The 60,948-nt window shown below is 39.0% G+C and overlaps 4 protein-coding genes and 1 long non-coding RNA gene across 6 annotated transcripts; 3 read left to right on the top strand and 2 right to left on the bottom strand.

The window, feature by feature from the left end:
• Positions 1–228: 228 nt before the first annotated feature.
• LOC138913213 (uncharacterized) lies at positions 229–1,052 on the top strand. The gene is made up of 3 exons (XR_011418870.1): positions 229–432; positions 603–807; positions 869–1,052. It is a non-coding gene; the product is annotated as an uncharacterized lncRNA (long non-coding RNA).
• A 3,477-nt stretch (positions 1,053–4,529) lies between these two features.
• Positions 4,530–6,059, top strand: LOC108056655 (importin subunit alpha-3-like). Its single transcript, XM_017140526.3, has 2 exons — positions 4,530–4,911; positions 4,971–6,059. Exons 1-2 carry the CDS (start codon positions 4,612–4,614, stop codon positions 5,985–5,987), a joined length of 1,317 nt encoding a protein of 438 aa, XP_016996015.3. The 5' UTR covers positions 4,530–4,611; the 3' UTR covers positions 5,988–6,059.
• Positions 6,060–9,979: 3,920 nt separating this feature from the next.
• Positions 9,980–11,366, bottom strand: Or67c (Odorant receptor 67c). Its single transcript, XM_017140527.3, has 4 exons — positions 10,567–11,366; positions 10,307–10,505; positions 10,096–10,251; positions 9,980–10,039 (listed from the first exon to the last, which is right to left on the bottom strand). Exons 1-4 carry the CDS (start codon positions 11,364–11,366, stop codon positions 9,980–9,982), a joined length of 1,215 nt encoding a protein of 404 aa, XP_016996016.3.
• Positions 11,367–35,562: 24,196 nt separating this feature from the next.
• On the bottom strand, positions 35,563–38,932 carry can (cannonball). 2 transcript variants are annotated; one of them, XM_070215456.1, is made up of 5 exons: positions 38,794–38,932; positions 38,371–38,734; positions 38,261–38,321; positions 38,041–38,211; positions 35,563–37,984 (listed from the first exon to the last, which is right to left on the bottom strand). In XM_070215456.1, the coding sequence occupies exons 1-5, from the start codon at positions 38,818–38,820 to the stop codon at positions 35,641–35,643; spliced, it is 2,967 nt and encodes a 988-aa protein (XP_070071557.1). In that variant the 5' UTR covers positions 38,821–38,932; the 3' UTR covers positions 35,563–35,640. The 2 variants fall into 2 exon arrangements, with proteins under 2 accessions (XP_070071557.1, XP_016996007.2); XM_017140518.3 differs by having other exon boundaries at positions 38,041–38,193.
• Positions 38,933–41,960: 3,028 nt separating this feature from the next.
• On the top strand, positions 41,961–47,042 carry Or67d (Odorant receptor 67d). The gene is made up of 5 exons (XM_017140519.3): positions 41,961–42,083; positions 45,626–45,978; positions 46,044–46,481; positions 46,549–46,738; positions 46,791–47,042. The coding sequence occupies exons 1-5, from the start codon at positions 41,961–41,963 to the stop codon at positions 47,010–47,012; spliced, it is 1,326 nt and encodes a 441-aa protein (XP_016996008.2). The 3' UTR covers positions 47,013–47,042.
• The last annotated feature ends 13,906 nt before the right edge of the window (positions 47,043–60,948 follow it).

The raw sequence follows: 60,948 nt of genomic DNA, 5'->3' as shown, positions 1-60,948 counted from the left end.
TCAAAATTTATAACACTAAATGCAGTCGACAGCTTGTCAGTGGCAATGCGCTTTTAAGCTAACAAGCGTGAGCAAAGCGAAGCGAAACAACCAAGACAACAACAGGCCAGAATCCATTTACATTAAAATTTATAGAGCATAAAGTGAGCGCTTTTTTTTATTTTAATTTCATTTCATTCCCAGTGAACAGCACCCGGTAAGGAGGACACAAAAAATTGTTACAGTTTGACTATAAAATTACAAATTTCCCGTTTTTTTCTTCCTTTTCGGGTCCTTTATTGTTAAAAGAGAATATGTCAGCATGTGATTCCAAAGAGGAAAAAAAACCAACGACAAAAAAATCGGAAAAAAAAGATTTTAATAAAAAACGACCGGAAATTATGTGCGTAAGGAAGAGGAAGAGGGGAAAGGGGAGGAAACCGTTGCCATGAGGTATATATATTCACCTATATAGACCATAAGTACGCAGCACAATATTGTTGTCAGGGAGAGCGTTTTTTTCGGCATTTTCTCTTGTTTTTTTGTATATGGTGTTGTGTTCCTCACTATTTTAATTTTTCCGCGTCGCTTTCTGTGCGGCACGAACAATTGAATTATTTCAGTACGTGGAAAAAGCGAGGGGTGGGCATTTGCCCATTAGCCGAGTGCCACCCCACGATCATCGCAGAGCCCAGGACACAGGACCCAGGAGGAATCCCCCTTCCTCATCAACGCCTCGCCGAAAACGAGAAAAAAATCCTCAAAAAAATGTGAATAAACGGATTCTGGAAAAAAATTTGTAACAAAAGTTGTACGACGTGACTGTTGGCAAGTTTCTCGTTTTTTTTGCTACGTTCTATTATAATTCTTTTTTTTTTTTAATTTTTAGATGACTTGATTGGAATGTCAGATAAAGTCAAATGGATTTCAGCGTAAATTAAGTTGCCACAAAAATGGAGAATTTCACCCAGCTGCTGAAAGAAGTTAAGTTTGAGACAGAAAGTTCAAGTTAGAATAACCAAATATTTTTGTATTTTTTTGTTTTATTTTTTGGCTTAAGGCAGCAAAGGCAAAGTGACTTTTCTTGTCGTTAGAAACCTTAATATATTTATTAAGTCAAAGATAAATTTAATACATGTTTTTTTTTGTTATTTTTAAGCAACAACAAAAATTCAGAAGTAATAAAGTTTCAGGCTTGGGATATTTTTGTTTCTTTTAATCCATGATCCTTTACTCTTAAGCTTTAGATGGATTGCCGGCACAGAAAAGGATAACAGTAAATGATATGAAACCGGTTCGACCGGTTGTTAGCTTGACGAATTATTGTGGTATTTTTTATGAAAATATTTGAGCCATTTCGCATATGAATATCCCGGGAGAAGGAATAAATTAAACCCCTTTTTCGGGATGCAGCTGGACAGTTTCGGGTGAATTCAGGTAGGAATTCAATTAAAATCGGTGGAAGTAGGGGAAGTAGGACAGCATCCTCTGGACCCTTGACACAATCGCAATCGGAGTCCCAAACACGGAAAATGGAAATAGAAAATATAAAGCGGAGATGATCGCCACATTGTGAGAACACAATCGGCGAACGCCAGTCAGCCACCGATCTCCATTCATTACGCGGCATTCATCTTTCACCTTTTTTTTGTACTTTTCGATTTCACCCTTTCACGTTGACAAAACTGTTGCCTTAGTTCCTAATGCCGCATTATCCTTCGGCTGGGATTGTGTCCTGTGAAGTGACATTCCGTCTAATTTGAATATTCTGCCGCCGCCGTCGTTTCCCACGATTTATGCTTATGATTTGCCAGCGCTCCTTTTCTTGGCTCGGCTCTCCACTCGACAATCCTTAACCCTGCTCAGTCTATGCTAATGCAGTTGCCATAAATTCGCTTCCTTCGGTGGTCTTGGTCCTGGCTACAGGTTCGCTTCTCTAGCGAATGTGTGTGTTCCCCTCGAAACTCATATTCGAATGAGGTCCTTTGTCTGGCCCGTAATTGTCGTAGAAATTATTTACACATTTTTAATTGGCACTCAAGTGGTCGGGCACCTCCTGCTGATGTTTCGCTTTTTCTTCTTCGCAAATCGATTGCTTAGACTTCCTCATTAGCGACAAAAGCATGACAAAAGACTGTTTGTTCATATCTTAAGGCTGCCTTGAAGGTAAATACTTCGGTGAGGGAATTAAATAAATAAATAGCTATACAATTTTATACTATTCGTAAATTTACAAGTTTTCTTTAGAGTTATTTTTATATTAATATCAAATTAAAATTTAAATATTTTAACAGACAAATTCTTGATATATAAAAACCTTTACCATATAATCAACTTGATCATTGTTAGGTATGATAAAATATTAAAACTATTTCTTTGCTTTCTCCTGGCCTTTTGGTATAAAAATAATTTCCTAACCCATCCATTAGCACTTTACGGTGGCACTGAAATTATCTACCTTTGGTTCCATCGAGTGCCACTTTGAGGCGGCACTTTTGACCTAGTCCTTTAATTTGGAACCGCCTCCGATTGATTGTCCCATCGTTTGAGCGGCACTTGTGGGGTTTGAGGCGACGTGGAAGCCCCACAGAGTATCATTTGCTTTGCTGACTAAAAAAAAGTAATTATGCCGACTAAGAGCTTCATCAGACATCCCATTATGCGGCCTGCACTCGACACAAACACACATGCCTCCGTGGTGGAAACAAAGGCTGGGTGGGCTACCTTTGTGCGAGCCACAGCGGCCCCGCCCCTCGACGCCCACCGCCCCTTTCGGCGTCCTCATAAATGTTTGCATATGAAGTGCAGGGCGACGGCAAAAAGGGGGGTGTGGCATGCACTTGAGTTGAGGCATTGAAAAGAGGAGGAAAACCTTGCGTTGGGATTAAAAATGCAGCGCATTGAATTTGCACAGCCTCCGCAACCTTTCCTTCTATATTTTTTTCCCCATTTTTCCACCGCCAGCCTCCATTTGCAACAAATAATGATGCACTTGAAAAACTCTGTGTGTGTGTGCAAAACAACAGCGGTAGAAGTTGCAAAAAAAAAAGTATATCATTAAAAGCTTCCCCTGCTCCTTCGTCCTGGAACATCGCTTTATTAGAGCCAAAGAACCGAGAGAACGGAGAGAACCGCTCCTTGCCGACATCCATGCCATTAATATTTCATTTAACGCTGCAATTGTCCCAAGAGCAATACCATCCACTGCCACGCCTCCTGCTTACACCTACCTACGCCCCTAAATAGCCTTAAAATGTTTAATTCATTTTATGCGATTTCATTCAGCTCGGGTTTTAATTATGAGCGGAGGAGACCAGTGCTGATGCCGCCTCGAGTGGATAGTCAGCCGCAGAGGGGGCAGAGTTCACTCAGAAGTGCACTGAGAAAGTTGCACTTATATGAATTAAAATAATAATTAAAATAGTAGATCATCTAATCTAAATATTTTAATAAATATTATATATTAATATATATATTAAGTAATTTTTTTAATATTTAGTGAGTGAAAAAACTCTATATCTTATATCATATCAATTAAAACCCGATATGATTAATGCCAAATTTATGATTCAAAGATGTCAACTTGATTTTATCATATCATATTTTAAAATACCACATATAGCATTTTTTGAACAGATAATTTTATTTTTTTTTAGCATTTAACAAATGTTACTTAAATATTTAATTTTTTTGTTTTGTTAACATAATTAAATATACGACTTATTGAAAACTTTAATTTGAAAGTCGAATAAAGTACTTTAATTTGAAATTATTTTTCCAGTGCAGTTGTGTAGATGCCAGTCAACTGACTTGTGTAATTTGTGCATAAGTTTCATTTACTTTGGGGGCGACATAATCTTCAGTTGCTTACTCCGCCCAACGGCTAATGTCGTCTATGGTTGCTTTTCTGCTCCAGCTCCTGCTCCTTCTGATCCTGCGACTCCTTCGGCCCTCCGTTTTTCAACAGCACCACCATCCGAATCCTTGGGCATCCACTTTTCCAGGCAGTGTCAGCTCCCCGGGCTCGGAAAAAATTGTCTCAATGGCCTTGCCCGGTCTGCTTTGGTCTGTGATTATGCACTTGACGTGCATAAAGCTGAATTTTAATTACGAGTAAATATTTAAACCATTAAGCTCGAAAAGTATGCTGCAGGCTAAGCAAAAGACATTGGTGGACCGTAAGGGAAGAGGATTGGGAACTGAGGATGAGGAGGAGGTGTCCAAGTGGATGTCGTTGGGTTTTCTGAGAAAATTAGAACGCACTTGAGGACAAGTCACAAGAAGCCAAAAACTTAATTATTTCCATAATGATATATGGAATGGCGTAACACTTAAAACGATATATTTCGTAATTGCGTTCTAATTATAAAATTTAATGGATAACCGAAAATTAATTTAGGGAAATGGTAAAAAAATAAAGATTTAATTAGGATTAAAAGTATTTAGTTTTAAAGTCTTTACCATTCTTTTTGGGAAATAATATTATGATATGTGAAAATTACACTCACAAATTATAAAAAATAAGATCTTAGTTATCCAGTTTATGAAGTAAAGTCAGATTAAGGCCACAATCGGAAAAATATCACGAACATATACACGTAATTTCAACCACCCAGTTATTTAAGACACAAAATGGAGGAGGATCGTTTGATTGAGCAGGCTAAAATAGAACATGTTACACCTTTAAGGGACCTGAAGGAGCTCATCCAGACAGCGGCCGATGCCAGCAATCCAGAGCTTCAACTGACCGCCGTCCAGGAAATTCGCACTCTACTCTCGTCAAAGAATCCTCCCATCAATGACCTGATCCAAAACGGCATTCTGCCCATCCTGGTCGAGAGTCTCAAGGAAAAATACGATAGAAACCTACAGTTTGAGGCCATCTGGGCCTTGGTCAGCATTTGCAGTGGAAACTCGGAACAGGCGACTCAGGTTGAATTGGAATCCTTTAATTTAATTGATTAAGTTGTTAAATCATTAACCTTTTTAAGGTCGTGGCCGCTGGTGCAGTGCCATATTTTCTGAAATTTCTTGAATCTCCCAATCTGGAAATCTGGGAACCGACCCTTTATTCTTTGGCCAACATAATAGGCGATGGTCCTTTACTGCGGGACTTTCTCATCAGATTGGGTGTGGTTCAGTCGCTGCTCTCTTTTATTCAGTGGGATATGTCCCCCCAGATTCTATGCAATGTGATCCTGGTAATTGGCAATCTGTGCCGGCACTACGATCCACCGATCGCGAGAGAAACTGTCCTGCAGATCCTGCCGGCACTCGAGGTGCTGATCAGTCACCATGACATGGAGATCCTTAAGTGGACTCTTTGGGTCATTAGTTTTCTAGCTGGCGGTTGGCAGGAACACATTCAAATGGTAGTTGAAAGTGAAATGCTGCCGAAAGTGATATCACTAATGGGCCATGAAAAAGTCAAAGTTCAAAATGCTGCATTGCGGGCAGTGAGAAAAATTCTGGCCGGAACAGATGAGCAGTGTCAGTTAGTTTTGAATCACAATCCACTTTCCCATTTCACATCAGTGGTATTTTTTGTCGATAAGAAGATCCACAGGGAGCAGGTGAAGTTCCTCTGGCGAGTCACCTCTCGCAATCACCTTTGGGTTCAAGCCATTATCAACGAGGGATTGCTGGCCAAGGTTATAGAGATTTTAAAGAACGGTGGACTGCAGGAAAGAGCGGTGGCTGCCAGGTCCATAAGTAATCTAACCATGCGCTGCAATGAGGATCAGCTGTTAATTTTGGTCCTAGAGGATGTCCTTCGGCCGTTCTGTGATCTTCTCACCTGCCAATTTGAGGAAATTACAAAGACAGTGCTAAGTGGCCTAAGCAATATGCTTAAAGTATCGAATGCCCATGCCGATGAGTTAACTAAAGCCATTTACGAGTGCGGAGGTTTGGCTAAAATTGAAAGGCTGCAGACTCACGAAAGTGTGGAAATTTACCAACAAGCCCAGGAACTAATCGATCTTTACTTTAGCGATAGTACAGTTTAATATGTAAATTGTTTAAATTTCTACTCGAGACCTTTTGAATAAATAAAAAACAAGCAAAATAAAAGCCAGTCAATACCATTTGTACTTTTCCAAACTTTTCCCATAAATAAAAACATTTTTTTTGCTTTGTTAATTCGCTGATTAATTTGAACAAAAACAACGGAAAATATATTTTATTAATTGTTAAGCCCATGGTGTGGGGGCACTCAATTAAAAGTTTCAACATCGGAGTGTCGATAACAGTGGCGCTTGAAAGTGTGTGTACATGGGTAATCAATGCAAATAAACGGGAATCACTCATCGATCGATGTTAATAAATAAAGCAGAGGCGGGGGCAGAAATTGTTGATAAAAAATGCGAGAAACAAACGAGCAAACAGTCAGCAAAAGTTTTCAACAAAGCCATAAAAAATGGCGGAATATGCGAATGGGAGAAATAATTCCATTTTCCACGGAGTTGGGAGGACCTGTGTATTTTTTTCTTCTTTTAGCTTGTTGTTAGCTGTTTGCCTGCTGCCTGCTGATTATGTGTATTTGCATGCTAAAGCAGTTGTCCTGCGGTCCCCGCCCTCTAGTAATGGTCGAATATACCACCCAACGGACCACCCATCACTCCCCTCTTGTCTACGCGTTGTTAACGTAATTTCCATAAAACATTTTGTTACTTATTTATCTTAATTAAAATAAATTTACATTTTTCTAATTTAAGAGCGCGACGGAGGAAAAACAACAACGCCAACTAGTCAGTCGTGGCCCCCTGCATGTTCCACCCCCCTGTCGCGGGCATTAGAGAGCGACATTTTCTTAACAAGCCAAAAGGACACTTTGCTGTCCAATGGGGAAAATGGCGAGCCATCGCACACAAAGGTTCAGGACGAAACAAGGAACAACAAGGAAGGCATAGGAAAGCGACGCAAAACACAAAAAAAGCTGGAAAAACTCAACGTAATGGAAAGTTGCCTGGGCTCTTCGCTTGGATCTCATTAGCGCCGGTTGCCACGGCACTGAGTCTTAAACTCGGAACGAGGAGTCCCGGACTCTTCTGAGAAATCCCGGGTCCTGGGACCTCGGGAAGAGCATAAAATTAAAAGCTGATGAGCCTGAATGCTGCGCAAAATAAAAAGATTTCTCAACGTATTTGCGTAGTTTGTATCAGGCATTTTTTCCACTCCCTCCCGTTTTTTTCCTAAAAGGACGAAACAAAATGTTTGCCTCGTTGGGGGAAAATGCGACAGGAAATATGAACTGCAAATGGAGTGGACGCAATGGGCAAGAAAGAATGTTCGATAAAAGGACATCGACCAGTGGCTCTTTACGGAGAATAGAAAATAGAGACATTGATAAAAGAACAACAACAGAGCTGATAATTTGCATAGTTGATTGAAATTTAAATCCTATGAGACAACTCGAAGAACTGCACTTGTTACCTAAGCAAACCAATTTAAATAGGTTTATATTGAGTTTCACCAAAAACACTTATTTACCTGTAATTAATTAAATTTTTAATTGTTTTTGATTGTACTGTTTTTTTTTAAATTTGTTTAACAATGTTTAGTATCCATAAAAAAAATTTAAAAAATAAATTTGCATTTATTTCCTGGAGCAATACATTGGACATTAACATTTAGGATAACAAGGTTAATTTTTTTATTCATAAAAATATAAGAGTTAGACCTTAATATAGTTAGAAAATTCATTACAATACACTGGATCACATATAGAACAATGTAGAACCTCCTTTCTTATATTATCTATCTTTAGTACAGTTTCCCCATCGATGACTAATCATTGGCCCGGCATTAGCCGCATTGTTGGCCTGTACAGTGAGCTTGAGCCCGCAATCCTGGCATAAACAAGGCAAATCGGCAATAAATCAAAAATCAATACAGTCAACGCCATTTTGCATTCGCTGGTGGGAGTTTGAAAAGCGTCAACTGAAACCAATACAAAGGCCATAAGTAAAATCTATGCTGGCCCTCTCGCTCACTTCCCATTTATCCGTCTCTGTCTGTCTCCGCTGGCTGACAAGAAATGTTAGAAAAGAAACAAGCCAAAGAAATCGGGAATGGGGGGTACAAAAACAAAAAAAAAAGAAAATCAGCATCAACCCGCCAGGACAAAGTCCTGAAAGAAGGGGAGGAGTCAAGCCAAGGGAAGCTTGAAAAGAAGCAGCGCTGGAGAAAAAAGAAGGAGAAATAAAAAGTAAATTCAAAGCAAACGAGACTAAAATTATAAAAATTGCCCTCCTGGTGGTTCAGAGTGTGCCTGTGCCCCCCATCCATCCAAAGTTTCATCCTGCTGCTCCTGACGATGATGATGATGATGATGAGGATGGTAATGGTGATTGCGAGGAGGACAAGGACCAAGGACCAAGAGCAGGACCAAAACGAAACGAACGCGATTCCAATACGGGACATCAACGTCACTGAGGGTGGATGGTCCGAGTTTGTGTTCGAGTTTGAGTCCATATCCTGGGGGTGGTATATAAGGACCTCTCCTTCCCGCTCCCTCCTTTATGTGCAGGAGCCATTATATATACACAGGCACTCGCTTCTTCGCCTTGTGTACACACTATATAGCAATGGCCCGCAGCGTCAATGGACCAAAATAATAACGACTAACGGCCTGTTAAGGGAAAATGCAACGAACTGTGGGGCAGGGGTTTGGTCGAGGAGAGGGGGAGGAAGTGAGGGTGGGTTGGGGCTGGGTGGCCAAGGTTTTTTAAGTGGTCGCGCGTGACGTGCACATCGGAGTCGTGTACTGAGAAAATAATCTAATATTTTGCATTTACTATTTAATAATTAAAAAAAAAAATACTAGAGGGGTAAATAAAATATTAGGTCTGCGTAATAAGGTAATTAAATTTGAATTAATGAGTTACATGCTGCTTAGAATTTTATAGCTTAAAAGCCTCTTGTACTATTACTAAGTTTTTAAATTTTATAAATTTTTGTTCAGTGAGAAACAGCAATAATAAAAAAATTCCAGATAGCTTGGAGCTAAAATAGAATGCTAATATCTTTGTATTTTAAAGAATTAAGTTGCCTAATGCGACATTTGAGACGCAAACATATTTTTAAGATTAAAAAAAATGTTTTTTGCATTTAAAAACATAAATGAAAATGTTATTGGCAACTTTTAAAGTGGATTTAATATTTTTGTTGAAACTTATTCAAAAAAGAGTGCTGATTTCAAGGGCTATCCCCATTTTTCTCAGTGTGTAGGGCGGTGGATTGTTTGAAAGCTGGGAGATGGAGAGCATCTCCTGCTGACGTGGTATTTGCCAGCTCCGACTCTGATCGGTTGGCCGCCATGGCAAAACAAATTTTTATACCACCCCCGCCCACCTATTTGCACACACAAAACTCTTGTTACTAGCTGCCATTATGATTTTGAAAAGCCATTGCCATTGCCACCCCCTCACTCTCGACCATTTTTTTTCTACGCCCTCCTCGCTTCACTTTTGCTCATTGAAAAACTGTGAAATTTTATAATAAGCATTTTTTTGTTGGTTGTTGCTGCCAGATTATTGTCGATGATTGTGATTGCGTTTTATGTTGTTCCTTTTATTACCAGGTCAGAACGGGGGCTCTTTTTTTTTGTGGGTGGATGGGACCCCCATTTGCTGCTTTTATTTGCGCCCCCTTTCCTGGCGCTTTTTTGTGGACGGTGCTGTAATATTCCTTTTGAAAAAAATATTATTTTGTTTGCCTCGTGCGCCTCTCTACTGATGCCGGATTTTTGTGCTCGGCCAGGCGATATTGGTCTCCATTTAAGCTTATTAATTTTAAATGCGATTTTTAATTAAATATTATCAAAGCGTGTCGAGGGCGTCATTAAGTTCGAATGCTTCTGATGTAGCCGATTGGCGTTGATTTGCAGGCCAGAGTTGTGTAGGGTAGATTTTTGAAGAGATGTTGAAAATCCCTATTAACGAATCGATTCACACCAAGTGGACGATTTGAGAAGCGCGGAGAGGGGCGCTTTGATCATTCAATTATCGCTGTATGTAGTTCTCAGCAAGGCAAAGAATTGATACGACATGCTGATGACCTGGGAAAAAAAGTCTATAGTATAAAATAGTAAAATATTTTTAAGTTTCTTTCCACCTTCATATAGGTAACCAAAGAAATGGGTGGAAAAGTGGGCGGTCTTATTGATGCTGGCTTCTGACTTCGCATAATCAGTAGCTTTAGCATGCTGCAATAGGTTTTGCTGCACTGGAACCACTTTTGATTGTAGGCAGCATCGCCCACTCTCAAGCTCTAAAAAGGTTTTAAACTGTTAGAAAGAATATTTTATAATTTACTTTAGTTTTACCGCGGCAATTAGTGAGTCTCCATAGTAGCACACCATAAAAACCTGCACCATTGAGGTCATCAGAAATATGCAGTAAATAATGATTACTTCCACAGTGGATTCGGTGACCTGAAAGGCTATGAAGCAAATTTGCATAGAGGCCATCAGGAAATTAAGCAGCAGAGAGAAGCTATAAAGATCGTTGACATGTTCACAGAGTCTACAAAAAAAAGATATACAATAAATAATTTCCTTTTAAAAAAAATAACGTTAAAACCCACTTAAGACACTTATCATGATATCTGATAATACCAATGAGAAACTCTCTATTATTTTTGTCCTCTTCCGGTTTACAGGGATGCTCCTCCAGTCGCATGGATATGTAGTTAAAGTGCATGCAAATCTGGGTGATTACAACGACTAGTAAAAGGTCAGCGCAGAGAAAGGCAATGCCGGCTAGATAAGCTCCATGGGCTATATCCCAGTACGTAATCCAGTAAATCAGGTTACTGCTCGTCGCATCGAAGGGAAACCAAATGAGGAAACCAAAGTTCCGATCGAAGGTGTCGTAACCGAGAAAATTAAACTTCACCGAGGCCTTGATGGCCGGATAGAAGGAAAACGTGGTCGTATAGGCCAAACAGAGAAAGGTAAATACATTGATCACTCGTTTCATGGTCTTCTCAAAGTCCGGCAATCTATATTCCCTCTGCTTCTTCAGGCTCTTCGGATGCATTTCCTCCAGGTCATCGAGCAGCATAATCAGCGTTTTCTTGCCCCTTACCATCGCGAACTGCTTAAAATCAGCCACCAGGGAAAATCCAATGCAGGGAGCCACGGCAATGGCCAAGCGAATGGTCTCAAAGTCCTGAATTGAGTTGTAAAAGAACACCAGTTCGCCGATCACCAGCAGATTAAAGTTAATAAATCCCGCATATAGGTAGATCTTGAGCAGCAGAGATTTCAATGGATTCGTGGAGCGATGTGCGTAGATATCCTCGCCAATGCTCCTGTAAAACTGCACTGGCACTCGCATAAGCTCTAGAAAGGTCCTCGGTGAAGTTTCCCCAGTCTTTTCCATTTTATTATATTAGATTTATTTTTCGGTGAACTTTTCCGAGAAATTTCGAACAGGAACTGTTTGCGGTCAGTCCCTCGCGTTGGTCTTATATAGTGGGCGGCTGAGGGCTGTGGGCGTGTCTGGCAAGTTTTTTATGCCCCATCATGTCGCGCCTTGGAAAGTGTTGATAATTGTGCCTAAACTTTTAACTAACCAATGTAATTAGCTGTGAACTTTTCTCACTCTTTGGAACCAGCTGAAAAGGTTCTCAAAAGGGGGGCAATCAGCGGACTGGGGGAAACAGGACTCGACCTTCACCGGCCGCGAATCAACGTGAATTGCAACAAAAGATGTCTCCATCTTGCCACCTGCAGGAAATTCGCGATACACTGGGCAAATAACTTAAGGATATTTATTAAAATGCCAGAAAATAGGTGAAAGGAAATTGCAGCTTGAATTACTTTCAATTTATAAACTTAACATTAGTTCTTAAAATTTTTAAAATGCTTATCTTTATTATTTTTATGGTTTGGTATATTAATTGAATTCAGGCTTTTTGTAGTGGTAAAATATATATATATATATATAATAATTTAAGACTCACTGGAAATAAAACTAAAATGTTGTAGTATCCCAAAACTTTTCTTTTAAAATTATTTTCAGCTCTGAAATAAAATCGTAAACTTATCATTACTAATTGAATTCGATAGATTTTTCCATGCCCACTTCTGTAACAAAGGGCCAGAAAGGTGTGGCATTGGACAAGGACTACTCTATTCTGGACCATAATGAATGTGTTGAATGAAATGAAAATAATTTTTCTTGTTATCCTGCCTCCCTAGGAGCACAAATTGAGCGGAAAATAACTAATAAAGTCGGACGTGGACGGAGGCCATGAATAAAATGCAAGGCTCCCAGGCATTTTGCCAAGATTATGGGTGGGATAATGTGGGTGGGAAAATGGTGAAAACCCAACCAGCCATGGACCATTAGAGGAAATGCAGGGGGAGGTCAGAAGGAAGCCTTCTCCGGGCACGTGCAAAATGGCTGCTCAAATTGAAATGCTGCCGATGCCACAATGGGTAATTTTCATTTCAATTTTCACAGTTTTCCCCCGCCCCACCCCGCTAGTCTGACAATTTTTTGCTCATTTGCAGTTTGCATTTGAGAATTGAACTTGTGCCCGGAGCGAACAATGATGTTTCAGATGATGATGGAGAATCTCTCGAGCATTTTTTTTTCAGCTCGCCATCGAAGGAAAACTTTATCCCGTCAGCTGCGTGTGGCAAGAAAAAGTTTGGGAAATGTAGAAAATGTTTGCATCATATTGAAAACTCTTAACATTCTTCGTCGCTTACGTTGCCATGGACCCTCGTGACTCTCAGTCAGATTTTCTCTATTTAATAATATGGGAAAAATGGCAAAGAATTTCTCGGTTGCCTCATGGCAAAGTTTTTATAGAAAAACATATTGTCAATGTACGGCTATTAACATGCGAATACATTTGTCGTAGAGGGAAAAGGTTTGCATAGGGAGCCAATCGCCTGCAAAGCATTGAAATTGTAGTTTAAAATCACTTTTAATTCTTGTAAATGGAACAAGAAAATCAAAATAAGTAAAAAATATAATATGCATTTTTCAAAACGTATTAAAAAAATGTCAATAAAGGGACCTTATAAAATTAAATACATTTTAAAACAAATTAAAAAAAAAATTTTTTTCTCAGACTTTGTGCAAAATTAATTGTTCTCCCTTTATTAGAATTTTTAAATTTAACATTATTTTATTCAATTACAAGCTTTGATTAATTAACACAGCTGCCAGAAATGGTAAATATGTACATACATTCAAACATATTCGCTGTTTAGCTCAACTGGATGCGACTCAATTATATTCCCCTCGCTTCCTTTTGAGTTGAGCTTCTTTATTTATTTTGAGTCTTTTGATTTAAGGGGAAATTTTGGGTTGGGTGTGAGTTTGAGTTTAACTTTGAGTGAATTTATTTCTATGTTTTTTCGTTTGCGATGTTGTTTTCGATGTTTTCCACCCTTTGAGTTGTTTCTATGTTTTCCCCTATCCGAAACCATTCCCACTTGAAAGTGTCTGCGCTAAGGTAATGGGAACAGTTTATCCTGCCAATAGAGGGCGCTGTTGAGCTGTCCAAGGACATGCAAATTAGTTCTAGGACTTTCTTTTTTTCTATTTATGCAGGTTTATTTGATGGTTCCTGAAACAGTCGCCAGGTGTCGTTTGTTTATTGTTGTATTATTTAAATTTGTATAACATCTTTGTCTTTGTATGATCATTTAGTTTATTATTCTTCATATCGTTCCGAAGCCCTTGAAATTTTGGGATATTTCATGAATGTATCGTCACATTTCTGTCCGTTTTAAGGACCTCATTCAAATCCTTTTTCTTTCATTTTTCTGCAACTCAATTTTATATTTTTTGTTTCACATTTTGAAGAGCTGCACTTAAGCGCAGATTTTAATTACTTTCCGGCCGACTGGCAACGGAAGGCACACAAAAAGATCTCTGGGAAGGGGTTTCCATTTGTTCAGGCGGTGGAAAGGGTCGGCGGTGTGGGTGTGTATCCTTTTTGCAACATTTAGAGAATGCATTTATCTGACGGACCCTTGGAGCCCGAGAATCTGACATCTGAATTAGCCGCTCGCCTTTGTCGCACGCAGAGGAAGGCAGAAAGAAAAGAGCCCGCCTCAAGTGCAGGGCATTATGTATTCATGGCTAAGAGAAGAAAAGCTACGACTATGACACATGTGTGTGGCAAAAAGGGGGTCGTGGAAGGGGCACAGGGAGGGGCCAAAGAAATGCTGGGCAAGTGCACTTAGCAGCTTGTAGACGCCCCAGTTGACATTGCCACACGCACACCAGCGTGTCTGCCACTTGGGGGTTGTTTTCTTCGAGCCATAAAAAATTCGCACATGAGCGAAACACACACACACACAAGTCGAGACAATGGCGCTGGCAAAAAAAAATGAGAGGAGGGGCTGAAAATGAAGAGAGGGGGCGTCAGAGGGAAGGTGATTCGAAGTGGTTGCTTGCAACCCTGCTGCAATTTTCAAATGGCCCAAACGCTCAAGGCGCAACAACAGCAACGACATGTCCATGTCCTGGCCGCCTTTGTTACAATCCTCGCTCGCAGGACACCCCGCCCGCTCCCCATTTCCGATCCCCTCAGCCACGTCCATGCGAGTCCCCACTCGTGTAATCACAAACATGCTACAAAAGCCAGAAACAGGCTCAAGTTAATGACTTGGCAACTGCGAGAACAGAACTCGGATGCACTTCGAAAAGGACATGCACTGAAAGGATAACTGAAGGCAACAGTTATAAATTATAGAATATATTAATCTAGGAAAATAATATGGGAACTATAGAAAATACAATTTTAAAAGCTTTAAATAAGCTTTTAACCACTTGGGAATGCTTTATAAAAAAATCTTTTAAAATGTTTTAAAATTGATTTTTAATTTATTATTATTAATAAAACCTCGATTTTTTTTTAATATTTCAAGTTAGCAATCTCTAAACCTCTTAGTGATATAATTAATATTTTTATTTTAACAAATCTACTGTAACGAATTCTCCTAAAATTTAATTGCCATATTGTAAATAAAGGCAGAAATAAAATAAATAACAACCAATCAGAATTATATGACTGACAAGCTGGTAATTAGAATCAAATAAAATATTCATAAAACTGAACTTTTTTTTTCACGTGCAACTTCAGATGAAGTTGAATCCAATGCAGTATCTGAAGATGGATGTGGGATATGGGATATGCACCTGCATTTTATTGCATCCTGCCGGAGGGTCGAACAATGGGGCCTTTGTCTAGGCCAGGCCCGTCTATCCAGCTGTTGGCCAAGAACAATTCCCATTTCGCGGACTCCAAGTCGCGATGATCTTGATGGCTAATTGAGCTGGGACAGCTGGGTAAAAGAATTTGTCCCTGTCTTGTGGGCAATCGAATTGTTTACCATATTGGATAGAGAAGTTTTGCAATGTCTTTTTCTGTCTTTAAACCCCCCTTCAAAAACCGCACCCCTCCTGTATTAATCCATCTCCTGGGGGTGTCACGCATGCGCCTTTGTCACCCGTCTGAGCCATGTCAACACTTCGAATGTTCCTGGCCATTTTTGGGCAAATAACTTGCTCGGCTCAGAGATCCCGTTAGCGCGGACGGCCTAAAGAGTTGTCATTCAGTTGTCGCCGCAGACCACCGTTGGAGATGATGTCGCGTCTCCATCTGTCTCTGGTTTTTTTCTCTTTGGCTTCCGACCAGGAAAAAAAAGCCCAAGGAGCTCCAAGTTTGTCTCCTCAGCTTTGCGGCGTGTTGTCGTCTGCAAATTGTTCGCGTCGCTATTATCCAGGGGCATCAATCTCCCGGCAATTGACAGGCCTGCTCCACTGAAAAACAGCCTTTTTATGGCCAAGACGAAATTATTTACTCAGAGCCAGAGTCACAGAGCCACCGCCACCGCAATTGTCAATCTGGGAATTGGCCGCCCCCCTTTCCCCCTTTTTTCGGGCTCCCCCTGGTTTTATGGCAATTCGATTGGTTGGCAGTTTTTCTGTAAATTGCTGCAAGTCTGCCTTTTGTCTCGTCGCTTAATTTAATTTGTATTTCGGCTCTGACTCGTATTTATGGTTAGTTGGCGGTCTTGACTTGATTTCATTCCCCCCGATGATTGACGGAATTGAGAGGTGGGAAGTGACAGGATTGTCAGGAGTGTCGGCGCAAGCTGATTGGATGTAAATGCTTGTAGGGTTAATTGTGAGTCGAGATTGAGTACATTTTTAATTTGAAAGGGAATTTGCAAGTTTCGGGAATTCATGTTCATGTTAAGGGCTAGTACTCAACCCAACAAAAAGTCGTCCAAAACAAAAACTTCATATGAAACAATGACATATGACGTTGTTTTTCATATGAAGTTTTTTGTTTTGGACGACTTTTTGTTGGGTTGATTAAAGATTAATTTTAAGTAATCATTTTAAGTACTATCTGTGTTTTGAATACCAACATAAAAAATTGTCTCTACATTATTTACAATCTTAAGAAATGTATAAGCAAAGACCCATTTTAATTCTTTTTAAATCATATTTACAAATTAAATTTAACTGATCAAATGATTATATACAATTTAAAGCCTATGAAACAATTTAATGTCCCTTGATTATTTTTAAAACCTTAAGAAATATTTAAGAAAAATGCCAAGTAACTACCTAATGCAAATTAATACCTTTTAAACCATATTTAAATTTTAAAAATAAACTCCTCAAATTATTTTACAAATTTCAAGCCCTTTTTATAAATCCTTCTTTAAGCATACCTCAAAATATTCAGTGATGTCCCGCCAAAGGCTCTTACCTTCTCCAGGGGCCTTTTCATACCAACCAACATCACAGTTCGCTGGCTTTTCAGCTCCATCGGACGACTATACAACTTTAAGCTGATTTTGCGGTCATAACTGCTCAAACCCAAGGCCCCGAAACAACGGCAATCCGACAACTTTTGCCATATCAATGCCATGCTGAAATAAAAACCAAAAATGAAATGTTCAAAAACGGGAAGAAGGAAAGGGCTGCGTTGGAAAATGGGGGAAAATAGGGAAAAACTGAGACTGGGTGGTGAACGGGTACCATGTTCCATTGCATTTCCGTTGCTTTTGACGCGGTTTTTTCCCACACAGCCGACCCTGCATGCAACAAAAGCGATGAAAACAAAAACAAAACTTTTGCCATTTTTAATTACAGCTCTGAAAAGCGCCGAAAAAAATTCACAGTTTGCTTTAATTACCGCGCAAAAAGCGAGACAGAGTCTAGGGATATAGATAGAGTGGGAGAAAAAAGTGGCAGGGTTTTTCCCCGCTTTTTTAATATTTTTTTCGCTGATGAGGCGCACTTTGATGAAAGAATTGCAGCGACGACGATGACGACTACCTCGCAATTATGGCAACATGGAAATAAAGAAAAGCGAAATAATTCTCGTACTTGAAGGTATCGCAACAACTCCATTTTCGCCGCTGCCCCTCGAGTTCTTGGTTGGTTGGTTGTTTGGATGGCTGCTCGGCAAGTGGAAGTGCATTGAGGCATGCAACAGGAACAGTGCCTCTGGAAAGTCTGAAAACACAGCTACAGCCACAGCTGCACTTTAACTTTGGCGCGCAATGTTGACGGGATAAGTCGGGTGAGAATTGTACTTCGCATGGCCGCATGACACGCCCCCCACTGCCAAGTGAATAATTCCATTCTGAAAATAATGGAGAACTCGCTTAGTGAGTTCGAAAGTCATACCGCCAGTATGGGGGACTAATTAATAATATTTAATCTCACACGAATGCTAAAAATGCATCAAGTTTTATTTTCAAAGAAACTGGAATGTAAGCTAAATTTTATACTTAACATGTTTTTTTTTGTAAATTTTGAAATATTTTTAAGTGTTTATAAACCAAGCATACAATTTTTGTGTTTAATTTATATTTCGCTTCAAATATTTTTAGATAAATAGTTTATTTTTTGTCCTCAAAAATGTAGTTTTACCGATTTCCCGATGTATATATTTTTCACAACTTTGACGCATATGGAAAACAATCCGGATAATAAGTCAAATAAAAAACAGCAAGATATAAAAAAAAAACCTAAAAAGGGAAGAGGCTGCGAAAAAAAGAGAGGACGCGTAGATAGTCCTAGACACTGCATTCCAGAGAGGGGGAAAGTGAGGAAGCACGGCTCGTAATTATGCTGACAAGAGTTTTTTGCCGGGGCTTCTTTGGGCTCCGCGAAATGCAATGGAAATGTCCTTAATATTCGCGCCCATTAAAATCGACGCCAAGCGGAAAAGTCCCAAAGGACGGGATCCAAAAGTAAGCGGGGGACTTAGAGGGGGATTGGTACATCATTGCACTCTGAATGGGCTTCATTAGTGCGGTTTATTGAAACGCCGACTGCTGCTGCATAGATACAATTACAAGTGGACGCCTGGTTGGATAGATAGATGCCCACGGATGCCATAGATTCCGTAGATACAATTGCAAAAAATTAGTAACCAACTTGCCGGCTGAAGTGGGAGTCCATTGAGAGTGGCCACAATGGAACTGATCGGATCTGAAGTGGCCCGAAGTGCAGATAGATGAAGCTGAATGGAGCCAATAAACGAGCCAATAAGCAAAATTCAATTCAATGAAACCAGTTACGCAACGAGGAAATGAAGTGCTCAAGTAAATATTGTCGGAGCTCTAATGAGAATTGAGGTGGTGTCAAGGCATAAATTAATCAAAAGGAAAAAATGTCTAATTGAAGAATAAGTATTGATGGGGCTATCAATTAATAACAAAGGTGTGAAGGTCGATATTAAGATAAAATTTATAGATAGTTGTCGTTAAAGTAAATATAAAAATAAAAGGAGAGTAAATATAAATAAATAAACAAAAAGAGAATTAAATGCATAAACTTAGGTGCTAATACACATTCTGAATATTTTAAACAGTTTCGATCTAAGTTTAAGTAAATAAATATAATGAAAATAATAATATAAATATAAAAAATAAATAAAAAATAATTAATTGCTTTATGTATCCTTAGGAGGTATTAAACATTCGTATTATTTTAGGCATTTTCAATCAAATTTAAAGTAAATAAAAATAAAGTAATAAATAAAAGATAATAAAACTTAGGAGCTATTAAACATTCTGACTATTTAAACCGTTGTAATAAAATTGAAAACTACATAAACCTCCAATCAATTAGTTTTATTTGTTTACTAGCTACATTTTAAACAACTACCTTAAAGTTTATTTGCGAGGTAATAAAATTGATTCGTCTATTTTAACTGGCATTTAATTGAAACCTTCTAGGCACTGGCTCAAAGACTTTTTTGACTTTATAGATTTTCCCAACCTCCTGCCGATGGTTTAACTATTTCCATTACCCTCGTCCATTATCAACTTCGTTTCCAATTTCAATCAACGGTTTTTTCCCCTCCGGTCTTTCAATTTGAAATGAGCTCACATCAATTTTAATTACCATCTAAATACAAAGTCCGCTCCCCTGGTCGTTTCTTGGCTTTCGATACGCCCCTTCGGAATTATCTTGGCCATCATTTGCAGCGTGCGTTGAAATAATTTGCGTTAATTTTTTGGTATTAACAAGTGAAGTTTTAGTCCCCTGCTTGCTGGCTTCAAATGGTTATTTTTTTGGTCGAGGAGGTTGGACCGGCGCCTGCAAGGGGCAATTAATCATAAGTTGGCTACCAAAAAACACCAGAAAAAAATACGAAAAAGTCGAAACGGAACGGCTTCCCTTTTGGGCTGGGTCTTTCGCTTTTTTGGCCAGCAAATGTAAACAAAATGCACGCCCCGTCGTCATTCGGATCGTCATCGCTGTCTGCCGCAGACAAATGGTTGGCCAAATGGCCAATGGGCCAATGTGACTGCCAACTGCAGTGCCCCTAAATACCCCCACCCCCTTCCACTAGGAACAGTTTTTGCCTTGGCAAGAAATGTGCATGTGAAATAAAGTCTGTGGCTGAATTGGCTTTCACATGGGGGTTGCGCTGGTCAGATGTGAACGAGCATTTCGATGTGGCCGAGTGAGGAAATTTATAGGCCAGGGCACTGAGAAAAAGACAGATTCTAAAAAATGGTTGCACAAATAAAAAAAGGGGTTAATTACGATCAATTAAAATTGAGTAGCTTTTCAGATTAGCAATACATGCTAAAAAAAGAAAATCTTTTAAATAATTTTATAGCATTTTAAAAATATAAAATTTTGCAGTTTTTAAAAATTAATTATTACTAATTTTATTCGTTTTAATTATTTATTTATTTGCACAATTATTTTACTTTTATAACTTTAAACAAATTCCTTCGAGTGTGGATTACTCCCCCTTTAATTCAGATTTTCCTTTGAATTGTTTTTCGAGTGCATGTTTTCCTGGAGATGTTGGCTCCTTGGCAGCTTTTATCAAATGCATCAGAGGAAGGTGATCGTTTGCTGTTTTGCCATGTTTTAAGCTTGGCTGCTTAGCAGTCGCGTTTTTTAAGGCACCGCTTAATGCGCTTTTAAACATGCAAATTGGCTCATTATGGGCCACGTTTTCGGCTCCTATTCATGGGTGCGACTTAATTAGCCCGGCTAATTGCAAGGCGCTACCGTTTGCCGCGCGCTCTCATTTCCAGTTTTATGGCCTGTTAATTGAGCCAGACCACTCAAAAGCCAACAAACAACAGTCACCGATGCACCTTTGTTGCTGCTTGATTTCGGGGAATTCCGAGGTGAGTTTATGATTCCTGAAATGGATTTGGGCTTTGAAAGTGCAGGTTGCATTTACTTGGTCGGATTTTCTGGTGAACAAAGATCTCAATCTTGACTGGGAGCCAGGCAAGTATTTATAAATTCACTCGGTTAATTACTCGAATGTTTTTACTTGGACTAATTAAACACAATTATGAGTTCATTAAATATTTAGAGAATTAACTTTATGGCAGTGTATTAAAAAATAATTACTCTTAACAAACCCCTTTTATTTTTTTATGGCATAATCCTTGAATAATATCATAATTAAATAATAAGGGGTATTAAATGTAATGCTTGAAAATGCAGATATAATTTCTAAGATATATTTTTAATTTTTCAAGTTGCTTATGCGGTTATTCCACTACATCGTTCGGATCATTCATTAGTACAATTTTTTCTCAGCCCATACGATTTTACGTAGGTGCGAGCAAGATCCGATTTACTGTAGCTCTAATAAATGAGCAAAATTGTACTTTTTAGATTCAATTTTGCTCATACAAAAAAAAATAAAATGGTGGCCTTCGGTTTTTAAAATTTTGCTCATTAATTGCTCATTGCAGCTGACATATATCTGTCTTGCTCGCACCTACGTAAAATCGTATAGGCTGAGAAAAAATTGTTCTAATGAATGAGCCGACCAATGTAGTGGAATAACCGCATTAGGGAATTTATTTAAATTTTAGAATTGCTATTTATTTTAAAGATTGGTTTAGTTTGAATAATAATTTTCCTTGCTCTTACTAGTAATTCTCTGTCACTCGATGAATTTATTGCTTTGCATTCATTAATTTTTATGAAGTGATCCAGAACTGGTATCGCATTCAAGGTGAAAGGTATCGCTTAACTCAGCCATCGAGCCCTGTAATAAGCCACCACTTGACTGAATGAATGCCTGAATGTAACACGTATTTAAGATTCATGAGAGTCAATTGCAGGGCACAATTAAAATGGCAATTCCTCCGACAGGCTGACAAACTGACAATGTAAATTAGCACTTATGCCATTGATTATTGCCAATTGCCAATCGATTCGCACAAAAAAGGAGGCAGAGTGCCACAACAAAGGCAAACAAAACCGATGTCCTGTTGCAAAACGAACAAAGGAACGTTGCAATTAAGCCGGGCCGATCCCTGGGTGTCTGTAAAACACTCTCACCCAAGGACATCGAGGATATCGCCCGATTGCATTTGCATAATTTCCATATAATTCTCTGTCGCCCGGCCAGGAGAATACAAAGAAAGGGTTTCGATCCGAACGGGGAATATTTCCCTATGCAAATTTTCTGGCGGCGTGTGAAAATTCTATGCCGCTTTCAGAGTCAAGACAGCTGCTTCTGGTTTTATTCTCCTACCGATGCTGTTGATGCCTTGCACCTCAGATGTCCTCTCACCTCTATTTTCACTGCAGTCTATAAATATTCAGGCGCTGCATTGACAGGGCCCCCGGCCAAAGTTTTTCCCGGTCAAAGTTTCCACTCTGCGACAGCTTAAAACAATAAAAATGGCTGTGGAGAAAAAATATGGCAAAAGAAAAAGCAAGCCAAGTCAACTGTAATAGGAGAAGGAGAAAAACGCTGCCTGAAAAGTTAACGTATCATTTGGCGTTTTATGTTACGCTGATTTGCGTGGCCACGCAAAGTTTGCAACAACTTGCCGGAGTTTAAACTTTGTGCGCCACAAAATGAACTGCGTGGCAGAAACCCGACTCTGAAAACAAGAACCAAAAAAAGGAAGAATTAGAGAACTATAGAAATATTTTGTGAAGTTTTTATAAGCGGAATAATAGCAATTGGAGCTCGGAAAAATGTTTAAAAAATTACATAATCCCACAACACGTTAATAAACTACAAAGTGGTAAAGTTTAATTATTATAATCTCTGGCCAATTCATTAAAATTCAATTCGAAATGACCAAATATTATTAATTTGTGTATTGAAGTATACAAATTATCCAGACCGTACTTAATAAATAAAATAATACTTAATTAATAAAAACATTTTATTTTCATTGAAAAATAAATTACTGCACATTTTATTATTGTAAAAGCCCAAAAATATTTTTCTTGAACTCGTTTTCACCTCTGTCAGCTTCAGCCCATTAAACCCTTCAAGACCATTGTTGAGTTTTTAACTCCCTTTTCTCCATTTTCCGTCCCAAGTCAGTGAAATCAAATGAATTCCTCAAATCTCTCCTCAAGTCGTCGGCTTTCCATTTCTGTTCGCCCAGTTCCTTTTTGGCAGCCAACTCGATGTCCTTTCACACCTACGTCAAGGACACGCACACAGGGACACCAGCGCCAGACGCACATACACAGGCCACAAGGGAAAATGGAAAACTCTGAGCCACGCCCACTGTTTGCATAGCTAAATTAATTAAAAACTTTGCCTTCTATTTCTGGGAGCCCGTTACAAGTGACGGCAATTTGCTCCGCCAGCAGATGAGTGAGAGAGAAAGAAAACCAGAGAGAGAGAGACAGAGGTTCAAAGCAGTTAAAAGAGAATTTTCGCCATATTCCGAGAGAGTGTTAATTGCATTAGCGCCTGTGAACTTTGACCCCAGCTACAATTTGCGGTCAGCTGGATTTTTTCAACACTTTCGTAACGAGGTCAAAGGAGCGCCACCTGCTGGACATTTTCCAGGGGGGAAAAATGCGTAAATATTCCGCGGCGTTAATAAACTTTTTTCCCCCGGACTTTTCCATTTGGCCGCTTAATGCGACAGTTTTTTCTTCACCTCCATCTTCGGTTTCATCTTTTGGGTCTCGACCTTCGAAGTGAGGGGGTGGGTGAGTGGCTTTTCCTCGGCTCTCTTTGCGCCTCGCTCTTCGCCCGTGACAGTGAAAATGATAGCAAGGACAAGAAAAGTGGCTAATTAGGTTTTTGCCCCGGCGTCCTTATTTCCTTCTGACGTCACCGTTTTGCGGGTGTAATTCGGTATGAAATGAAATTAGTTGGGTGGCTCTCGGGTGGTTTTGCGCTGGCCAAAGCTCTATAATGAGTTTTTTGTTTTTATTTTGTTTGGGTCTGGGTCTCCGGGTTCCACTAATTTGCATTTCCCGTTTTTTGGTCAAGGTCAATGTCAACATAAATTCACAGACGGGTCAGGGTCACGGAAGTGGCGATAAAGAGGAGGATGTTCAAGGATGTTTATAAAAGAATTTAATGAGGGTCAGTTCTTGGGTGGAAGAAGGGTACAAAATAAGGGTAGAAAGGGTGAAAAATAACTCTTGAAAACAAATCTTTTTCCGGTTAACATTTTAAGGCTCAGATGTTTCCATAATAAATCGAATAGACATCGAACTAGTTGTTATAAGTCGACATATAATCGTAAAGTATAAACTATAATAAAAAGTGGTTTTAATTATTTAAAGCTTGAGTAACCTTTATTACCTTAAGTAAAAACATTGACTAGTCAAAGTAATTCAATTTAATTATACAAAAATTATCTTATACAAGATTATAAACTTTTTATTATATCTTTTAAGTTTTGATTTTATCTTTCTTAAATCTTTCCATTGACACCCAAAATACAGCTTTATTTTCACATTAAAATGAAAACTTTTGTTCGCATTTTTCCCTCTATCAGTCTCAACCACTTGAAACGATTTCAAATTTAAGATCCCCCCGGTTCAAAGAATAATTTCGTTCCTTTCAAGCCCAAGCATAACCAAAACTGTACTCACATCTGCCTCCTTACATAGATTTTCTTGTACTTTTCCACTTTTCCGCTGCCTATATGTGTGCACGCATATTTGCACAGAACAGCCCCTCGTTGAAAACTCGCAAGTTCCCGCCCACCATTTTCAGTTGTTAGTGCCCCCCAAACCCAAGTTTACCAACATTTTCGCAAATCAACGGCAGACAAAATCTTTTATTCAAATTTTATTTGATTGCTTTGCGATTTTCGCTGTTGTTCAGAGTGAATAAGAAAGGTACGCCGAAAAAAGAGACAGAGGGATCTCCACAGAAAGAGACGCATGAGAAATCAACATTGGAGGGTACAGAAAATATTATTTCGAGGACGACAACTTAGGGTTATTGTTCAATTTAAGCACGCAGACAGTGGCTGCAAAAGAGTGGAAAAATTTCACGTCGCTGGACGGGACAGCCGAAAAAGAAAAGCTTGGAAAACTTCAGCATCAGCAGGATAAGAGCAGGACAAGAGGGTCAGGACGAAAAGCGAATAGCCAGTCTGATGGGAAGACAGATGGACAGAGGGACCGAGAGTCGAAACGACAGACAGCCAGTCACTTGCAGTCATAGACAAATTTTACAGGAAAATAGTAGCTGAAATTCACTTAAAGACGAGAAAAGGATTTAATAGTTTAGCTTGAAATAAATATTGAATAAATAATGGTTATCCAACTGTTGAATTTCTTAATTTTTATGCTTATTTTGGGAGAGCGAAATAGATAAATGATAGAAATACATGATTCCTTGGCTGAATCTACAAGTAGTAAACTTATTTAAAGCTATTAAAAAATCAATACAAAATAAAAAAAAGGTGGTAAAAAAATTGAAAAATTTATTTCTAAAAAATTGATAATTTTGTATCATTTTTGGTTTGTTTTTTTAAAGAAACAAAAATTGTTTCCGCCCTTTGGGGAAACAAAGACCTAATCAAAATAATTCTTAAAGCCAAGACTAATAGACCTGAAGACAAAATATGGGATCAGGTGTATTTTCACTGCATTTGCAACAAAATTGCATTTGCATTAAACTCTTTAAGCACCGCAGCGGTCGCCTCGTAATACTTGATTATTAAATTTTGCACATTAACAACGTTAGTGGAGGCGGTCTGGGGCCGAAACAAAATCTAGATAAATATGCCGGCCAGATACGGGCGGTCGTCCTAGAAAGGGGGCGTGGCAGGGCAGGTGTAGGGAGGCAGTCAAGCGCAAGGTTCAATTTTGAGGCAAACATTTTGCTCCACAAGCTCGGGAGTTGGCAGTCGGTAGCTATAGTCGGTGGAGACTCATAAGCGGGGAGCGCCAGTCAGTCGTCTATAAATTATATCCGTTCCAAATTGAAATGCGCGTTAAAATGCAGTTAACTTGGTCGTTCTGCCTGTCTCTGGTCTCTGGTCCATGGTTCTGGCCATGTTGTTATGGCCACGGTGGCAGAACTGCCGTTTTATGGCCCTTTCCATCCTCATCGCCTTTATGCTCCCGCTCCTGTTTTACAGTTTGTGCGCACATAAAAATAGAAAATGGCTCTGAGCACTGCCGGTCGCATGGACACGAGCACATTAGAGTCCGGCTCCGCTTTTCCCATTTTCTATTTTCCAGCCACATTGTCCCAGCGTTTGTCCACCTGTTTGGCCCAAATGTTGATGGTCCACCAAAATAAAAAATAGAAAAGAAAAGGGCAAACGAAATTTCCTGCCAAGCAAAGACAAAGACAATACCTGATGGGAAAATAAAGAGGAAGTTAGGGAAATCAATGGGTTATAGTTTTAAAACTTACATTTGGCATTACAACCTTTTAACTTTAATAAAATTGAATTATAATCGAATGACTTAAATATTTTTTATATATTACAGTTATTTAACTGAATATAATTTGGTGTTAAAAAATCAAAATAATTAATTAAAATTAATATTATTTAAAAATGTTTTAAAAGATTTTTAAGGATTTTTAACCCAATTTCTAGCTTCTAGTTATATCGAGGGATCTTTAAGACGATATGTAGATGCTTGTAAAACTTTGTATTGAGATTTAGAACAGTATATTATTGGAAAATATTTAAAAATTTTGAAATGGTGTTTCTCCTTATCACCCAACCAAATTTTAACCTTCCCTACATATCAACACCCAAAAAAAAATCGACTGAAATCGCCCTTGGTTTTAGAAAATCGCCTATGAATTTGCTTTACTGGCGATTTTGTCTATATTAAAGAAAGTAGGTTTTTAAAATCAAAGACGTTTTTTCTAAAAATCAAAAAAAAAATAGACTGCAATTTAGAAATATTTTGCTAGAAAGTAAAAAATTATTTCTTAGAATTTAGAAATAAAGGTTTTCTAAAAAATATAAATACGGGTTTTTTTAAATATAGACAAATATTTTTTAAATAACAAAAAAAATTTCTCAAATTCAGAAAATACAAAAATCTATTTTCGGGCTTCGGAATTATACCCGGTTGTTTCTGTGACGCCACGGCCTTTGTGTTGTTTTTTTTTTTCGTTCTTGTTTGTCACCTTATTTTAATTTCCTTTAATTGAGCACATGGGTGGTTTCAAATTGGAACTGAAATGAGTGTACAAATTACAAATTATAAATATAAAAACCCAATAACTTACTATTTTGAGAAAAACATCTTGGTCGCCGCACGCGGGATTCGAACCGCTAACCGCTCGCGCCTCACAGTTTGCAGTCAAGCACTCTACTAGCTACGCCACGGAAGCATCACGTGAGGCGCTGTACAAAGTCTATTCACATTTTGTTCTCCTATTTTTACTCAAATTGATCTGGCTTTCTTCTGGTTATTCCTTTTAGTTTATCATTTAATTTTACTTTTAAATATTTATTGATTAATATTAATATTTATATATTTATTATTTATTATGGTTCAATAGTAACAGTAATTGAATGTTTCAAATTTGAAAAACTTAAACAAAATGCAATACATTTTTTTATTTATTAATATGTAACTATTAGTGTTAAAAAAAAAACAAAAAGACACCACGAGTTTTTCGTCTCGACGTGGGTTTGAACTCACTCTTGCAGCCGCAAGCTTGAATAACATATGCATGCACGCACGCGTTAGACCCCTAGGCTACCAATCCCGGAAATTTTCTTCGATTAATAGCGATTTTTTTCTTAGGTTAAAAAAACTTTTCTAAAAAGTCTATAAGAAAGGAAATCGATCAAATACGGTTAAATTTTTTATTTTCTAGAAAAATATTTCTTAATATCACACATTTTTTTCAAAATGTTAGAAAAATCTTCAAAAAATTTTTCTGTTATTAGAAAAACAATATTTCTATTATGAAGAAATATTTATAATTTTAATGGCAATTTTTTTTTAGTTTTAGAAAAGTTTAGTCTTTTTTTTTCTAAAATCAATGGCGATTTTAACCCTCAAAAAAGAAAGGATGATTAGAAAAATAAACCTTATAATTTAGAAAAAAATTGATTTTTCTGTATTTCAGAAAATATTTTCTAAAAAAACTCGTTCAATTCAGAATTTTTTTGAAGATTAGAAAATTTTTCTGAAGATTAGAAAATTTTTCCTCTTTTTAGAATATTTTTTTGAAGCACAGAAAAATTTTTTTTTTCTATATTTAAGAAAAAATAATTTTTTGAGTGAAGGAACCCTGGGAGGTGACCCGTTTCCCAATCCCCCACTGAATCGCTATCAAAGCCATTGGAAATCCAGAGTGGCTCCTTCTCCGCTGCGTGTGGCGCTCAAGTGTTAAGCTTATGTCATCATTGAGGCATGAACGAGCTTTAGACACGCTGCCTGATTAAGCATACGCCGTGTCGGCAGCTCATCGAGACTTAAATTTTAAAGAGCTAAAGACGGGAGCTACGGTAGCAATTGGCAAATAATGCTAAAAGCAAATGCCACAGCAAACGGCAGGGGAAAAAACTATTCAAGGATTTTTAAAGGCAAAAAGTTTGCCAGCAAGAAGATGAAAATGCCACGCAATTTGGGGAAAATGCGTGCAAAAGTTTTGAGGTTACGAGCGAACAAACATGGCGGGCCGAAATAGAGTTGCTTGTAAATACATTTGCAGAAATTGCTGAATAAATGTGAGCCTTTTCAGAGGGTTGGGGGTGGCGTTTCGAAAAAGCCATTTCGCATGGGTGGAAAAACTAACAAAGGCCACATAAAGAAAATTTTCCATTTTATATGGAAAATAGGAAAAACCCTGGCAGCAACACACGCACAAAGATACAGGACGGATACAGACAAATCCACCACCACATGCATGTGTGTATTGCTTTAATAGAAAATTGCAAAAGTTTTGCAAAAGAAAATGCCTCAGCCAAGTCAGTTGGGCCAACCCAAGTGAGCCACCCCCACCGACCGCTTTTCCTCTTTTCCCATTTTCCCATTTGCCCCTTTCCACCTTGCGTCGCCGTTGAAATTGAAAGAATGTGCAAAAGTAGCAAACCAGAGCGAAAACGAGTGGGGTCAATGGTTGGGGATTGAGAATTGGAGATGGGAGATTGGGGGTCGGAAAATGGGGGAGGGAATGGGCGGTATGTTTGGCGGATCGAGGCTTAGCCTTTGGGGGCTGGCAAGAAAGCCAAAGTAAGCTCGAAATAAACCCTCATCGCAGGCAGCGCCAATTTTGTCTGCGAGAAGCGAACTACGAGAAAACCTCGACGAAAATGATATACGCTCTTCATGGCAAAAAGAAGGGGTCAGGACAAAGCACTAACTTAAAAGGAGTAAAAAAAACAATTTTTATACAAAATAAAAAGGATAACATCTTTTTATGTCAGGATTTTCATATTTGCTATTTACAACAATATGTAAAATATTTTACTTTAATATAAAACGATATTTCTAAGATTACAACACAAGTTATTTTTAAGTTCTAAGAATAAAATCTTATTATTTTCCATATTAAATCAAAAAAAGTGTTTTGAAATCTTATATGATAAACCAAATCGAAATACCCACCATTTTTCTGACTTTTCTTTTGGATCCTGCGTCAGTTCAGGAAAAACATTGCAGGCCAACACACGCAGCGGGCTCTATGAAGATTTACCGGTTTTAACGTTGCCAGTCAGCAGTTCACATCCACTAAGAGTGTGTGTGTGTGTGGGGCTGGAGTGGGCGGTGGGTGGTTAAAGGGGGAGTTGGGCATGGGTTCATGTCGCGTCTGGCATTATTCGTCGCATGCCCCATGCTCGGTTTCCTGTTCGCCCTGCCATGTCGTCATGCTATCGGAGGTTGGAAGTCCGGAGATGGGAATGGAAATGGCCAGGAGGATGCGGGGATTCGAGGATACGAGCTGCAGGATGAGGACGAGGATGTGGATGTGGCCGGGCCTTATGCAAAACGCATATCGATTTGTTGGGTCACGAAGGAGGCAACAAGGCGAGTATCTCAGGTGGCACAAATCTCCCCGAATTGAGCTTCCAAAAAATTTAAAATAAACAATAACAGAATAAATTTAGATATTTATGAAATTCGCAGTTAAATTATTTATTTTATTTGTATTCCAGTTTATATATAAATATATATATTTTCCATAGTTGTGGACATATATAGCATGATCAAAGCTGATTTTAAATTTAACTAAAACAAGCTTAAATTAGTTGCTTAATAAATTTTTGATAATTAAAAATAAAATATGTAGGCAATTAATTTTGGAATAATAAAAAAGCCCCCTTCTTTAGAACTTATAAACCTGCAGTGCAAATTGAATTTATCCGATGGGGCATACAATGTGATAATTGCCGCAGGCGACACAATAAGTTTCATGATTTATAGTCGTATATCTCCTGGTGCCGCATACATATTTGATGAGCGATAGCCCGCCCATAATTAGGCGCTACCACCTGAACTGAGCTCTATATCTTTTTGCGCTGACATGTGCGTGCAACATTGTGGCAAATGCTATCGGAAAAGATACTGCTCTGGGATCTGGGATCTGGGCAATGGGATCAGGCCCTTATCGCCGACCACTATCTGCGCCCGAAAGCAACTCGACAAGTGCGTGCGACCCGGCAATAAACGGAGCATAAAACGGGGACCTGTTCTGGAATGGAAAATAATTAAGTTAATGCAAAATGCATTTTCAAATTGTCTACCCCGGCATAATTGCCTGTGGGCTGTATGCCATTTTTTAATGCGAAACTGACAGCGGACTAAAAACAGAAATCTATCATTTTTAATAGCCACGTTTGCCGCCCGGAAATATTAATTGAAATTTAATAGGAGGGTTTCATTTGCACGTTCTTCAGACTAGAAGAATACAATTAAAATTGTAGGTAATCTTCTTCAATACTGAATTTCTCATTGAAATTAAAATTACTAATTATATAACAATAGCATGGGCGTTTGAAGGTGGAGTTTTCATAATTTTATGCCCCTTTAAATGTTTTTTTTATCTATTAGGCTCATTCCACGTGAAACGTGACAGGTCAATTTGGGTCAAATCTCAGAATCAATCGAAACTTTTTTTTTCGATAGAGGATTGAAATATAAGGATCGGTTTTTATTTTCTTTTTTTTAACTCTTACCGTTTATTTTTAAAAAATATTTTTGTAAATTAGCTCCGATTTTTCAGTTATGCAGCACTTGAGACTCGTTTGAGTTATTTTAATATTTGGTATGCAACTTTGTGGGATATGTTCATGTCTTTCAGAAAAATAATTTTAAAAATTTTTAATTTTAAAATTAAGTATTTTTTAAAAGAATTTAAATTTTAAAAAATTCTGTACGCCGGAATACACGCGGTTTCCGAATAAAAAAATTATCCTCATATTGCTTCATCAATTCTTCACGAAGTGGTAAAATAAAATTTCTGTATTTGCAAGTTCTACTAGTAAAGACAACGATTTTAGTTTAGCAACTTTGCATCAAGCAACAACAGCGCAACGTGTAACGTGTAACGTTCTTCGAAAAAAAAATCGAAAAAAAAAGTTTCGATTGATTCTGAGATTTGACCCAAATTGACCTGTCACGTTTCACGTGGAATGAGCCATTATGGAAAAGTATAGGTATAATTAAAAAATTTAATGAATTTTCGCAGTCTTTTCGATAAATATAAGCTGTTTATAAATTTTTTTAATTTTTTAGTAATAGCATATAGAATGCATAGAATACATAACCAATATAACCCTGCAATTGAAATTCACAGTACATATTTGTAAGCCAAATTAAGTTTGCCCAACCGATAATTTGGTATCTTAACTTTGAGTTTGCATCTTGTTAAGCAGCTTTCATTGTGAAAGGCGATCGCGATCCTTTCAACGCTTTTTGGAAGGGATATTCATGTAAGAGGGCTTCGTGCCTGCTTATCCTCGCCGCCATTAAATTCATTAAAAGTGCATCAAAACGTATCAGCAGAGGTCGCGTAATTTGCCTGTAATCCATCAGCGTGTCGCCATTGACACCCGAGGGCCCTTCACTCGACGGGTAATTTTTAAAGGTTTTATATATACGAGAAAAATATGAATTACAATGTGCGCCCCAACATGTTAATAAGATGAAGTACGTGAATATGCACTTCGGACTGCAGACTGGCAAATTCAATTAGGCGGGACGAACCGAGACAGTCATGTGCGATAAGTGGCCGCCACAAAAGCCGCAAAAGCGGTCTATATCCTAGTGTATAGCTTATCCCTTATCCCGATCTGCGGTTGAAGTTGAATTTGCAGTTGGTATTACAGTTGCAGCTGCAGATTCATTGTGTGCGAAACGAGCAAGAATGCGTAATTTAATAAACTCATGAGGGCAACTAGGAGCAGGTTCAGGATATTTGCGACAACGCCTGCCAGCAATTCGGGCGAAAACTAGTCGGAGCAACTTTAATCCCGCCTCGCATTTGCGTAATAAAAGTTTCAACTTTATTGTTAATTAAATGGCCAGGACATGTCGGGGTCGCAGTCCTTAGGCCTTTCGACAACGCAGCTGCCTCTTTGGCCACGTCTATCAATGTAAACGTGATCTGGCCATAGCCCGAAAGTGTGGAAATTATAATAAATTTAGCCGCATTTGGCCCGCAGTTTCTGCCGTTTCGGCCATAATTATGCGGACACCTTGCCAGCCTTTCGATCTCCAGCGAGCTGCAATTGCATATTGCCATATTGACAGCGTGATGGATGTTTGGATCCCAACTTCGTAGTTTTGCGCCGCGTCGGAATCGATTGAGCTGCTCGTGCTGCAAAAGGAGCCTTTGCATATATGGAGGAATTAAGCACTACAAGAAAATTGTTGGTTAGCTACCAAAAATACAACTCAAATAATTTGTAACCTTCTCAAAATGTAATCCAACATTTTTTCAATCCATTTTCTGGCACCTGCTATTTTTAAAATATTCTTAAATATTCCCAAATGCTGATTTAAAAATTGGGGATTTATAATATAAATATTTAGAGAATATTTTGATTATAACCTTTTATATCTGAATCTTATTATTTTAATCTTGATTATTTCTCTCAATTTTCCGGCACCTATTTCTTTTTCAATTTTGTCTGAAATATTCCCAAATTCTGATTTACATATCTTGTATACTAAAAAGGATTTTAATTATACAAATTTAAGAGAATATAAAGGCAGAATATTTTTAAAATTAGTATTAAAAATAAGCCCTTTATAACATTAATTAAATTTATCCATTCATAAAATTCTAAAAATATAGTTACATTTTTAAAAAATTGCCATATAAAATAGTTTTAATATTTATATATAGTCAGACCTTTAACTCCACTTTTTCGGCAATAAATGCTGAGGATTTACCCAATAAATTATGGTGCTACTTTAAGTATCCTTTTTTGTCGAGTGCAAATACTGCCACGGGTGGTCCGCCGTCAAGTGGCTGGACATTAAGATTCGTCCGGCGACTACCGTTGGCCATTTAAGACAATAAATTTCATAAATAGCTTATGCATAAAATGCAGTCTGCCCTCCTCACTGCCACTCCACCACTCGGCCACTCCATTCGAATTTCGAACGTGGCTCTCGACTCCCGCTGCGTTGATATTAATTGGACGACATAATTGCGGGGCCACGTTGGCCATAATAATGCGGAGTGCGGTTCGTGGGGTAATTGCTCTGGAAACACGTTCCACTGGCAGCACTCCCCAATACCAATCGCAGGCAGCGAACTACTGGAGTTGGAATTTGTATAAATTTGGCTAACTCTGAGAGGGTCCTCTGCTGTAATTATGGGTTTGTGGCACTCAGCTTTTGCACCGCTGCCTTTTTGGCGGCACATACTTGAAATTATCGGTGTGTGTCCGCCTTTAATTTATTGTCTTTGGCGCTGCCCTAAATCCAATTGTAATACAATACGCGGCATTTATCATATTTAAGTACCGACTCCAAACGCACACACATCCTGTATTTACGGCCTGCTAATACGCGGTTTAAGTTTAATGAGTGCAAAGAGGGGCAAGAGGGGCAAACTAAGAAAAATTTGCAAAAAAAGGTAAAAAATTTTATAAATTTCAATAAATAACAAATTTGTATTTACATAATTTTAAAAATTATTTCAACATTTTAAATAAGATTTTTTTGTTCAGGTCCTTATACTAAGGTCTTGTTTGCTCATCATCAGGCTGAGATTGGTTCGAAACCAGCCAGGACATTGTTATGATTATAAATATTTATTTTATGCGCTGCTCAGCTCGAGGCTTTTCTCTCCACTCCTCGATGTGAAAATCGGTTAAATGGACTGTGCTGTTTATTTTTTCGTAGTCCCTTAATAAGCCCCATGAAAAATGGGCGAATAAATGAGAGCGTCTGGGGGAGGCTGATTCCTGGAGGACATAAAACATGTGTGGCATGTGTGGAAGGGTGGGCCCAAAAAGAAAATGGCGCTGAGCCAAAGATATGGAAGAAGATAAAGACAGAGTCGAAGGAGCAGCGAGAACAGAAAACATGTCCAGGAGAAATTGCGCACAATTACGGGGCAGAAACGGACTGTACTTCAACCCCCCCGGCCACCGCCACCCCCCGCGCGCCTTATCCAAGCGGAAAAGAATTATTACGTTGAATTTTCCCCCAAAAAACGCAAAGGAAAAGAAAACGAAGCGAAAGAATTCTCATTTTTTGATAGCCCACCAGGAGGATGCCGCAAGGATGCACGTAGAAAAAATAATCCAGAGCATTGTAACTATAAATATTTTTTAGCTATTAAATAGATGATTACGAAGGTTATAGGCAATTTATAATTACATTTTAACCTGAGAATAAATAAATAAACTAGATGATTACCCTGATATGTATGTTAAGTATATGTTAAAATTTCGATTAAATATAATTTTTTTTTAGTTATTAACCGAATTACTTTATGGTTTGTTCATGTGAAATGATATAAATAAAATAAAGTGTTTTAAAATCAAACATTATTTACAACATATTCTAAATATTTATTAAATGCTTACAAGTCCCTGAAAATATCCCACGAATAATATTTAATTTCTTTAGCATTTTTCTCCGTGTCCCCAAGGATGTGCCAGCCACATCGCTTGGCTCACGTGCATATGACAGTGGAGTAAACAATTTCATTTCGCGCAGCAGGACCCACAAGATAACTGCTACAAACGAGACGCAAGATGCTGCAGTAGCGTAGGGTGAGGGGTTGGGAGTGGTATCCTGAAAAGCAAGGACAACGACAGCACTTGAGTTCTGTTTTCGAAGCCGAGCAAGAACAACAACCACCGGCAGCAGCAGCAGCAGCATAAGATGTTGCGTAAATATATTGTCCTGTCGCTTATTTTTATGGGGGTTTTCTTTTTCGAGGATTGGGGGTTCGGAACGAAGGACGAAGGACTCGCGGACTGCGGTCGGCCGGGACCAATTCGAAACTCAACTGCCAGCGCCGTGGGCGTTTGGACGCAGTTAGTCGAGCGTGCCTGGCGGATTTTTTAATGCGTGCCTCTATAAATTTTGCACGCCTTTTGTAAATGTGAAGACCAAAGAGTAAACTCCTGCAGGAGGAGTGGATTTTCATAACGCGAGGAGGAGTGAGTCGTGAGTCGTGGGCAGCTGTACACGTGGCCTGACCAGTTTTTTTTTCAGAAACTGTCAAATTGTTGTTACTGTACCATTCTCCTTCGCTCTGGGGGTTTGTCTCTGTTTACGAAAATCATGTATATTTGTCATACGAAATGTTTATCCACAATATTTTTCATAAATAACAGGGAACAACCCTGCATCAAAAAGAAAACGAAAGATTTTTTGAAGAAAATATAGAAGTTATAAACCATTGTTCTATTGAGTTAAGTAACTCCTATATTTAATATTTTTTTATAATTCACAGAATACAAATTCCTTTCAGTTTTACTAGTTATTTTTGTTGAGATTTCTTTTCCTTTTCCACCTGTTCAGTATCCAAGTGCATTTCATCCTTGAGATCATAGCAAGCCTTCAACTTGATCGTGTCCAGAAAATCCAGCCATTCTCCGAGATCATCACTTTTCTCCGCCTTGGGTTGTTTTGGCTTCATTTCAATGACAGAATCTTTCGATTCCCGGGGAGTCACACAAAACGCCAGCAGAAGATTGCGACGGCTGAAGCGGATCAAATAGAATGGAGCTCCCTTGCTGGGAAATGAGCTGATGAGCAAATCTTTGACACTTGATTCTTGTATTTCGGTCTGATTCTGTTTCCTGGAAGCTTTCGACCTATTCACGTAGTCCTTTAGCACCCGTTCAAAGTCCCAAATGGTCAGCTGGCAATCCTGTCCACCGACCACCAGTAGATTGTTATCCAAAGCAATTTCCATGGTGTTAATAGACGACTTGTGATGGTCCAGAAAACGAATTAAAGTCTCGTTGGCCGTGTCCCAAATCATGATGAGCTTGTCATCGGCACCGGAAACCAAATAACGACCACAAATGGAGTAGGTCAAGGCGGTTATCCTTCCTCGGTGACCATTAAAAATGCGCACTTGAAGACCCCTAATCACATCCCAAATTCTCACCGTCGTATCGGCAGATCCACTGGCCAAATAGTGACGATTTGGATGGAATATACACACTGCCAGCTCAGCTAGGTGTCCTTGTAGAATTCGAGCGGGCTTCCTGTTATCCTGCACCCAAACTCTGGCCGTACAATCATCCGAGGCGGTGGCGAAATAGTAGCCCATTGGTGCGTAGACCACAAAGCAAACGGGGGATAAGTGACCGGGATATATGACCACACAACTCCAGGATAAAAGGCACCACAGGCGAACGGTGAAATCCTCCGAACAGCTGAGCAGAAAGCGATCCTCAGGGTTAAAGGAGATACCATAAACGTGTCCCTGATGACCGTGAAGAGTTCGCCTCGTGAATTTCTTGGTGGGATCCAGCATTCCCTTATCAATGCCAGCCATTCCAGTGTCCAGAACCTTGAGCCAATTGGCCGACTTTAATTGTACCAACTTCGAGGGTTTCAGGGAGAAGATGTGAATGCTAGAGGATACAGTTCCCAGGGCCAACATGCTGATATTCTCCGAAAAGGAGGCACATAACACCACCTCATCGCAATGAGGAGCTGTATAAAGATATGTCGACGGCAGGTTCTCCCGATCCAATCGCATTCGATACTGTTCATCGTTCTTCCGGTGCAGTAAATCAATTCGCTTGGGATTCGGATTAAACATCCTATCTCCCGGGGGCAAGTGTAGATTCTTGTGAGTCTGCGGTTCGTTCTTCTTCCTTCGACGTTTTTGAAGAAAAGGACGTGTGGTAAAGTCTTTTTTATGCAAGGGTTCCGGGGCTCCGTAATAAATGGGTTCCAATACAGGTTTTCCTATTCCAAAACGCTGCTGGGGCGGCTCCTTCTCACTGTAGCTTTGAATATTAAAGTGGGCGGCAAGCTTTTCCTGCTGACCCTTGGGCCATTCCTCCATATAATAGAGAAACTGACGATAGGCCTCGTCGGACATTTGAGTCTTGAGTTTCTCGTGACCAGCCAGCAATTTTCTCGCCTTGTTTGGAACTTCTTCGGGTCGGCAAATATCCCTGAGCTTCATTATCCTGGACACATAGGAGTCATCCAGTTGGTCCTGAAATCGAACCAGAAACATTCTGGCCTTCTGAGCCTTATCGCTGGCCATCATTTGCAGATATGTCAGGGCCATCAGGGGATAGATCAGTAAATATATCTCGTATCTGTGCTGACTGGGAGCCAATCGGACGATCTTCACCAGTTGCTTGACAGCCAGTTCGTATTCCAGGAAAACGGAATCCTCTTTGATGACCAGCACGCTGAAATTCTCCCTGCTTTCCGCAAACTGAGCACTGTCTTCGTAGAAATCCGAACCATCGCGGAGCTTGGCCTGATCTTTGGTGGGATCCTCCAGCTCGGAATCACTTCGATGTTCTAGGGAACCCAAACTCTTTTCTGGTTTCTTCTCGTCTTCCTCCTCCTTTAAAATAGCCAAGAGTTCTTCTTGCGAAATTTCACCTCTGTCCACGGGCAGCGAGGACATCTCCTCCCAGTATGATAGCTTACTCGGTTCAGGTTGGTATTCTAAATCAGTTGGTGTATCTTCATCGCTTTCAGTCGAGCTAAATTCGCAGCTCAAGTCAAAATTGGAGCTACAGTCACTGTCCCACTGGTATTCCTCCTCCTCAATGGGACTCAAGCTTGTTTTATCCAAAATCGAATCGGTTTTCTTCTCCTCATTTGGCTTTTCTATTTCTCTAAGGTTTGTATTAGGGAATTAGGTAGTGTTTTTAACTTATAACCATAAACTTACATTTTTTCTTGAAATATTTCAGGTTCTTTGTGAGTCGGAACCATTGTAAATTGACTGGTTTCTTCATCATATAATGGCATCGAAGGCATGGGACCACTATAAATAGGCACTGAAGTTTTTTCGTCATTGAGCTTTGGCTTGGATTCTTCAGAGCTTAAAAAAAAGAAAAACCTACATATCTTCTGGAGATTACAGAAAGCCTTATATAAATATATCCCACCTCTTATCCAATGAAAATAGATTAACATTCTTTATGTTTTCCATCCAACCAGAGGGTGAACCTGATAATAATCATGGTCAAATGATTCTACATTTTTTGTAAGGACCTACCATCTGAGTTGGAGTCATCCGAATCACTGGTTTTATCTGATTCTGAGCTGGATTTTTCACTCTTACTATCATCCGCATCTCCATCATCGTCGGATTCTCCGACCTTAAGGCCCATGTGATCTTCAAATTCTTTCAAAAACCATTTGTTCATATTCATTTTGTTGGATTGGCTTTTGGGCTGGTTGGCTTTTTCTTCCTCATGTTGTTCCACACATTTAATTAATTTCCTTTTTATCTCATCCTCCTCATCAGAATCTTGAACGTATATGGTCTCCATTTCGCCATGGTCATCTGCTTCTTGAAAAGCATCATCAAATGGAAATCTCACTTTTGGCGTTTCTTCTTTTTTAACCCAATTCGGGATCTGTTAATGCATTTGTGGTTTAAAGGTAGTAAAAAGATGCATTATGCTGTCCCACTCACTTCATTGGTTTTCCGATTTTGATCCATGGTTTTAGTACCAATTCAATATTTTAATACATCAAATAAGTTTCCCAGTAATTAGGGAAAATTTTTCTTGCCCTTGTCAAGTTTCCAATTTGACAGCTCAAAATTATGTGGCTGCATTCCTTATAACTATTTTTTTCCAAATATACATAAAATTCTTAAAACCAGTACCAACATAGTTAGGGGTATTCCATTAACTATTTTTAGGTCCTAAAATATTCGACGGCTCAAAAAATAAAATTATTGTGAACTTTTAACGATTCAGTAACTGATTAGTAAAATAATGTCTAATGTCTAAAATGTTAAATATTAGATATTGGAATTTAATATTAGATAACCTACAATTAATACCAAAAAAGACTGTTTTTTTAAACACTACATTCTACCCAAAAAATAAGAGATTATGTGGCATTGCCAGCTCAACTTTTGCGGTTGGTTTTTTATTTTCCAATATTTTTTCCCTTCGCCGTTTTCCACTTTTTTCACCAATTTTTTCCCGACATGACGCGACGACGACCGCTGATCTGAAACAAAATGCTGGCGCAGCATCACATCACATGAGGGCGCTAGAATCCAGGGTGGCCTGAAAAACGGAGGGGTGGCGAAGGTGAGGGGACGGGTCCGTAGGTAGGAAAAAAATTAATTTGCATACCCAATATTCAACGGATTTGCTGCTGTGGCGAGGCTTACCATGCCACTGTCCATTAGAGGAAACTCTCTTTTTTATCAAGGTACCCTCTATAAAGTTTTAACGATTTTGAGTTGAGAATCAGCGCCTAAAATCTGATTATTTTGGTACAGAAATGTATAGGTTGGTTATAGTACAATATTTATTTTAACCAGAAATTGTATAGTTCATAAATATTGTGTCGAAGTTTTATCTTTAGCTCATTAGCCACAATTGGTGGAAACTATTTTTTACAATCAAGATTTTTGAAGAATTTTCTAGGGTAGTTGATAGTCGACTCCCACAAATGTCCTTGTATCTTGATCTCTCTTTTTTCCACAGCTCACTTGTTAGTGGAATTGTGCGAGTATGCTGGCGAACCAAACCCGCGGATGCGTTTGGAATTCTTCGGTAGTTCGGGGGGCAATATGTCGGTCCTGGCAACTCACTTTGCAGGGCACAAAAATAAGCGAGAAGAAGCGAGTAAAAAATGAATATACGAAAAACAGGCGACAGGACAACCCGCAGCAGAAGCAGAAAATGTAGCTGCATATTGTTTTGTAATTTCCAGCATGATTTATGGCGCTTGGGAAAGCACTTTAAGTGCTTTAAGAACTTTAAAAACTAACAATATTGCTATCTATGTGTGTCAATAATCAAGGGCCTCAGTTAGATGAACAACGAACAATGGCAAACAAAGCCTCATTATGGGCAACAACAATTGCCAAATCACTTGATATGTAATGCTGGCCATAAATAAATCACACTGCAGCATAATCCATTGTAAAGTGTCGAAAAACTGCAATTGAAATGCAAATCAATGCAAATCGATACTTGAATCATCACCAGCCGCTGCAGAATCAGAATCCGAATACGAATCAGAAACTTGAACATGAATGATTCATGCAACGCACGCGAACATTCAAATGCAAATGCCAGAATGCAAAAACCGAAATGCAAAAATTATCCAAAAATGCAAATGTGCGAGTGCGAAAAACCCGCTGTGAGGGCAACAATCAAATCGAAATAAATGCACCACACAAAACCCAAACTGCAACAAAGCCAAAAATAAACACACAGAGCAAACAATGCAGCTTGCGGATTTTCGCACTTCCGGTTAACTGTTGCTAATTTGATTAGGGAATTTTCCAAGGGGGCGGGGGTCAGCACAATACGGGGCGTGGCCACAAGCGAAAAGGCCATAAACATTTTTAGCTGCTGCTGATTTTGCTTTGGCCTGCCAACTTATGCAAATTATCCTGTGTGATTTATGCCCAGAATTTTCTCGCCTTCCAGCAGAAACTTTGCTCCTTGGGGTGCTGCTGTAAATTGAATTTTACAAAATACGGTAGACGGTCGATTGGGAAAAATATTCACTGCAAAATTATATTTTAGAGCGCTTAAATATCATACTCAAAAAAAACATGCTCAGAAAAAAAAACCTTATAAAAATTTTAATTTTCGGAAAAAAACCTTTTTCACTTTTTCTAACTTAAGTAAATGATTTTTATGTTATAAACAATTTTAATTGTATTTTTTGCCTAGTACTTAACCGAACAAAAAGTCGTCCAAAACAAAAACTTCATATGAAACAAAATTTTTTGACGTTGCTTTTCATATGAATTTTTTTTGTTTTGGACGACTTTTTGTTGGGTTGAGTACTAGCCCTTAAAGTAAAATTGTTCACAGATTTAAAAAATTATATAATTCAAAAGTCAGAAACCTTGATTTATTTTTTAAGAATTTTGAACATTTTGATGATCTAAGATTATTTTCTGGTGCCGAAATTTATTTCAAAGACATCTACAGTATTTTAAAAATACTTTCACACGCAACCCAAGAATGCTGGGATTGCTCTTTTGAGGTCCCGTTTCTCATATTCAAATTTGTATGTTATGCGCATGTATATATTCAATTCAATCATATCCTGTCATGTTGCCACCAGGAAACTGGTTCTTGTGCCATTGAGCAAAGCACTTTTTACCTTTCCTGTCTCGCATTGTTCGTCAACTGAACTTGTCCGTGTCGATTGTCATGCTAATTGAGGCAAAAAGGATTCCCAGGACTCGAGACACGCCAGGTAGAAGAAGTAGAGGAGACTGCCTAAGAAACTTAGTTCCTTCGCAGACATTGCCGCGTAAAGTGCTTGAAGGAAGGCAGTCGTTAAATAAACCATAAAACAAGCAGTCAGCCATGGAAAACAAATAAAGCCCACCCTCCCAAATAAGCCGGAATGAAACCAAGGAGAGAAAAAGGAAAATGTCCCCGACTGCCGGGAAACCACAAGCATGACAAACATTAACACGGCCTCTGACGCAATTTAACACCAATTACAATATCCGTTACATCTAATTATTGTAAGCGGCCCACGGGCCCACAAGGAAGCCACTGGGCAGCCGTCTTGCCGACTAAATTAAAGAAAAACACCGCTGCCAGGACATGGGTGGCGCCATTTGCGGTTGCCAGGACATTAACAATGGAAACTCCCGTTCGGCAGGAGGGAAAAACAGAGAAAGCGGAGCAGCAAATGGCGGCTATAAAACAACAGAGAACAGAACCCATGAAATATGAGCAGGAAGCTCAAGAAAAACACACAACTGTGGGTGGCTGGGGCGAGCATTTCTTAATTTCCAACAATTTACGCTGAAAGCTTTCAGCGCTCAAATGACGCACAGACGGCCGGCTGCAGGACTCCAGTGTCCTGTTCCTTCCATTCTCCCAACTGTTTTTTTTATCTCGCTTTTTTTTGTCCTGGCTCTGTCCCTGGCCAAGGCGACGATGATGATCTAACGCCATTATTTCCCCGCCAAACGACAGGCAGTTGTTAATGGGGCTTACCACTTAAGCGCGACGGCATAAAATAAACACGCGGTCTGCCGTTGCCACGCCCCCCGCCCAACTTCGGATGTCCTGGCAAATTAATTAACATGACGCCCAGTCGCTGGCAGGATTTTCCACACTCGAAATAATGAGGTATGTAGAAAATCTTGTGACAAAACTGGGGTAAATTAATAAAATTCCATGAAAAAAATGAACAAACAATTTTAAAATATATAAAATAATTATTAAATGTATGTATGTATATAATACCGATGTTAAATAAAAATTATTTTTATTAAAAAATACTTTTCAAAAGATGTGAAGAAAATTTAAAGTTATTGCGACAACAACGAAAATTTAAAATTAATTTATGAACAGTCTGTGGGTATTTTAAACAATCCAAAATTAATCTCACTGATTATAACATAATAAATGTTGATTATATCCTAAGACATTTAAATTTCTTCAAAAATTCCAGATAAAATATTCAGTATAATATATAAACGATGATTAGTCAAATAAAACATTTTTGAAAATATTTAAGTTTACAAACAAAATACTGTGAAATTAAATATGAGCTCACTTTTCCTAGTGCAGCTTTTCGCTGTTTTTCTTCCTTTTCTCTTTTGCTGTTTTTGTCTTTTAGCTTGTTTTTTCTTCAGCTTAATTGTGGACCATCGTCTTCAGTCCTTCAGGGTGTCCTGTCCCCCCAACAAAAATATTGCGAGTATTGGGGAGTCGCCCACCGGCAGTTTAACAATTAAGAAACGTTTAAAGTTCGGTGAATTTGGGGCGCGGCTTTCCTTTGATTACAAGCCACGAACGGCAGCAGCAACAGGATCTTGTGAGGTGGGGGGAGCCGGTGAGTCCTTGGCAGGACATTCGACATACGCGGCACGTTGCCTGCATCCGTTTGACACCTTTTGTCGGGCCCAAAATGGCACAGGAAATGAGCTGGCCCGTACGTGACTTGTTTTCGTTGTTGCCAGCAAATTGCAAATGGGAAATGTAAAATATTCGACTGCTCAAGCCCGATTGTTTGGCCGCTCGAAAGGGTCACGAAGGTCCGGGGACCATCTTTAAGCTGACCCCAAGTCGAGCGCCTGTTTAACATTCCAAATTTGTGCACTCGCTCAATTTCCTTCCATTCCCCAAAATGTAATTACCCAAAAAGGGGGCGGCTACGAAATCTTTTCGATTTGACACGAATTTCTCGGCCCAACTCCGGCCGGAATAATTAGTGTCCATTGAAGGGGCGCCACGGGTGCTACGTGCCAAACAAAACGCCCTGCGGCAAGGACGAAGACTCCTTGGAGGACTGTCCTCGCCGACGTCCTGGCATAATTGCAATTAAAATGTTCGCCGGGAAGTGCAAACACTCGGAGGCAATTGCCGTGCACAGAAATAATAACAGGCAGATTGCGCAAATTAAAATATAATTAGAGACAAACACAGACGCCAAGTTGGGGAGGTGGGGAAATGGTCTTAAGAATGGGCAAGCACGTTAGTGTAATTAGAGAAATTAGTCTAAAGTAGGTTTTTAATATCAAAAATTTACAAATCATGCACGTCTCATTTAGGATATATCCTATATATATGATAAAAAAACTGGCTATTAAATTGTAACTGTAATTATTCCCAAAGAATTTATGATAAAGTTTTTTAATTTTTTTGTTGTTATCCTTTAAAAAAAATATTTTTTTAGATTGTTTAGAGGCAAATCAAATTTCATTTAAGCTAATATTTAATAATCTTTAATATTTAATATATTTAATATTGATAGTGATGCTATAATTTTTTAAGTTTTACATTTATGTACATCTAAAAACTAACCCCTTCCGATTCAAAAAATTGCAGTGTATACAGTGGCGCCCCCTGGCGTGCGGTGGCCGGGAAAGGCCACGCACTTTCCACTGGAAGAAGTTCTGTGTTCGACTGGAAATTAGCGTGAGACAGCCCACCTTTTTAATTTTTTTTTCCCTTGAGGGTTGAACGAGTAAGCGAGACAGAGACACTCAGGGTATGTGTGTGTGTGTGAGAGAGAGAGAAAGAGATACTATATTGGAGGAGAGTACAAATACCTGGCAGCTCCTAACTAACGAGCAAGTAATTTTGTGGGCCAACTGACCTGCCCGGCAGCGTCTTTAATGTTTCCATGGCTACTTTAAGCCTCCGTTGTCTTGGCCTTTTGCCCATATTAAGTATACGCCGTGATGGTGCGGACGTAAGTGAGGGTGGCGCTTTCGTTTACTTTTCAGGGGGTAGGCCTGTGAGGGTCGTTTTTTTTTTTTGGCCACACCTTCCATTCTCGCAGGGGTGACTAAACAGGGAATATAACTTTTTTTCTGCGTGCGCCGAGCGTTCGCTTTTACTTTTGTTTGCCCGGATTTTCGATCGAAAAAAATATATATGGAATAAACGAATAAATGAAATAAAAGCGAAATGAGGAAGAACGAAATTTGTTTCGCTGCCGCTTTATGAAATGTCAAAACTTCAAAGCGAACTCAACTTAAATGCAAGAAAATGAGAAAATATTCACTTGAGTGCGTATGCGCCGTCGTTGCTAGCATCCTCATCCTGTTTTGCTGATTTCGTGCCCATTGTCCTGGCGTCCTTGCTGTTGTTTTTGTTTGCGATTCTGCTGCTGTTTGAACTGTTGTTGATAGCCTTTATTAGTTGTTGGCCCAAAGCCTAGGCGCTTACGCATTTTCCCCCTCACTTTCACTTCCTGTCCCGAAATTTCCACGTCAGGACTCGTGCGCTCTGCAAATAGATATAATTTTGAGCTGCCCCCGCTGCCGCACTCGTTTTCCTTGTTTTTCCTCTTGGATTTCACTTTTTTTCCGCCAGCAAATTTTATTAAAAAATTTCATATTAAATCAATTGCGTGGAGATTTTCTTCTTATATTGTGTTCTTCTGGTCGGGGCGTCAGATGTGCTCATGCATAAAGTCGTTTGAGTGGGAGTCGCTATGATGGGTATGGAATAAATTTAGATAGATTTTTGGGTAAATCGATGAGGAGAATAAGTAACCATAAGATAATACCATATATCATAAAATTTTTGCTTATATGCAAGAAAAATAATAAAATAAATATCAAATTATATGATATAAATGTTTCTCGACTTAATAATTAATTTAAATATAAAATGCATTTAATTACGTATTCAAAGGCTTCCTTGAGTGTTTAATTACCGAGAATCGATTTTTTTTTTGCTAAATGCCTCTATTAAATCGTCAATATTTTGACATTAAATGTCTACAAGGCGAGAGTATAAAAGCGGGTTTTCCATGCCGTTGGAAAACACTTTTCCTTTAAGATTGTTTCCAAGAAGTTGGCAGTGAAAATGGCGAAAGTCGAGCCTGTAGAACGATATCGTAAAGTCATTCGTATGATCCGTTTTTGTGTGGGATTCTGCGGAAATGATGTGGCCGATCCGAATTTTCGAATGTGGTGGCTCACCTACACTGTAATTGGAGCCATTGGCTTCTTTTTCGCCTGCACAGGCTATACCATTTACGTGGGCGTGGTCATCAACGGAGATCTCACTGTGATCCTGCAGGCATTTGCAATGGTGGGCTCCGCAATCCAGGGATTAACCAAACTATTGGTCACCGCCAATATGGCTCCTCAGATGCGAGAAATTCAGAATACATTCGACGAAATCTACCAGTAAATTTAATGTTTAATATTTAATTATAATATTTTATTTCATTATATTTTATTTTACTTCCCAGGGAATACGGCGCTAAGGGCGGTGAATATGCTAAATGCCTGGAGCAAAGAATCCGTACCACTTGGCAACTGATCATTGGCTTTATGCTCGTCTACATTATTCTCCTGGGTCTCATAATATCATTTCCAATCTATTACTTGGTGATTTTGCACCAGAAGGTGTTGGTCATGCAATTCCTGATGCCGCTACTTGATCACACCACCGATGGAGGTCATCTGTTGCTGACCGCTGTCCACATTGCACTAATTACATTTGGTGGATTTGGTAACTACGGCGGGGATATGTACCTATTTCTTTTCGTCACCCACGTTCCTTTGATTAAGGACATATTCTGCGTAAAGCTGAAGGAATTCAACGAGGTGGTTGTTAATGGGAATGAGTTCCCGAAAATGAGGTCAATGCTCTGTGATCTCTTGACATGGCATCAGTTGTATTCGAGGTGAGAGAAATATCATTGTATTTTGGGTGGTTTACTAACATTTCGACTTTCTTAATTTCCGTTTCAGCATTCTTCAAACCACCAAGAAAATCTATAGCATCGTGCTATTTGTTCAGCTTTCCACAACTTGCGTGGGACTTTTGTGCACCATTTCTTGCATATTTATCAAAGCCTGGCCAGCAGCTCCTCTTTATCTATTATTCGCCGCCATAACTCTATATACTTTCTGCGGCCTGGGAACTTTGGTGGAAAATGCTGTAACTAAATCGGTTTTCATTTAAAAAACAACAATTAATTTATGCCTTTTAGAACGAGGATTTTCTGAGTGTGATCTACACAAACTGTCTGTGGTACGAGCTGCCCGTAAAGGAGGAGAAGCTAATTATCCTGATGTTAGCCAAGGCCCAAAAGGAGGTTTGCCTCACCGCCGCCGATATGGCGCCTTTGTCAATGAACACAGCCCTCCAGTTGACCAAGGGAATTTATAGCTTCAGCATGATGTTAATGAACTACTTGGGAAAGGATAAATAAGGAGTTAACTTACATATAAGATATATTGCACATTGTATTGTAGTGGAAAAATATAAATTTAATAAATCAAACTTTAATAATTACATTTTAGTAAATTTTATTTATTTTTTCGAGGAAAATTTGGATTGTGAATTTATGGATAAAAACCGGAATTCTTCGATGGCTTTTTTTCGAAATTCTCCAGCTAATTCGAATGTTTGAATTGATTGGGTATTATGTTACGAACTTAACGGGGTTACATTTCATTTTTGGAAACTTTGTTGCACTGTTTTGTCCAAAATTCAAATTTGTTTAAAGAACATTATTCTCTTCATTCTACGAAGATCCCAATCCATTCCCGGACTTTCGGTGGTAAATATAATGCTCCTGAATATAAAACGGTGCAACTTTCAAAGGCCATTTACTCTGTTCTAATGCTGCTGATGAGCGGATAGGGGGAATGAAATTGGGTGGGGAAAAAAGCTGATTAATTTTTGCTCTTTGTCTAATGAACTTGCCGCAAAAGAATTTAATAAACAGACTCACACTTTATGGGCCCACAAAAAATGATGTCTGCCAGGCCACAGACCATGAAAAATAGTAAAACCAAAAAAAAAAATGCCTGAGAAAGGAAAAACCCAGGCGATGCAAATGAGGGAAAAGTATGAAAAAGCATCGCTGGTAAGTTGTAAAAATTGTCTTTTAATGCCGCGCAAATCCAGCAGATTGCCACGTAGTGCTAATAAAATAAAGTTATGTCCGGGCATAAAGAACAAAAAGCCCGCGCACCGCTGAAACGCACCCGAAATAGTGTACTTCGGTACGAAAAAAATAAAAATCCACCGAAATCCACAAAAAATGGCGTTGAAAATTGAGTGCGCGGGCGCAAGGCGAAGGCCAAGATGGATGATGAGGCGGCGAGAGGGGGCGGCGAGGTCGGTAAACGCATCATTAATCAAATGTCCGAAGCGTAAGCACCGTTATTCATCATTGCTTATGGATAAGGTGCTTCAGCGCCCCGTCCTCCCACTCGAAAGCCCACCTCATCCCCAGGCGGAAGCCCCTCAAGAAAGTCCGCGTGAGTTGCCATATTCCTTCGACTGTTTTCTTGGTAATGAGAAATTCTTTTTGAAGGATTTTCAAAAATCAAGAAACAAATGGAGAGTATTGTGAGTTGATAAATAAATTGGGTTAAAAAAATATTAATGTCAAATTAATTTTTAAATTAAAAATATACATGGATTTTTAAAAAATCAAGAATCAAATGAAGACTATTTCCGAGTTGATAAATAAATTGGTTTAAAAAATGTTATTTAAATTGTTAAGACAACAAATTTTACTTCAAAAGTAAAACATTTAGACAAATGGCCTCGATGTATTTAGTAAACTCTTAACAAAAATCAAATATATTAAAAAAAAATTTAGCTTACTAAAAATATTTTTAACTATTGATCTTAGAATTTGTTTATATAATTGAATTAAAAAATGCAAAAAGTTAATAATAATATTAATGTAAAAAAGATATAAAAAAATCCTTCTTTCAGACTTTCAAAAAAAAGTTCAGTTTGTATAGCAGTCGTGGTGGCTCACAAAATTATATTTCCAAAAATGACACTCACATTTTTTCGTAATTTCTTTAGACTTTGTAGACCTCTGGCAAACTCAAACACACGTGGCCGAAGCTCAAGAAAATCCCCCAAAAAGTGAACTCTAGTCTAGAGCTCCCCCACCATCCGCCGTTTTATTTTTTATACCCCACCCTAATCACTTTCTCGACCACCCTAATGGCGCATATCAATTTGGCTCAGCCACGTGCTGATGATTTCTTTCCTTTCTTTTTCTCCAATTTTTTTTTTGTATTTACTTTACTTATTTTTTTTCTACAGAAAATGTTTGCCTATATTTTGAAGAGCTTGTAGTGTATATTATTGCGGCCTGAAAGTGAATTTGGTGGGTTCTTTTCGGTGGAACATCATAAATCAGGCTTACATTGCACAGAATCATCAAACAGGCGACAACTTTTCACAGGCTAGGCGGTCAGAGAACGGGGAACAGGAACTGCTAATGGAGTTTTTACATTAGAGATTGCTTCCCGTCGCCCAGAATGTTGTTTTTATCTGGGCAACAACATCGAGATGCTGCTCTAACACCCCTTCAAGTGTCAGTTACATATTGTATGGACAACAAAACGCTTCACTTTCCATCACGGCCAGTAACAACCCGAAAAAAAACACACGAAAAAAGGTTAGAACCAAAAAATTTGCATACACAGCAGCTGAAACAGGATGCGTCCTTTTTTTGCTGTTGTTGTGGTTGTCTGTCCAGGAAGTGTGCACATTGAAAGGTTTTCATTTTTTTCACTGCGCGTCGGCAGCTTTTTTTCTACTTTTTGGTGGAAAACGAAAAAATAACTCGCAGTCAAAGTAAAAATGTTAGCTATTAATTGGCCGAGACATAGGAACAAAATGCGAGAGGGATGCTGGAAATGACGAGGCAGCTGGGGTGAAAATCTCCTAAATTAAACAGAAATTATATGCAAATTCGAAGCGAGTTTTCCATTAACCCTTCGACGGCAGGAAAATCATATTTGGTTACATTTCCACAGCACGTCGACGTGTTTAAGTACGCATCATTTGGCCGCTTGGCTGTAATTTAATTGGTTTGGCTTGCGGGGCAGGTATCCTTCGAAAGGTCCTGGCAATGAGGCAACTAATTTATGCCATTGCCCCCGAAGGGTTGAGCGACTTTGTTGCACGTGCGCCGCCGTCGAGGAGTTGCCTTATTAATTATTATTCTAATTAATAAGACGCAGATGGAAAAGAAGGAAGAGGTAAGAAATGAAAATAAAAAAACACATAATAATAAAGAGAAAAACACGGATGCCTGGCAATTTGCATATGAGTGACACAACAGGACATTTGCTTCCTGTCACGCAGCCGGGCGAAGAGGACACAAAAGAGGCGACAGGCACGTTCAAAAAGGATGCAGGATCGAGGGGTGGGCACTTTTTTTCCATTCCAGCCTCTCCAGAAATCTCCAGCAAATCTCATGCATAATGCAAGCGAAAAGGCCCGTGAGAAACTCCCAGGCCGAAAATTATAGGATCCTCTTCCCCGCAGCGGCTGCTTTTTAAGACTTTTTCTGATTCCGAATTTTTTATAGACTAGTGGACTATTATCAACAGGTTTGAGTTCTCCGCAAATCAATCAGTTGACGCCCAAACAATTTGCCAAATCGATAAACCCCTACTCGCATATCCTGTAATCCCCACCCCTTAGACGATCTACCCCTGATCGATTTGCAAGAGATTTGCCAAATTGGCAGAGTCAAATGTCAAAGCAATTAAGTCGCAAAATCGAATCGATTTTCAGGGGTCGCAAACTCCCCTTTTGTCACTGGCATTATCATTGTCATGTTTGCTAATTCCCTTTGTTGTTGGCCGAGTGTTTGCCATTTCACTTTCACCTTTCGCTTTGTGTGCCAATCTCTTTCTTTCTCTCTCCCGGGGTCGAGGGTTAAAAGTATGCCAATTCTCGCCGGCTCTGCTAATTATGAGGTGAAGTTATGACAGCCCGGATTACAAAAGTAAACAGGCCACTTGAATGGGTCTTGATTACTTTCTCGCTTTCTTCTAATGACTTTTGATTAATTGGGGTTGTGGTCTGGGCTTTTTCATAATAATCCGCCACTTGGTAGGAAAATTTTTATAAAAAACTCCTTGCAAAGAAATAAGAAGCTGTATATTTATTTAAATATTTAGAATACAAATTATTTAAAATTTTTGAACTCAATAATTTTTAATTTAATATAAGTTTCCCTTTAAAAAAACAATTTTTTACCCCAAGAAACTTTTAAACTTTATAAGTAACTTTCCGCATTAAATGATCTTTTGTTAAATATTCTTTTGGATTTTACCAATGGTTTCAGGTTATTTTATTTATTTATACTCGAGTCCGCTTCACATTTCTCCTTGTGATTGTATTTCATTGTGCTTCCAAGGAATCTCTCTTTAACTTGGACTTCAACTGGCGGCGGCCTTTGTTTTCGGCTCGTTTCAATGAAATTCATAAAAACAATTTCTTTTATGGCAACTCCAGGACCCCCAACCCCAGTCGCCAACGTGCGTTGCTGGGGCCCAGGCTCAACGAAATTGGTTTTTAAAAATATTTCACATTTCAATCTCCCCACTCGCCAGGACCGCCTCACTTTTCCCTCTACCACTAGTAAGTATCTCTCTGTGGGCCACCTTGGCCGGAAAAACTTGTAATAAAAGCCAGTGTCCCGCCCCCAATGGGCGTTGGATTTATGGAGCGGAGTTTGGGGGAAAGGCCACAAGCCACAACAGTTGGCCGAGCCAAACGCACCGCACATTGTTGGCTTTTTTACTGTCCCCACAAATAACAATCAAAATATAAAATATCCCACCCAACCCCCTCCCTACTAACGGTTACCACTGGGGATAAGATTTTGCCTGGGGAAATTGCCGCGAGTCCTGTGGGCTCTGTGGAAATTACAGGTGCCTAATGCAAATTTGTGTGGCATATTTCCAGCTGAAAAATAATATTCGCTTTTCGCTGCGTTTGCTGAAAAATCTTCCATTATTTCTTCTCTTTTTTGCCAGGTTTTCGGATTTTGGATTTGGATTTTGATTTTGAGCCTTTCCGTTCCGTTCCCTTTTGGCTTGATTGTCATCATTGAGGCTGAAAAACAGATTTGCCTCCAATCAACGTGGCACTTAATTTCGTTTATTTGATTGGATTTGTGTTTACATGGCTGCCCCTGTGAAAAGTGCGAGGGGGATGGGCGGTGGGTGGTTTCGCCAGGCCAGACATGTGGGTGGGCGGGCTGTTAGAGGACCGAAATTCGTTGCAAATTAGAAAATCAAATCACTTTTGGCCGGACTCACACGCCGACGGCAAAAAAGGGAGGAGAAAACTGAAAAGAACACAAATTAAATCGACATTTTCGCCACCCTCAATAAAGCCCAACAACCAAAAAAAATATGCAAAAAAAATCTACAGGAGAGTAAAAAAACATGGCCACGGAAGTGGTGCGTTGTTGTTTTTGTTACCCAGCTTTTTTTCGACCATTTTTCCAATGATGGATTTTCGAAATTTTAATGGTTGCCCTCGATGCTTGGCTGAGCCCACGAGTCCTGTAGTCCTGGAGTCCCGGAGACCTGGCTTCCCAGAGTCCTAAAAACCGGAGTCAACTTCGTCAGCGTCGTCTGGCGTTGTCAGGCGGCGGGTGGGGGTGGAAATTCGCCCGCGAGGGGTGGATTCCACCCGTGGGTGGGTGGTTTTTTTACTCTCCGGGTTTTTTTTCCTTCCATTTCTTCGCCGTTCACTTCCTTTGTTTGGCAGCCATTGGGGGGTGCGATGGGTGTGGGTGCCAGAGCTTAAGGGATGGAATCGATATTTGTTTTCCCTGGCAGCAAAACAGAAACAGCAACTGCCAGGACACCCGGGACAGCCCACTCACACTCCCACCCACCCATCGATGCCCGCCTAATCCAATGTCTCAGGAGCTTCGTCGTCGTCCTAATCAATATGCGCAAATGATAATTTTTAATGGCTTCCGAGCGCGTTTGTTTACCATCGAAGCAGGCCAACATCGCTGATTTGGCCACAGTGAGAAAAATACAAGAAGCTTTAAATATTCCTTAAAAATAAGTGCCTATAAACCAAAAGTTTTTTCTGTATTTAAATTAAATTTATAGAAATTATAACTCAATATCTGTAGTAAAATTTTTCTTTTTTCAACGAATTTTACTCATTTTATTTATTTTTTTACTAAGTTTATTTCAATCGATTTGAGAATATTTTTTTATATTTTAAGTAGTAACAGAATTTAAGAATCCTAATAGCTAAGAACTTCTGGCATACTTTAAAAACTTGTCTCTAATTTCGGTTTCTCTAATCTTTTAAGCTCCAATTATTCTCCTTCTTTCTGTGTACTTGATTTGTTCCATTGCCGCGCCAAAGTCTCCGTAAATTTAATTTCCAATCGCCGCCAAACGTCAGCGTCAACCTTAACGGAAATTTAATTTCCAGACTGTCCAGACCAAAACAGCTTCTGTGGAATCCGAGGTAAATCTCTAGGAGCTATACCCATAGATAGTGCCACGACCCCACGCCAAAAGCTATTGTCTTGAGTGGGCGCGAGTGTAAAAGATTCAAATGCTAATTGCTTTCTAATACGGTAATTTCTGGGTCTCGCAGCGAGCTTATTGCGGATTAATTCTACAAGCCAATTTCTTATGTAAATGCCAGGCCATAGCATGTTATTTTTACCCCAGAATTAAGTGGGAATTATTGGGGGATGAGATGGGCCACACAAATGCACGGCAGGTGAGGAAAACGCGATGGAAATGCTAATTCAATGGCGTCGACTGTAATTAGAAGGCAATTTAAGTTCTAATAAATATTTCAGTTGGCAGCTTAACTTTGTTCAGCACGAGAAAGAAAAAAACTGGGGATTGGGTTGGGGATTTAAGATGGACAGGCTTAAGGATAAGAGAAGATTTCTCTTGAAGGATTTGTGGTCATGGAGATAGTTCGGATTGATGGAAAAGGTATTACAAACCAGGAATAAGATTTAAATAAATGCTAGGGGGGTTAAAAAATAGAGTAGAATTTTTATAAATAAGTCAAATTAAAATTATATAAAAAATGCGAAATAAATTTGAAAATTATAAAGTATTTTACTTAAAATATATTCTCCATAAAGAGCATCTAAAATGCACACATATTTAATTCTAAGCTTGATCTAACCATTTTTTCGGTTCGTTTAACCAGCGAAACTCAATCCTATCGATTACAGCAAACAGGCAGGCCAAAAAAGCGAGGCAAAACCGGGGAAGAAGAGGGAAAAAGTGAAATCGTATCCATGCTAATTTTCAACCATCGTTCAAAACAAAAAATCCGAAAACGATAAACCGAGAACTAAAAGCCGACTGACAGGCCAGAGATCTATGGGACAAACGCCGGCAGAAACAAACCGACAGATGCACGGCATATTAATCTCAGACAAACAGATAGCAATGAGCCATTTCCTATCACAGGCATAATAAACGAGGGAAAAAAATACGGAATTCGAAAAGGAACAAAACGAAAAAAAAACGAAATCTCGCTTGAAAATCCTTTTTTTCCATGCCCGTTTAATGCTAAATTATATCCCTATGCAAATAAGTTTTTTTCACTTGATTTTTTCATTAAATCATGACGATTTGACAGGAAGCCAGGGATGCTGAGGATGCTCAGGGAGGGGGGTTGATAAATACGGGTAGTGTAGCGTCGAGACTGGGGAAAGGGTTGTCCAACATTGACATACTATATAGAGTGGTCCCTTCAGCCCGAGGGCTTGAGTTCGCTTAGTTTGTTTGTTTGTCCGGACTGACTGGTTTCGTTTTGGCCCGGGGCCTTTTAATGGCTTTTCGAAATTGGAGCCGAGCATGGGTTAATGCGTGTTTGTCCTCCTGTTTATCCTTCTGTCTGTTGCCGGCGTACTGAGCCGTGAAATTGTATGAGGTCATGGGTCGGACGGGCAGCACAAGGTGAGCTTGTCATTTGATTTTGGCATAGGTCCTCTGTTTTATTGCCCTCTCTCTCCAAATTCCAATTAGTCATTGATCTTCCAATCGCTTTTGAGCAACCCCTAAATCAATATCAACTTAACTCTTTGGCAGCGCCCTCTGGCGTTGAGTGGCAGTCCAGTGGCTGTAAAACTGTAAGATCCTCCCTGGGCTAACAACATCCAATAATTTCGAGTCTCGCCCGTACATATTACACTATGTAGGACAGCTGGGGCGTACTGTATGATTACGATCGAACACAAACTACAAACTCATTAAGCCAAAATCAACAACTGCAACTTTGCAATTGCCATTTGCATGTCTTGTTCTTTCAATTTTATGGGGGAAATTTATACAGCTATGGGAAAATTATTAATTATTTGATATGGTAATAAAAAGAATAATAATAAAATAAATAATAATAATAATACAATTTATTTAACAATAAATTGGAGAATACTTTCCTTTTTTGTACAACTGTTCTCAAAAATACCTAAGTAACCATAAACACTTTTACACCTAAAAAATTTAAATTAATGGGATTAAAAAGTTTTTGTTTTCATTTTTGGTGTAAGAAAATAATTATTTTATATCAGTAATACAAGGCTATAACTTTGTTCACAATTCACTTTTATAGAGTCCTAAACTTCTGTATTTCTCTAGTATTTTGCACTTGTCTGTAGCCTCAATGGCAGACGCAATCGATCCATCATCGAGCCAGTTTGCTGACCCAATAATGAGACCGCGTGCGTGCAGCCTACTTAATTTTCGGGAGCATTGGCGCAACAACTTTCGACCGAGTGACACACACAACACACCGTTCATTGAGTGTGTACCGCCCCTCGGGCCCCCAAAGCCCCTTAGCGAACTCCTCCTTTTGTCGGTGAATGTCCCCCTGCAATTACCAAGAAAATATAAAAATTGCAAGAAAAAAACAAGTGCCCCAGCGATGTTGTCCTTCACATTTTCGGCAAAGTCCAGAGCTGTCATCATGGTTGTCGTTGCCGTTGTCGTTGTCGTTGTCGTTGTTCTCCTCGTTGTCGGTTTTAATGTCTGAGGCGTGCGTCACTGGCAAAAAGCTGGGGCTGTCATTAAAATAATGCACATACATCTGAAGTATGTGGGCAGAGACCCAAGTGGATGTTGTTGCACCAGGAGTATTGGGAAGGTGTTTATTAACAGATCGTTTGGCCGACCGACGGCTGCATCGAGGGCCCTTCAACATCAACCTAAAGCTCAACCCTTTCGGTCCCACTTAACCAGCCAGTCGAGCAGAAAATCATGCAAAGTGTCGCCAGTGCACAGTGCATTTAAAAATATCGTTAATAACATGCATTACACCCCATCCATCCGTGACCTGTTATTATTAGTAGTTAATGGTCGGGTGTTGTTGGCCCAGTTTACATGGCCGCAGCAGCAGCTTTTAGGCTGATTGCCATCTTTATGAAGACATAACGATGCGGGAATTTGCATACGTTGCGTGTGTGTAGCCATAACTCCGAACATTGTAATTAGAACGCGAACACTACATGAAAGTTGCAGTTTCTCGAGTAGCCTCAGGATTATTACGATGCTAATTCCGTTTGGGGCCGAGGCGTCTTTATGTTCCGAAGACATGAAAGTGAATTTCTTGCCGAACAATGGAAAACATTGTTATGTAAAGCGCTCTCGAACATGCAGGATTTTGTAAAATTTAATTTAAAATAATTAAGGGGAAAACCCCTAAAGTATAAAAAGCGTTAGAGGAAAATAATAGTTCATAAAAGGCAGCTATATAATTTTTTTATTCATGAAATGACTGCGTTTCGAAGCCCTTTATCAAAAGTTTTTTCCCTGATTTTTAAACAGTGGCTATCTTCCTTAAAATCACTTAAAGCGCCATAACCCCTCTAATTATAAAATAACAACTCATTTCGCGGAACAACCTCGACCAGGTCCAGTTCCCTTTTTTGATGTCTGAGAACCAGTTGTATAGCCCTCCCGACTGGGGACTTTCACTTTTACACTTGGCACAGGAAGCGCCAAGTACATAAAAGCCCAACTCCCGATCTTGTTTCTCACCAGTCGAAGACAACGACTTCAAGCCTAATTACACATAATTTGAAGGGAATGAATGCGGAGTGGGCAAGGGGTTTTATAACTGCAACAGTATTCTTCATTCATCGAGTGTTCTGTTTCCCTCCTCGAGATCCCTCCAGTTTGTTGGCCCAACAGCGCGAGTCCTAACGCCGGTTTTTGGACACTAAAAAAAATATAGGTTAAATTAGCTAGTTTATATTATTATTTAAAAATATCAGTAGGATGTTTAAGGCTCGTTAACAGCGTCATTCTATACTTTTAATTTTTGTTAATGTTAATGCTAATACTTTTTAAACTAAAAGTATTACATATCTTTAAATGTTATAATACTTAAATTAAATAAATCTATGTTTAAAAAAATTAAAAGTAAGCCAATAAATAATATTTTTTCCTGTACATCCCATAAGTCAGCCAGTTGGTCAGTTGATCGGCGATCAGCGAAAGGGACTTTTGCTGCGTACGTGTGTTTGGCACGCAAACCGATGCGTGTTTACACTGGCGATTATCCCGTTGGCCCTTCGATCCGAGCCGATCCGTCCGATCCGATCCGCAAAAGAGGAGATAATTTGCCTTGGCCAAAGTCGATGGATGGATGGATGGCTAACTTGTTTGTTTTGCCCAACGATCCGAAAGACCTTTTGCGAAGGAGAGGATCGTTGGATCGTTAACGCAAATTAACGAGCAATCATCAAATCGAAGCCAATATTGGACGGTGCGGTGCAGTTGCGTTGGGTTCTTGTTGGGCATTAAGAGCGTTTATTTTGAAATTAATGCGCAGCTCAGGGAGCAGCTGTTTTGGCCCGGCTTGCGGTATTCCCTCATTAACCACTGAACCACTGAAATTACAAGCGGTCCTGGTCAGCTGGCAATGTCCGGCATTTACAACATAATTCATTTTTATTCTCCTTTCCTGCCCATCGCGTAATTGCAAAGTTGCAACTCGCAACTTGTTGCCATCGCTCGTTTATTAATTGCTTTTTAATAATTGCCGCAAGTACAGCATTGAAATATGCCGGGTAAATATTCGCACAATTTATCAGCGCAGCGGAGCTCGCTTGTTTGCAATTTATTGAAATTAATTTTCGCATTATCTCGCTAAAAATGCAAAATGAAAATAGCTTGGGGCCCCTCTGTATTAATACTTATCTGGCATTTTTGAAGTCCCTTTTTGCTGATTCGTTTGAGTCCTTTGGGCGCACTGCTTGTGAACTGCAGCATCCTATGAACTGCTTGATTCATCTCTCGTTTCCCGCGTTGTACATTAGATGGCGCCAGTGTTATGTTTGCTGGCACATTTCCTAAGGGTTGATTTATTGGCAATAGAATTGGCTGCTTGACGTTGAAATTGATTCAATAGATAAATAAAAGTTCTAGGAATTAAGTTTTATTAGTATTTTATTGTAGTGGTTTTTTTATACGTCTTTTTTATTTATAAAATATCTTTAATTATACACCATTTTTATTTGGCTACTAATTATTCTGTAGAACTTAACCATTTTAATACTTTTATTTTAAAAGTTCGAACAGCATTTTCAATTTCGGATAAGTTTTGTAGCACTTAGGTTTTGAGAGTGGTTTTTAGAAATCATTGCACTACAAATATAAAAAAAAATTTTGCATACAAATTTTTTAAATAGTTGAAATTGATGTTTATTTCTGAAAGCATTTAAAATAATATGCTTTTTTAAATATTAAAATGTCTAAATGGTTTAGGTGAGCATTTTATTTATCTATCTTGAATTAAAAAAATTGACATTTAATAAATATAAATGAATTACAAATTAATTATAAAGAATAAAAATTAAATAATATTTTATTAAAATTTTAATTATCAACTGCGTGCCATAGCAAACAGCTCAAAATCACAGCCCATAATTTCGCACCCCATCCGATCACCCTCCGAACTTAAAGGTCCTGAACCTTGGCCTTTGTGTGCTAATTAAACAAAAGAAAAACCCTTTCACACCTTGCGAGCGTCGGAAAACTGTTACAACTTCTTTTGTGTGTGCGGTGCGAGAATAAATTTGCATAATTTTTGCGCAGCGTCATCAAATTGCGAAATTGCAAAACTGCGCAAGCAACCAGAACAAGCGAAAATATTAATTTTCACAGTTTGACATGTCGCACTCGCATCTGCCTCAGGTTTTTCCCTCAGGTTTTCCCTCATGCAGCGGCATTCGCATGCAAATGAGGCAACAATCGGGCCGACATTTGATCGTTTTTTTTGTGTGTCGATCCTCCAGATCCATTGTCCTTTGATGATTTTGCATATAAATCAAGCTTCCTTTTTCAACCCTCTCAAGGAATTTGCATGCGACCTTACCTTGCCTTTAGAAAAAAAGGAATAACAAATGAAAGTTGTAGAAAGTGAAAGGGCGGATCGTGTGAATTTCGTGGGTAATTCAATTAGCACAGTTCGCTGGGAAGGTTGACAATTCTGCTATGTGTTCATCTCCTCAAGTTGCTCTTGAGAAATTCCATTTCGACAGGCAGTTAGGATGATTTATTGAACCGTTGGAGTTCGGTGGGAAGAAAGGGAAGCGGGGGGACTTTTCAGGACAAACCAAATGCACACAGAGATACCGAGAGAAAGCTAGAGGAGAAGTGCTCAACTACACGTGTGCCAAATTCATTTCCATGCCATCCTTGTGGGCGACTATTGATGTTGCTGTGGGTGCTCCTTGCTCCATTTCTCCCCCTCTCACTCTAACCCATCTGCCATCTCACTTGCGCTCATAGGGAGTGCGCTGTTTGCTAAAGGATAACAACAGCAGCGGCAGCAACAACAGCGACAGCTAATACACAATTTGCATATATTTATCCATCAAATTGATGGATGCTACTGCACACACAGAGCCAAAATAGGGGGGATTCTCGAGGGGGTGGAGGCAAATGGGGCTTGGGATGGGCAGGACACGGCGTTGTTGCTTTGACACGTCGCAATACCCCAAAAGGATAATGACAAAGACAGTAACAGCAACATCAGCAGCAGTCAGGACAATGCCACAAACACTGGACGAAGATTTAAGTAATAGAAAACAAATTAGTTAGAAAACTCGTGTAAGTACATTTCCCTTAACGATCTTGAAAAACTACATTTTATTTTCCATTATAAAATTTTTAGATATTAAATAAATCTATCCATTGTTTTACACTCAGCTATAATATGAAATATTTTAGAAATAAAATTTAAAAAGTTTCTTTACACATTAAAATATTGAATAAAATTAAAAATAAGGTTTAAACCAAAATTTAAAAAAATATCATGACATTTTGTATAAACTCTTCAGCTTTAATTTGTATTTTGTGATTTTATCTATATGATACAAAAAAAGTGATATTTATTTATTTAAAAAAAAACTTATGTATCTAAATTTTTAATTTTTGTTTAAGAATTTGTCATAGCATTTTTTCATTTGTATAAAATGTAACATTATTTATTTTGTATAAGGTTTTCGGCTTCCTAGAAAGATTTTTCAAATAAAAGACAATGTGATTAGAGTTTTTGAATTACAAATTTAATCGCAGTGCACACACACACCATTGCACGCACACACTTGGCAAGCGTGAGCAATTTGCAAGGCGCTGGCGAAAAAGGGCAACAGGAAGCTGTCAAGATGGGGGACTGCTCTTCGGGGGAAAAGCGCTGGCTGGGAGCATCCTTTAAGTTTCCTTTCTCGCCTAGGTACCCAACCGACACTTCAATCGTGCCACGTTCGACGCTCTGCCCTGGAAAAGCGGGAAAGCACAGCGGGCTGAGGAAAAGCGAGAGGCAAGAACGAACGGCGAATGTTGGCTGCCATGAGAAAATTACATTTTCCCCGGAAAAGCACTCAACCCGAAGACATTTTCCGTTGGCACTGGCAACTCAGTGCGGTTGATGGTGATGGTTTGAATGGGGAGGGGATGGGAGGGGTCTTTCTGCCATTTCAAGTGGGGCCTTTGTGTCCATGTGTGTGTGTGTTAGAATGTGTGTTTTTCTGTGTGTGTGTGCCGCTGCTTTATATCCTTTTCTGCCGCTGCTGCCTGATAACAAAATTTTCTATTTTATCTCATAAAAATATATGTACGAAGTCCTCCACGACGAGCCAACAACAAAGCTGTATAAAGGGAAAAGGGGGAAACCAGGAGGAAAAGTGTAAGAAAAAGAAAATTCTTTTATGCATACTTATACATTTTTATGTAGCGATTGTTGAACGGGCTTAGTCCACAGGCTTCGTTTTTACCCGCCCTCCATTCGGAATTTTACATCCAAGAAAAAGGGGATTAGAATCTTTATAAGAATTGTACTTTTATTTATAAAAC

The sequence above is a fragment of the Drosophila takahashii genome, chromosome 3L, assembly GCF_030179915.1.
Source record: "Drosophila takahashii strain IR98-3 E-12201 chromosome 3L, DtakHiC1v2, whole genome shotgun sequence".
In the NCBI taxonomy this organism is placed as follows: domain Eukaryota; kingdom Metazoa; phylum Arthropoda; class Insecta; order Diptera; family Drosophilidae; genus Drosophila; species Drosophila takahashii.
The sequence above is the reverse complement of the archived record's forward strand: the minus strand, read 5'-3'. Positions and strand labels throughout refer to the sequence as shown.

Coding starts and splice junctions, on each gene's coding strand:
- LOC108056655 (XM_017140526.3), top strand. CDS start 4,612: ATGGAGGAGGATCGTTTGATTGAGCAGGCTAAAATAGAACATGTTACA. Junction 4,912..4,970: donor ACTCGGAACAGGCGACTCAG/GTTGAATTGGAA, acceptor AACCTTTTTAAG/GTCGTGGCCGCTGGTGCAGT.
- Or67c (XM_017140527.3), bottom strand. CDS start 11,366: ATGGAAAAGACTGGGGAAACTTCACCGAGGACCTTTCTAGAGCTTATG. Junction 10,506..10,566: donor TATCATGATAAGTGTCTTAA/GTGGGTTTTAAC, acceptor TTTTTTTTGTAG/ACTCTGTGAACATGTCAACG. Junction 10,252..10,306: donor GAGACTCACTAATTGCCGCG/GTAAAACTAAAG, acceptor AAACCTTTTTAG/AGCTTGAGAGTGGGCGATGC.
- can (XM_070215456.1), bottom strand. CDS start 38,820: ATGGATCAAAATCGGAAAACCAATGAA. Junction 38,322..38,370: donor GGATGACTCCAACTCAGATG/GTAGGTCCTTAC, acceptor GATTATTATCAG/GTTCACCCTCTGGTTGGATG. Junction 37,985..38,040: donor GAAATATTTCAAGAAAAAAT/GTAAGTTTATGG, acceptor TACAAACCTTAG/AGAAATAGAAAAGCCAAATG.
- Or67d (XM_017140519.3), top strand. CDS start 41,961: ATGGAAACTCCCGTTCGGCAGGAGGGAAAAACAGAGAAAGCGGAGCAG. Junction 45,979..46,043: donor ACATTCGACGAAATCTACCA/GTAAATTTAATG, acceptor TTTACTTCCCAG/GGAATACGGCGCTAAGGGCG. Junction 46,739..46,790: donor GAACTTTGGTGGAAAATGCT/GTAACTAAATCG, acceptor TATGCCTTTTAG/AACGAGGATTTTCTGAGTGT.